Genomic DNA, 64723 nt, shown 5'->3' with positions numbered 1-64723 from the left:
TTTTCCAGTGATTTTTACCTGCAGCTTATTTTATCTCTCTGTGTATTAAAAATGACTATGTACTGTGTATTTTTATGTTTATATATCTGTAATCTGTGAACATAGTATTCTCATTTCCTTGTCATACAGATGTATAAAATATAATAATATAAATGTTGATGCACAGCAGGAATTGTCAATATGGTTTTTAAGCTGATTTTGTCTGCGTAATTGGACCAGACAGAAGTACAGGGCAATTTTCCAAGATATCTCCAATGGAATACAAATAGCAATACCTTGATTAAAGGGCAGACTTTACAGAGTTGGACGATGTGTGCATCTGCTACCTTTATCTTAAGTAATTATGATGTGTCTATAAGGATTAACTTTTGCTTCAGCAAACATCATCTGAAGGACACATCCTTAAGAAATTTAGAGTAAAACAGGATAAGCATGAGGACATGGATTCTTACTAAAAGAAACATAAAATAACAGACTTAAAGTAACATCACTGTCCACCAATCCATTTTGCATCAATTATATACAGACTTAAAGTTACAGTTTCTTTATTTCACATATTTTTGCAGCACCTTATTTTTGCGAGGTAATCATTTGGTGAAAATATATGAAATTTTCACCAACAGACAGTATCCCCGTACTTATGCAAAAAAAAAAAAAATATTCTCGCAAATAAAATAGTGATAATTACAGTATTGAACTAGTGACCTTGTCCATTGACCTACTCTTCAAAACTATTTCATAATGTTCATAATTACACATTTGAATTGTAAACATTAAGACTTTTCAATGAAAAATGACCTTAAAAGCTTGCTAGCTTATGACATTGAATTTGATTATTAGCCTAATTTCAAATAGGGGTGTAATAAATTTACTGGTGCACCAGTATACCAAAATACACAAACAAGACGCTCGTGGGCCACAACACTCACCTGAGTCAGTATGGTCCTGCTGTTCTTTATCAGCAGATTTTTGTTTCCTTTTATTCTTATGTAAAACTTTTATCACATATTATGGCCCACCCTACCCCAGGGGTCATGATTTGAACAAACTTGAATCTACACTAACTGAGAATATTTCCATATAAATGTAACATGTGTAACCAGTCATGACTTTTCTGTTCTTGAGAAGAAGATTTTCAAAGATTTTTCCTATGTCATCCTTTGTAAAACTTTGATATCCTATTGTGGCCCTACCCTACCCCCAGGGGTCATGATTTGTAAAAACTTGAAACTACACTACCTGAGGATGCTTCCATATAAATATGACTGATCATGGCCTTGCTGTTTTTGAGTAGATTATCAAAGATTTTTTCTGTGTATTCCTATGGAAACCTTTGATTACCCATTGTGGCCCCACCCTACCCTAGGGCTCATGATTTGAACAAACTTGAATCTGCACTATGTAATGAAGCTTTCACATAAGTTTCATCTCTGGCCCAGTGGTTCTTGAGAAGGTTTTTATGAGATTCTAATTTAATTTCACTATTTTGAAAGAGGGTGTGGCCCTTAATTCATTTAAAGAAACTTGAATCCTGTTTACCCAAGAATGCTTTGAGGCAAGTTTGGTTGAAATTGGCATAGTGGTTCTTAAGAAAAAGTTGAAAACATAAAAAAAATAAGTTTACAAGAATGCCAATGGCAACAACAGACAAATTTGATCAGAAATGCTCACTTATGCCTTATTTGGCTCAAATGAGCTTAAAATTGCATAATATTTTGGTACACAAAAAATGTGTATTGTGATGTATACACTTTTTAAGCCATTTAGTACGTTAAATCCTTTTGCATGTTTTATTTTGCCCCAAATTGAATATAGGTGGTTTTCTTCATTTACCTGTGTACGCTGTTAATTTTTGTGTTTTAGAGCCTAGTAATCACATGTAAGTTGAACTTCGGTATCTTGAACACTGATACATTCTCAAATACCATGGATATGTCAAAGTGATTTGAAAGTTCCTACCCATTATTCTTTAAGTATTTTACCCTTGATATCTCAAATCCTCCGGTATCTCAAATTTTTTTCTCAGTCCCACTGAGTTTGAGATAATCAGATTTGACTGTATTTTAAAAATGTTAAAACTTGATGAAATAATCCATATCCTATTGACCTTTCAAGTTGTGATTTAGAAAGCTTCTCATTGCAGAACAGAGAATAAAAAATTATTTTAAAATGATCTATGAAACTCACTTTCAGGTGAAATATACATCATATGATACGTCAGTTCCAATGAATCATAATGTATCATGATATGCTTTTGCTATATCGTAACACTCCTGATTTCAAAATATCAATTTTGCCATACATCAGTCATTAATTGCCCTCAACTGATCCATCTGATTTTAATCTATTTCTATTTCAGCAATTCATGATGTCTATAAAATATTTAATGTGTATATGTATGTGTATTATAAATTAATTCCTATTAGTTTTTATAAAAACTATTTTTTGTTTACAGCCTTATCAATAGAGCAAACTGTTTTAATGCCTAGTGCCAATAAACATGATAAAAGGCTTACTCGTTTGTGTCAATGTAAATGACTTTTGAACCTGGTGTGTGTTTAAAATGTTAAGCAAGTTTATTTTAATTCCAAGAAACGTGTTCAGTCAAATCTATGTGTGTATACTCAAATAAACACCAGCAGTTTATGAAACATTGAATCAATAGTTTATAGGCAAGGCAATCGTGTGAATCAACTCGATGTGTACAGTGGTGTAGTTATTGTTTTATCATATTTAAATGCTTTCCTAGTGAATAGGCTATTCCTAAAAAAAAAATATTTTTAAATTGTACATTAAATTAAATATACGCCCCAAATACTTACAATTATATCATGGGTGAAAATCCATAAAGAAAGAACATCAACATGCATTTCACTAACACAGGTCGTTTTTCCGATATTGTTGATGTCGTTGTCACGAAGGTTTTATTATGGTAATTTTACGACATCCAAATTGACTGTAAACTGGTTCTCATAAACGCGCACCTGCTTGACATTCGGCTCACCTCGGATGACTATGGTACCCTACATCAAATCATTGATGTAATCGTCCGAGGTATGCCGAGTGCCTGCTTGAAGGACTAGTTAGATACCAAGACCGCGGGAAACCTTCAAAATCATGCTTATTGCACCTCTCCTGGACTTATATGTCGATTATGATATGTACAGCATTAACGCCAATTTTTCGATGGGCTTATGATCTTTAGGCTAAATGAAAATAGGTCCATTTTATTCAGCAGCTAACAAAGTCAGACATTTAGAAATTTTAATATCAATCCTCAGTTTCGATTAGATATCTCATCTTTATGTACTTATAAGGTAATGCATTATGAATTTTAATGTTTTAAACTTTAAATTTAATAAAACATAAAAATTCCAGGATTTGGACAAGGATAAGTTTTAAGTTTTTTTTTTTATTTTGGCTTGTCAGATTATTTTGGGAAGTTGCCCACCCCACCCCTCTCACCTTTTGGTTAGTTTAGGTTTTTTGTTTGTTTTTTTTTTTTAACCCCCCCCCCCGACTTTTGAAACCGCTGCTACGGGCCTACTAAGTAATCTCTTTTGAAATATGTTGTCAGCATGCATGGCATGGAAAGACTGATATTAGCTCTTTTATTTACATGTTGTCTTTTTTTCAGAGAAAAATTGTTTTATTGTTTCAAGGAGGCTCATTTCACCACTATTTGATGACGTGCTACACAAATAAATAAATAAATAAATAAATAAATAAATAAATAAATAAATAAATAAATAAATAAATAAATACTGAAATAAACCAGTGTTTCGTCCGTTTTCCCTTTGAAAGGAATTGTACAGGTTCACATGAATAATTATCAATTGCCACTTTTTATTCATTGATTCATTGACATGCGTTTCTTGTCTATATTTTAAGTGATTTTCCAAATTATTCATTCACAGATCAGAAAGAAAATCACATCAGGGTTAACCCTAACCCTGAATTCTAGTATACAATGTACACTAAAGCTGTATATCATGATAGAAATCGGGTGTGAATTCTAGTATACAATGTGCCCTAAAGCTGTGTATCATGATAGACATCGGGTGTGAATTCTAGTACACAATGTACACTAAAGCTGTGTATCATGATAGACATCGGGTGTGAATTCTAGTATACAATTTACACTAAAGCTGTATATCATGATAGAAATCGGGTGTGAATTCTGGTATATACAATATACATTAAAGTTGTATATCGTGATAGATATCGGATGTAAATTCTGCTAAACAATGATTATGTACACTTAAAGCTGTGTATCATGATAGACATCGGGTGTGAATTCTGGTATACAATGTACACTAAAGCTGTATATCATAAAAGACATCGGAAGAAAGATCCTCTTTGGATGATCATTCTAGTAGCATGAGTAGTTCATCTAAGTAATTTTTGTCTTGAAGATTAATACCATGCACTGGCCAACAACTTGCAAGTATATTCGGGATACATAAATTACATGCGCGGATCTAGAGGGGGTCCCCCTGGATTTTCAAAGTAAATAAATTTTGGATCCCTCTTTGGACACACGGAATCCTCTGAAAAAGATAAGGAGAGTCAATTTCCTTCGCATAGTGTTTTCTTCATTACAGCATTTTTTTTTTTTTTGATCTGTATAATCAATTGAATGTGCAGAAAATAGTGTATCAACAGCTGTTCAAGTTTTGAACAGTACTTTCTTTGATCTAGGCCTATTTGAGATTCGATTGCCTACGCTCATCAAAATTAATTGACTAAATTAGAGCCTGTCTCTGGGTGAACCATTTGTTTAAACTAACTTTTCCGGGAAAAAGTAGGGCGCTGGTTTTGCTTTGTAATGACTTTCTTCATTACAAAACATTGAAAAGACGTAAGAAGTTACAAAACCGTTCGAAGGACAGAAACAAAAATTATTATGCAAATATGGCTAGCTTGAGCCGAGTACCACTGTCTCTTTCGTGTTTTTCAGGTATGTTATCAATTTGGCGAAAGGTAATTGATGTTTTAAACCTAGATTTTAATGCTGAAAAACTGCAGCAGTATAAATTACTCGAATTTTCTCTGTTGTGTCAATTTTGTGTCGATGAGTTCACTGTCTTATAAATTTTCAAGGGAAAAAACCCCGATAAGTATGAATTGTCATCTAAAAATGAAAAATCACTTGTTTCTTGGAAAGGTATTGGTGATGTTTAAAGTATCACTTTCAAGGATTTTCAGCCTGTACAGAGAATATTGAATATTGTTATGAAACAGATGTTAACTCGATCCATTCTCATTTTTAGGAATTAAGAATTCTCCGGCTCAGCTAGCTATTGTCCAGAAAAGATGTAAGGTAAGAAATACATCAGTCTTAACTGTTTATATGTTTTTTTTATATATGGTTGAAGGTAAACCTTTTTTTAGAGTACTTAATTTTTATATTGGTAGCACATTGTTGATGAATATTTAAACGATTCATATTGTGTTTAATAAAATCATTTCTAGAGTTATTCATTAATACTCAGATTGTCTATATTTAAGAATTTTTAGCATTCAAAAATCCTCAAAAAGTAAGGATTTGAAATAATACAATTTCCAAAAGTATGCAAGTAATTACTCCAGCATGCTAGAGGTTCACAGCGAGATACTTTTGACTTGGTGCCGCGTAACCTCTAGCATCCATTGTAAAAATTCTCGCTGCTGAAACCCTAAATGGAAATAAATTGTTTAATTAAAAATTCAGGCTTAAAACATTAATGAACGACACGAAACAATAAAATATTCACTATTTGCAAATATAACTTACACATAAAACAATGTTAATCTCTCATATTAGCGATAAATCCATTATTTTTAAAATTGAAGCAGAAATTACAACAAGTCATCTGTTTGAAATTCGGGAATGGAATGCAGAAAATCCGATGAAATGAAACTAGTTTTCCGATATGAAATAACTGAAATTTTCGTTTTCTGACTAGCAATCCGCAAAATCAACATGAAGTCAAATCAAAAGTAATTCTGGTGACAAATTGAAATAATGACAATTTTGATTAATGAACAATGATGCATACTGATTAAAGTGGATTTTAAAATTTCTTGTGACTTTTATACCCCATGCAAACACGTAGGTACCTGAGAATTATTTGTTTACAGTTTATTTCAAGCATAATATGATCCGCCAAAAATCTCAGGCGGAACGAGCTCGTTAGAAAATGGCCTTTGGATGTAAGAGTCTGAGGTATATAAGGAGCGTAAGGACGTTAACCGAGACTCTTACTTGTAGGAGTAGAAGTAATGAGAATTTCAAATCTGTCAACATTAAAGGATTTTTTAGGAGTTAACAAGCTCAAGGATTTTGTTCTAAAATTCCATGTAATTTTGATTAGCACTGTCTTTGTAGTTTTAAAACTTTGACTTCTTCTCCTTGTAGAGTACATACGGACCATTAAAAGATGAGGACAGAATCTTCACAAATTTGTACGGCAGACATGACTGGAAACTCAAGGGAGCTATGTCTAGGGTAAATGATACCTTTTTTATTATTTTCTGTTTTTGCATTTTTTAGCTCACCTCATCAAAGTTGGGGGGAGCTTATCTGATACCCTCCTCATTGGTGTCGGCATCTGTGTTCCAGGTTAAAGTTTTTAGAGCAGATTTTTTTTCAAGTACTTCTAGGCCCTATATTAATCAGAGATGCATGGACGATGCTTCTAGTATGTTTCACTGTACCAGTTAAGGTTTCAGATGTTACAAATTCAGGTAAAAAAATGACCAGGTTAATGTTCTTCAAGCAGGTAAATGTATTAGGAGCAGGCCTCGTTTCCAAGTTACTATAAGCCTATATTGGCCAAACTTGCATGGATGATAATGGATGATACATCTAAAGATGCACACTACCAGAGTTGATTCAGATGCTGGATATGACCTACATTTTCCAGATGGGTGATCAAGTAAAAGTTTTTGAGCAGTTTATTTCTTAAGTGACTATAAGCCCTATGCTAACTTACCAACTTTGCACTGAAGATACATTTATTGATGCACACTACCAGGGTTGCTTTTGATGCGGGATTTGACCTACATTTTCCAGATGAGTTAACAGGCCCCGAGACCATAAATTAAGAACAGACTTAAGTCAAAATTTTGATTTTGAATATCTTGGGATTTTTTTTAACAAACGTACTTAAAATTTTGCAGGTTTGTATAATATTCAAATTTAAACATATGATAAAAAATTTGTTTCATTATCAAAATTATTTCAAAAGATATATTGATTTGAAATTTTGACTTAAGTCTGTTCTCAGTTTATGGTCTTGGGTCCAGGTTAAAGTTCTTGGAGCAGGTCCATGACCAAGAATCTGTAAGGCCTACCTGAATCAAACATGCATGGATGATGCATCAGTTGATGCACACAACCAGGGTTGCTTCAGATGTTGGATTTGATCTACATTTTCCAGATGATTGATCAGGTTAAAAGGTTTTGGAGCAGGTTCATTCTAAAGTAACTATAAGTCCTATCTAAATCAAACTCGTACAGATGATGCATCAAGGATGAACACAATTGTCAACTTGCTTCAGATGCTGGATTTGACCCACATTTTCTGAATGAGTGACTAGTTTAAAGTTTTTAGATAAGTCCATTCCCAAGTAACTGCAAACCCTATCAGACCAAAATTGCATAAATGTTGCATCTAGGGATGCACATTTAATACTAGATTATTAGTTCAATGTGAGACTTTACCTTGCTTAAAGATAACATTTGTTGAAGTGAGCTCTGTAATCTCTGATTACCTATGTTCATTGAACATAAAGTGAGAATATCTAAATGAAATAGTAAAATCATTAAATGGGATTTTTAATGCTCTCACCATCCAGTTATACACAGAAACATCCACACTGTAAGTACATGTGGGTAGGGTATAAATTGTTTACACAAAAAACATTCATTGTCTTAGAAGATATTTCTAAATTCCCAAAACAACAGAGTTTTCATATTTGGAAAAAGTCATGTTGATAATTTATCACATTTTAGGGAAACTGTTGGTTTACCTTACTATATATATGCAGAGTATGGAATAAATGAACATAAATTATTTTCTAAGCAGTAAATTTGTTAATACACTCTGTATTTATCCACAAACAGGGAGACTGGTACAAAACAAAGGAAATACTCTTAAAGGGTCACGAGTGGATCTTGAAAGAGATTACCACATCAGGCCTCCGAGGCAGGGGCGGGGCTGGGTTTCCCACAGGGATGAAGTGGGGCTTTATGAACAAGCCAAGTGATGGGAGGTAAGGGATCAGTAAAAACCTGTCATCATTTATTATGTATATTGTCTAAGATATAGTATCTTAATATGGATGTCATTTAGTACATTTATTCACTGTATTTATTTGAAATAATATTTTTTGATGACTGACTGTCTACTTGTCTTTAGGCCTAAGTACCTGGTAGTGAATGCTGATGAGGGAGAGCCAGGGACCTGTAAAGACAGGGAAATCATGAGACATGACCCCCACAAGTTGGTGGAGGGATGTCTGGTAGCTGGACGCTCCATGGGAGCATGTGCAGGTAACATCAGGATTATTGATTATTTTGTCCATCCAGAGGTTTTGAAGCTGTCTTTTGAACTCAGATTTGAAATGATGTTGATCATATTGTAGGTCAATCATTGTTTAAAATACAGATGTAGTATTAACTTCCTATATGAAAATAGGGGAAAAATGTCTAGAAATGAGTGTGTATTATACATGCATTAAAATGTGAATAACTGATTCATTACTTAAATGTGATTTTTGCTGTGTTTGAGAGAAATCCTAATGTCTGTTATTACAGCCTACATCTACATCAGAGGGGAGTTTTATAACGAGGCATCTAACCTACAGGTGGCCATCAATGAGGTCAGTTAACAGAACAGGTGCTCTTTTGTCTGAACCTCAACTGTTAGTGATGTGTATATAAATGTATTTAGAGATGTGTATATAAAGTTATTTAGAGATGATCATTTCTTCTCGATGTAAAACTTGGAATGTTGATCAAGGATTCTTTGAGAAAGAACAAAGTTTAAATGAACTAAGAGCTTCAAAAAAAGATCCATTTTTTTGGTCACCCAAGTATTTCTTATCCCTTACTCTCTTCATTAATGACCGCTTAATGATAATGTGTGATATAATTGCAGGCATATGCTGCTGGACTGCTGGGTAAGAATGCTTGTGGTTCTGGGTATGACTTTGATGTCTTCGTTCACCGAGGAGCAGGGGCCTATATCTGTGGGGAAGAAACGGTAAGTTACCATATAACACTCATAATTCTTAATTAATGTTAGTTCCTTGAACCTTGTCATGTGAGCCATTTAGTAGTGTGTGTACATGTATGAATGGATTTATTCTTTTAAGTTAATGAAGACAATTTAATACTGTACATGGTTTTAATAGCAATCACTCTTCTAAAATTTGTTGTTCCAATCTGTACAAGATTCTTTAACTGACTAAAAGTATATGTAAAATATATGAATACATAAAATATAACTGATAGTTAAAATCTTTTTACACTTTATATTTACTTTACTTCTAATAGTCCCTGATTGAGTCATTGGAGGGTAAAGCTGGCAAGCCCCGCCTAAAGCCCCCGTTCCCTGCAGATGTGGGAGTGTTTGGATGTCCTACGACAGTAGCTAATGTGGAGACAGTGGCTGTGGCCCCAGTAAGTGTCATACAGTTGTGTTAGAGATCACTGTCAGTTAAAAGGAATATCTTTATGTTACTATAATTATATTACAATATCACATTATCTGATGGGGGGGGGGGGGGCTACAAGAATACGAAAATAATCAGGTAATTGTTTCAACATTAATTTTTATTTTTCAGGCAATCTGTAGAAGAGGAGGTGAATGGTTTGCTTCGTTTGGAAGGGAGAGAAATAGGGGAACTAAAGTAAGTCAGTGTATAAAAACAAAATCTACTCAGTTTTTACAAAGATCCTTATGTGTCACTATACATGTATGTGCATTAGAACAACCTTTTGATAAATAGATTTATCTACATGATATCCTAACTACCTTTTCTTCTGTTTAGCTGTTTAACATCTCGGGACACGTCAATAACCCAGTAACAGTGGAGGAGGAGATGTCCATAAGTCTGAAGGAACTGATCGAGAGACACGCTGGGGGAGTCATCGGGGGCTGGGACAACCTCCTGGGGATCATTCCAGGGGGGTCCTCTACCCCAATCATTCCTAAGAGGTAACTGCAAGTCCAACCTTTTTTTTTTATGAAAAGTTTCATATGAATGATACTTGTGAATTTTCCAATATTCAATATCCAAGATGTGAATTTTCACCAGTCATATATAGAAGTTTTGAGGGTTAATTTCTTAAGAAACAAATAAGTCATATGTTTGTAAATTATATTGAGGAAATCTTCATGGGGCCAAAATAAAAAATACCTTTGTTTCCCCTAACGCGACCGACCCAATTAAAACACGCCGATTGGAAAGTTTTTTTCATAAGATTATTTCAATATTTTTTTTTATGTTTATCAACTTTTATAAAATAAAATTTCATCAAAATCCGTTTTTATCAGAACAACTGATTTTGTTCTGTGATTTTCAAGCGTTTATTGGAAACAAAATGCCGCCCATAACATGACTCGGTCACTGAGGGTTAGTTCACGTATTAAAAGAAAGATGACATATCAATCCTATGCCTTTAGCATATCAGAATCCTAAACTCTTGAAACACTTTGTTAATAAAATGAAATACACAATGAACTATTAAGCACGTTTCGGTTGTATTTACTAACCTGTCTTAAAATTAAGTACGTACAGACCATGCTTAGGTCCGTAGGCCCTCCTCATGATACCCCTCATGAGCAGACAAGGGATCCACCTTGTGAACAAACCGATCAATTTCACTGCATTTTATTTAATTTGAGTTTTGATCTTATAAACATTTCATCAGTATTCCTATGTTTACTTAATGAATATGGGACCATAAGAGTTGTAAATAAGTCTGCATATTTCATCCTCATGAATAGAATTCAAACGTCCTTTCATATCATGCCTTTTATTCATGGGTATTCTGGGGTTATGGTATTCTAGCTGTTTACAAATCACTTTATTTGTACTTTACTTATTTATAAAGGTATCATTCCATTTAAGTTTAAGAATGTATTTTCAAAGCTGATGTCAAAAAAAAATTATTTGCCTACCTACCTACCCAACTTGAGATTTTTTGGTCGGGTTAGGGGAAACAAAGATATTTTTAATGATGGCCTGGTAATGTTCATATAATTTCCCACTGTGATTTACTATAGTTAAAAACTTCAATTGTTATACCAAGTATTTTTTGTTGAAATAGTGTGTGTTCAGATGTAATGATGGACTTTGATGCCTTGGTACAAGCCCAGACCAGTCTGGGGACAGCGGCCGTCATCGTCATGAATAAAGACGCTGACGTCATAAGGTGTATCTCTAGACTGATCGAGTTCTATAAACACGAGAGCTGTGGGCAGGTAAAACTTAAAATCTCTCTCTCTTTCAGAAAATTATTATTACCAGTATTTCAAATGAATATGTAAGAGCTTCTAGCATTGTTCCTGATACAGTGATTTCTATTTTCTAGTGTACACCCTGTAGAGAAGGTGTTGGATGGATGGCAAAGATCATGAAACGGTTTGGTGAGTTCAGTAAAATACCCATATTATAATTAAATTTTTTATATGTAATTTGATATGCAACAAGATATGACCTGACATGTTTGATGACATGAATATGAACTTTGTGTACATTGTATGTAACAAACTTCAGCAAAGCTTTTGGCTGCATGTTTTTGAAATTTTCTTGCATCAAGTCTTTCTTATTGTCAGTTTTACCAAAAGAAAAAAAAAGATATGACATTTCTGACCTGTTTTTATAGAGACTGGGAACTTCAAGGAAGGGGAGATAGACATGCTGTATGAAATCAGTAAACAGATTGAGGGTCACACAATTTGTGCCCTGGGGGATGGAGCTGCCTGGCCAGTACAGGTAGGTGACACATCTTTTAATATTTAATCTAAAATGTACCTATTACACTGTAAGTATAGATAAGAGGAAGAAAACCTGTCAATATATAAATAGTCTATCAAAAATAATCAAGTAAAAAAAAACAACTGTGTTCAAGTAGTCAAGTAAAACCAACCTATTTATGTTTAGATAAACAAACTAACCTACTGGGTTCAGATATCCACAGTTCTGTGCGGTGATTAATCTGTGTTGCATCCTACTGTATTTTTATTTTAAGTACACTTTGCTTTGTTAATTTATAATACATGTTTTCTTTGTTTACAGGGACTAATTCGACACTTCAGACCTGTGTTACTAGAGAGAATTGAGCAGTTTAAACAAACACAACAAAAAACGGCAACTGCTTGATAATGATATGACTGGACAAGTTATATGTGACATTTTGAAATTCTCTATTAAAAAAAAGGTGTTAACTTAACTTGTTACTACGTTGTTGATGTGTAAATAAATTGTAGAATGTATGATAAAACAGAAATGATTTATCTTTTTATTCTGTTCCTTGACATACTTTTGTGTTATTAATTTGTTAATAAGTTTTGATCAGTTAAAATTTCACTTTTCTCTTAAATAAATGTGAAATGTTCAAACTGACAAGTGTATGTCCATAAATGAAGTAGAAGCAGAAATAGCTTTTCTTCTCTGATAGATTTTTAGCTCTTCTGAGCCAAAGGCTCAAAGAGCTAATGCTATGGCCATTTGTGCGGTGTGCGTAAACTTTTTAGAATATGGGCCATAACTCAAGAACCCCTTGGCCAATTATTGTCAAATTTGTCACAGGGTATCCTTGGCCCAAGGGCTCCCTTTTATACTAAAACTGGGGTTGTGACCCTTTAACAAGGGGAGATAATTAGGAAAATAGAAACAAAAGTACTGGTTGCTAAAAAATCTTCTTCTGAAGAACCACTGGGCAGATTATCACCAAACTTACACAAAAGGATGAGGATATGTTGTAGATTAAAATTTGCACGGGGATTTACCCTGGGGCAAAGGGCGTGGTCTCAAGGTCACTTCAAAGTTGACCAAAAATTACATTTTATTAAAATGTTGATATTTTGCTTACTATAAGGACTAGGATCATCAAATCTTGTCAGTTGGTGCATCTAAGGACCTCATATCATGTTGACTCAAAAGTAGGTCACGGTGACCTACTTTTTAAATTTTGTGGCCATTCTTTTTCAAAATGATTTAGAGGCATATTTTGAACAATTTAAGGCCTATGATCATCAAACTTTGTCAGTTGATGCATCTTGGGTCCTCAAAGTATGTCAACTAAAAAGTAGGTCACCTTGACCTACTTTTTGAATTTTATGGCTAATCTTTTTTAAAACAATTAAGGTCATTAATTCGAATACGGGGAGGCTTAGAATCATTAAATCTTGTAAGATGATGCATCTTGGGGCCATAAAACATATTTATTAAAAAGTAGGTCACAGTGACCTACTTTTTGAACTTTGCAGGCATTCGATTTCAAAGCATTTTAGAGGCATAATTTGGACATTTTAAGTCCTATGATCATAAAACTTTGTAAGTTGATGCATCTTGGGTCCTCAAAAAAGGTCAACTGAAAAGTAGGTCACCGTGACCTACTTTTCAATTTATATGACTATAATTAAATATTTCAGGTACTAATTGGCTTAGAATTATCAAACTTTGTCAGTTGATGCATCTTGGGTCTTCGGAGTAGGTCGACTAAAAAGTAGGTCACAGTGACCTACTTTTGAAAATTTATGGCGATAATTAAATATTTTGGGTACTAATTGGCTTAGAATCATCAAACTTTGTCAGTTGGTGCATCTTGGGTCTTCAGAGTAGATCGACTAAAAAGTAGGTCACCGTGACCTACTTTTGAAAATTTATGGCTTTAATTAAATATTTCGGGTACTAATTGGCTTAGAATCATCAAACTTTGTCAGTTGATGCATCTTGGGTCTTCAGAGTAGATCGACTAAAAAGTAGGTCACCGTGACCTACTTTTGAAAATTTATGGCTTTAATTAAATATTTCGGGTACTAATTGGCTTAGAATCATCAAACTTTGTCAGTTTAGGCGTCATGGGTCCTCGGAGTACAACAACTGAAAAGTAGGTCACGGTGACCTACTTTTGAAATTTTATGGCTGTATTTAATATTTTCAGGAATTATTTGGCTTAGAATCGTCAAAATTTGTCAGTTGATGCATCTTTGGTCCTCGGAGTAGGTTGACTGAAAAGTAGGTCACTGTGACCTACTTTTGAAAATTTATGGCTGTAATTAAATATTTTTGGGTACTTATTGGCTAGAATCATCAAACTTTGTCAGTCGATGTATCTTTGGTCCTCGGAGTACAGCAACTGAAAAGTAGGTCACGGTGACCTACTTTTGAAAATTTATGGCTTTTATTAAATATTACAGGTACTAATTGGCTTAGAATCATCAAACTTTGTCAGTTGATGCATCTTGGGTCCTTGGAGTAAAACAATTGAAAAGTAGGTCACTTTGACCTACTTATAAAATTTTATGATTATAATTTTAAAAAATATTTTAGGTATTAATTGGCTTAGAATCATCAAACTTAGTTGATGGGTCCTCAGAGAATGACAAGTGATAAGTAGGTCACCATGACCAACTCTCAGGTACTAATTGGCTTAGAATCATCTTGGGTTCTCAGAGTGTGAATTGGAATTTCAAGGGTTTATGTAAATATACAGGATACTTTGAGGCTTCAAATAGAAGTGATAGGTTGTACAGTTTATCAGAAGAGCGATTCAAGGCCCATGGGCCTCTTGTTTAATCAGGGTATAAATTTAAGAAAATCTTTCCTGTCCCATATAAAACCCTGTATTAAGTACTGCATAGGGACTCTAATTTCACTGGAGGGAAAGGGAGGGGCATTTAACAAATTCATTTAAAAATCTTGGGGACCTTACCTCCATTATCGATTTGAGGTGACTCAGATGAGCCTTTTTTATATGGAATCTATTGTGCCATGTGCATTGGTAGTAAATTTTTAAACATTTTCAGATTCTTCTCTGCTGAACCATTTTCAATCTGTAGCATATATGAGTTAAGGGGGAACAAAAATTGTGTTCTTTTGTAATAAAATTTTGGAAATGCTTCCGTCTTTTCAAGACATCAAATTTTAAATGTTAGTTCACCTAGGGCTCTTTTCTTTTAATATTTACGCTCCTTTTGGAGATACCATTTACATGGCAGAAGATCTTAGTTTTCCTCTCCGATTCGTCGGTGATAATACCCTTTCAAAAATTAACAGATTGAAGGACGTTAGCACTGATTTGAGTTCTAGCTTTTATTTTGTTGTTTTGGTAAGTTTTTCATCACAATATGTCTCTTACTTGAGGATCATATATATGGTTTCTAGAATGGCTTTATAAAGAATGTAGTCGTTCTTGCAATTGGATGCTTCATGAAACTGTCCATTTGTCGATGTTTGCACAGATTTCAGTGGCTTCCTCTTGAAAGAGACGTGCTATCAAAATGATCTCTATAAACAAATGCTGCTCTTGAGTATATCTCTATTTTTTAAACATTCCACCATGTACAATAGGAAATTTTCAAACATGACCCTTTCCTGGTCACCATTCACTGTTTCCTTTTATCAGTGCATGGTAACAGCTTTTCATCAAGTGGAAAGGCAGGAATAAAATATTTTGTATTTGAAAGTTGAAGCTGTGAAGTCATTTTGTCGATCCAACCAAAATCAATCAAGATTAATTAAATTAAAAAATTAACTAAAAATGAAAATTTTATTAAAAAAAAAACTTTCATATTTAGTAAGAAATTGTGTGAATTTAATGATGTCCAACATTGAGATCTTGATTTTTTAGGACTGCTAAAAATCGCTTACTTTGAGTGTGACTTTCAAATTTAGTTTTTGGAGAGAGTTGTGAAGAGGGAATCTTTCACAAAAGGTAGATTTTTCACGTTGAAAGCTGAGAAAAAGAGAAAGTAGAAAGATAATAAAACCACAAGGACAACATTTTGATTTAATTAGGAATACCACTGTCCTTGAAATTAAAAAAATGTTTATGTTAAGATATAGGTTATGCATTGGAGATGTTGAAAGGTCGATCCTAGTTCTAAGTCTTCCTATGATGGTAAGTAAGTTCAACAAGGGCCCATTTTGGCTCTATTTAAGTCGGAAAAAAAATGAAAATTATAAACATTTCAATGGACAATAGGGTAAAGATTCATTGGATTCATGGGAACTGCAAATCTATTTAGAAATATTATTTTATTTCTGGGACCACGTATTATAAAATGCATCACTAAACACATTTCATGGGCATTTATCCTCTGAAAATGGTTTTACAAGCTTTAAAAAAATATTTTCAACAGAACACAACCATCAAATTAAAATTTTATACTTGGATAGAAAATATTCTTAAGTTTATTAATTAATAAGCATTTTTTATCGACAACCTTGCTGACACACTATATTTTGAATTTTAATGAATGTATCCTCAAACACAACCATTTTCAGTATAATCAAAGGCTTTTGCAATGTCACACAATTTGTTCTCTATTACACACACACTAAGATGTTTTTTTTTTTTTTTTTTTTTTTTTTTTTTTTTAAATATTTTGTTAATTTAAAATGAAAAAAAATTCTTTACATGAAGATTTGTTGTATTAATACTGCAATAAAATTTACTTCTAAACAAGAGTTATAAGTTATAATGACTTCCCTCAGTAGCATGAAAAACACACTATGAATTATTCACCCAAGGTATCAAATGTTTCAAAAATTATGCCATAAAGATAAATATCACACAAACTTGATTACAGTAGAGGACTATGGAATGTATCAAAACTGACATCAGTCATGAAAATAATTGTAACATGCGATACAAGTAAGATCAATTCAATTTAACCTCAGATCATTTTGTGTATGTAAAGAGAAATTAGCCCAAAATATAAAGAAATCGTTTTCCTAATACAGATAATAATAAATGCAAAGGATTGGATTCTAATTCACGTTGGGCTTTTTCTTTCTCTTCTTTTCCTCTGTAATTAGCTGTTCTATATTGGCCAACTTGTGCAAAACTTTTGAAAATTTGATTGAAGAATGGTTTGTCTGTATCTTCAAAATCAGTTTCTTTCTCAATAACAAAAAATGCGGTATTTGTAAGCGCTTTTACCAATTTTTGAATTGTCGCCACCATATAACCTTAAAAGCCGTGGAATCATTTCTGTTATGTTTCCCGTCTTTCTAGCTAAACCTGTGCTTGAACTGCATTCTTTCATATCATGTAAATCTTCTTTTGAAATTAATGCTGTCTGCTTCATTTCAGATTTGTCCTCGTCAAAGTAAACTTGCAGAGCACTTTCTGGGTCTTTAATTATATCATTTATTTTAGTGCTTATTTCATTTGCTTCTTCTTTGGAAATATGCGCTATTAAGTAATGATGAAATATCAATGAAATAATGTCGCAACCGCCCCTTCTTCAAACATTCCGCCATTTGGATTAGGACTTTTTTCAGAGCCAACAGAATTGTTGAATCTCGATCGAAGAAGTCCGGATCTGTCTGCTCACATGTTTGATAAAAGACAGTTTTCCAGTGATAAGTTGTCAGAGTATTTGTGAAGGATTTAGTTCTTGACAACAAGAGGCTATGTTTTCACCAGCAATTTCCAAACCAGCCAAGTGCTCCTGAGCCATTCCAACTTTCGACGTACGATTGTACTCTGCGTGGCATCCATCTTTCCCCTTCGTCATCCTTGGATCAGTGAGCACAGGATATAATCCCTTTGCTATTGGAAAGTAATTTTTATCAAAATCTTTCAGATCTTTCAGAACACAGGTGTTAATGTATTTTCTATCAACAACATGACTGTCAGAGAAGGGAACCTTCAGTTTGTCTGCGCATATGCTTAGAAAACATGGCACGTCCTTTCTATGTTCCAAAGAGCTCACAGGAATTGGGATTCCCGATATTATCAGATAGTCAAAGTCCCCCTCATCTTCGTGGTATCTGAGTCGTGTTCCCTCTATTGTGCTTCCCACCACATGACAACGCTCGTTCCAAAAATGCGAGGCAAATCTGGTGATGTATTTACAATACCTGATCTGTCTGGCATCATTTGGAACTGCTTTACTCTGGTCCTCTATATTTTGAAGTAAGATTTCAATCCTGACTGAATTTTTATTTCTTGAAATGATAAAACAAAAAATCACATATATATTTCTTACTAATTTTTTTTCAAGTATGATGATATCACTGAATTGCATACATATTAAAGATATTTTTTAAAGATTTCTCATAAAGTTAAGTTTTTAAACGTATGCATTGTTAAAATGAATAGAAATGAAGTGCTCTGATACACAGATGGCTCTAACCGTCGCAGGCATTGTTTACAAAGGTTTTTGCCGTGTCGTTTGTGAGTCACAATCACCATTGCATGCGCACTGGATACGGTTTCAAATCCGGTAAGTATGCTGTTTTACAAACATTTGTTATAAATCTGTTCATTGTACAATATTGGTATCGATAAATGTATATACAAGTCAAGTTTGGGCAACACTCCATCTCATGTAAAATGAATTTGTTATTTATCCAACCCATGACACGTATGATCAATTTCTAAAACGAGGTAAGTTATTGACAAAGAAGTTGATGAAACAAGAATATAAACAGTGTCGTTTTAAGTAATCATTTCGTAAGTTCTATTGGTCGATACAATGAACTTATAAGCAAAAACAATCTTTCATTAAGTCAAATGCTGACTGACGTTTTCATACTAATTGTTATGCCATTATTTACACACTGAATTGTCGACAGATTTTCCCGTTATTTCCAGATCATGACAAGGAGCACACGGCGGGTGTGATCGGTCGGCAGGGGATGCTCACTCCTTCGTGGCACCTGATCCCACCTCTGCTGTTTTAGAGGTCCTTGTTTGCTCTGCTCCTGATTTGTATTGTTTGAATGGACTTTTAAGCTTGAATATACTGTTCGTTATGCCCATATGTTTCATCCATTTATTGAAGCAATTATGGGATCTTGCTCCTCCTAGGCACCTGATTCAACCTCTGGAATTTCCAAGGATCCGTGTTTTATGCCCTCTTCACATATTTGTATTGTTTATGGGTTTTCTGAGATCGATCGCTGTTCGTTACCTTTACCTTTTTCATTACTCACTATCAATTTATTTTAAATTATAAAGGGATTAAAAATTACTACTAATTAACAAAGAACAATTAATATTCGAGTATTTTTACAGTTAACGTCTCCTTTCGTTGGGAACAACTTTGTAGAATCTTAAGTAAGGTTTTTGATGAATCTTATTTTTAAGTAATAAAACTTTCTATGCTTACCCAATAGATAATTACTTGTGCTGTACGACTGTATTATGTTCCAGATATGAACAACGAATCTATCAGAAGTATCGGTTTAACCTTCAAGTTAATAACTATGACAAACATGGTGGGAATTTAATTTGGTAGGTCTAATTATAGTTGTATCATTTATGAGTCATCATTCTTTTTAAATATATGTTGAGCAATCAGTTACAGAAGGCCACTAGACGATAATAAATTTAAAAAGAAAATCACAAATTGTAATTGATCATGATTTCGTAATCTTCTTGTGTGTGTTTCTAGTATCTCCTTGTGTGTGTTTTTCAGGATTGAAGACGATTGTCTACACAAATTTTATACCTCTTGGATTATTCAATACTGGTATGTCTTTGTTGAAATAAAACTTGCAGAGACCTTGTAGAATATATGACCATTTTCAAGAAACATTTGATACATGTTTTCGTTGTAAACAAATCATTGATCAACCCCTCCCCCCACCTCCCAACCCGTTGAAAATCAAAATATTCTATCTTTTAGTAACTGGTAAAGGAGTTCTTTTGAACAAAATAAAAAAAATTACGAAATGTATGTATATGCAGCAATTCGTTTACCAAATTTTGTTAAATTCAAACCAAAGCAGATAAAAATTGCATTCTGAAAAACATATAACGAATAATTTTCCTTTTTGTTATTGTGGCAACATGTTCATGAAATTCGCACCAAACTTACTCTGTCCCTTTGAAACTTTTTAATAGTCTTCTTGAAAAGGTCAAGAAAAGTCCATATTTTGATTCCTCGACACCAGAATATAGGCTCGGATCTGTGATTATGGATATTGCAAATCATAGGCTTTTTAAACCCCCACGTTTTATTGAAGAAGCAGCAGCTAAAACAATCCGTTTTTTCCTTAAACTTCAATATGCCAACAAAGGAATTGACGCAGTTAATATAAGTAATATTCTTAATCACAAAAGGGTCCAGTCTTGTATTCCACCATATTTCAAGTTAAAGACTACACCTTGTACTTCCTACAAATAAACATCTACTATTGCTTCCAAACTTTTTAATTACCAGAAAACTTTACAGGGCCTGGATATCGAATATCTGAAACATAATCCTCCATCGTGTTCATGTTCTTCTTCACCCTGTAACTATAGTCCTGCTGGACACGTTATTAATGGTGACGTAAATGTAGTTAATAATGAGGACCTTAGATCATTAATTTTAAAAGGTCCTAAATATAGGGAACCCCGATCCTTCACCTGGCGTGGGAATTTCATAAATATTATTGATTCTGTAGAGGATTACGCCAGGCGATGGACCAGACAAAGAGAAAAAGAAGACACACTTTGTTAGAGTGGATTAAATGTATCAGATCTATCCTTCTGTATTCAATAAACCAGAAGTGAAAAAAGAATTAGATAGATTGCATGATCAGTACGTACTGGTCCCTGTTGACAAAGCTGGTAACAACATTGTCTTTGTTTGTAAGGCTCATTATATTAAATGTATTTTAGAGGAACTTGGATTTAATTTTACAAGTGGTAATCCAACTTATACTCACAGTTCCGTTTCTAAGGAAGAAATTCTTCAAAACCATACGTCAGTTTTGAATATTTTTAATATTCCAAACAACCAAAATGAATTTGAATTACCATACCTATATTGGATTCCGAAACTTCATAAAAATCCTTACAAAGATACATAGCGGGTTCCAGTATATGTTCAACTAAGCCTCTTTCTTTACTCCTCACTAAGATAATAACAGTAGTGAAGGAGAAACTTCAAGAGTACTGTTCAACAATATATTCAAGAAGTGGTGTAAATCAGATGTGGATGCTTAAAAATTCCAAGGAACTTTGGAAACTTTGAAATCACAAGATTTTACTAAAATCAACAGCTTAAAAACTTACGACTTTTCAACTTTATACACAACCATTCCCCACGATAAATTAAAGTCCAGGCTTTTGGATATCATTGACCGCTGCTTTTTCAATAAAAATGGAACTCGTAAATTTACTTACCTTGTCATTGGTCATTTGCAAAATTATTTTGTTAAAAATATTCTGATTGTACACACAAGTACTCTGAAGTTGAGATTAAAAAGATGCTTGAGTTTCTGATTGACAATATCTATGTGGTTTTTGGAGACCAGGTCTTCCAACAATCTATTGGAATTCCCATGGGTACCAATTGCGCCCCCTTATTGGCAGACCTTTTTTGTATTCATATGAAGCAGAGTTTGTCCAAAATCTTATACGTGAAAAGAAGAAAACACTTGCAGTGGCCTTCAACCTGACATTTAGATATATCTACGACGTATTGTCAATTAACAATGGTTATTTCCATTCTTATGTCGATACGATATATCCCGGTGAGCTTGAGATAAAGGATACTACAGAGTCTGTCACATATGTTTCATATTTGAATATTTTACTTGAAAAAGATGTTAATGGTAATCTAACAACCAAGTTTTATGATAAACGTTATGACTTTAACTTTTCAATCGTCAACTTCCCTTACTTATGCGGCAATATACCTTCATCACCTGCATACGGGGTTTATATCTCTCAGTTGATTCGATACGCAAGAGCATGCTCTACGTATGTACAATTTCTAAAACGAGGTAAATTATTGACAAACAAGTTGATGGAACAAGAATATCAGCAGTCTCGTTTTAAGTCATCATTTCGTAAGTCCTATGGTCGATACAATGACCTTGTCAGCAAATACAATTTATCATTGAGTCAAATGCTGACTGACGTTTTTCATACTAATTGTTAGGCCATTATTTACACACTGAATTGTCGACGGATTTTTCCGTTCTTTCCTGATCATGACAAGGAGCACACGGCGGGTGTGACCGGTCGGCAGGGGATGCTCAATCCTCCATGGCACCTGATCCAACCCTGATGTTTTTGGAGGTCCGTGTTTGCTCTGCTCATATTTTGTAATGTTTAATGGACTTTTGAGCTTGAATAATGTACGTTATCTCCACGTATTTCATTCGAATAAACTTGAGAGAAGTAGCCTTTTGTAAGAAAGTGTTATTCTACCTCTGATGACCATACCAAGTCATCCATATCATAAACTTTGAATTACAGTGTAATAATAAAAAAATAAGGAATCCTGTTTTTTTTAATCTTGATTGAATCTTCTTATCAAAGAGCATCATGTTTATTGAAATCAAAAAATAGGAAAAGTAGTTCGAAGGAAGGTTTTACAGACACACTGAAAAATTACCAAAATATACAGATACCTGGTCCATTCCAAATCCCCTCTGGACTTCTACCAGTTGAGCACAGAGACCGAAGGGTCAAAATGCTGATATGAATTATTTGTTTGTGACAAATAGATAAAGATACAGTATAGGACAAATCCATAAATATATTCATAAGTAATTTTGATGCAAACTTGCAGATCAGTACAAAAGTTAATAAGAGCTTTGACTAAAAAACAAACTAAACAAGAAAGATTTAAAATTTATGTATATGCGTAGCAATATATAAAGTTTGAAATACATAAATTATAGGATTAAAAGTGAATGTAAATATAAAACAGTGGAGTATAAACGAATAATATTATCTTTAGTCTTGTTCACACATTTAAAAACATACATGTAAAATCTCTAGCTTCCCTAATATCATTGGCAAAAATAATAGAAACTTTTGATTACCTCATGTGAACACAATGCCTATATAAAGCCATAACCAAATAACAGTATAGAAATAAAATACAAACAATAAAGTTTAAATAAAAATCAAATAAAACCGTCTTTAATACATCAATTACATGTATTATAAAGATCTACCAAACATAATTTAAGAAATATCTCCAAAAATATTGTATATACAATTTAATTTCCCTTCCAAAAGTTTACCTTCGAATTCAATGAATCAGATGAGAATGTTTAAATACTCTTACCAAATACATGTACACGAGGGGTTATTAAAAAGTTCGTGGACTGCTGCGATAAAATTATAATACTATGCAGTCGGTGCCTATAAAATTAATAAGGAACATAAAAAACAAATGCTTAAAAAGTGTTGATATAGTTAGCTTCATACGTTTGCCAAATTATCATTAAATATAAAAGACATCATGTGATAACCCGAAGCTGTCGCGTTAAGTTTCATAACGTCCGACAATACCATTCTTTTTCAATGTCCGCTCGCTTTGCCTCAATATAGCTTTCTCGATTTTCTGATTTTTTGAAGTTAAGTAAAAACTAAAACCCGTCTTGTTCATATGACTTTATAATATCAGAAATTGGTGGTTTCAATGCATAAATTGTAAATGGATCTATACGTAGGGAAATATACCAATTTGATTATACCTGCATAATTTGCTTGTCGGAGTTCCATGTCAACCGCACATAAGCAACGTCACTTTTGACGTGACCGACTTTGGATACCCAGAATACAAATCGAAATTAAGTCTGTCTCATGTGGATATTTATATGAACTGTAAATGTAAATTCTTCTGAACAATGTAAATTATTTAAAGCTACTATATGATAAAATATTTAAATGCAATTGATATCAATATTTAAAAAAATGATATTGGTGCAAATGTTTATTGTTTAAAGTTCAGAAATATAAAAAAAAAAAACACTTAAGAAAATACAATTAACCAATAACATCAACCCAAAAATGAGGATTACAACTTATTTTTTCTGCAAAGAAAATAACATTTGCAAGGCATTAGATCTCAGTTCATTAAGAGCCTTTTTCTTTTCCTCTCGGTCTGTAAAATTCCCCGTTCTATATTGGGCAGCTTGTGCTAAAAGTTGGGGTAAGCTTCCACTTTGTGTCGAGGTCCCAGACAATTTGACGTCGAAGTCTGTCTCTTCTTCAAGAACTAGATATAAAGTATCAAGAATAGCCTTGGTAAATTTGGAATCATCGCTCTTTGATGCTTCCTGAAACTGGGTCCACATGTCTATAAATTTGTGGGACTGAGACTTTTTAGCTGATCCAGAAGCGTTTTGCTTTACTTGATTCAACTCTTTTTCTGATATTGATTCTGTCTGTTTCTTTTCCATTCCGGTTTTATCAAAAAATACTTGCAAGGGGCCCTCCGGATCCTCTATGATTTCTTTAATCTTTGCACCTATTTCAGTAGCTTCCACTGACGAAATGTGTGCTATCAAATTGCTCTCTATGAAGTAGTGCTTTAAATATCCCTTCTCTAAACATTCCATCATATACGATAGGACCATGTTCAGAGCCAACAGTAATGTTGATTTCCGATCAAAGAGGTCTGGGTCCATCTGCTCACATGTATGATAAAAAGCAGTTTTCCAGTGGAAAGTCGTCAGCGTTTTGGAGAAACTTCCAAGGAAGCCTTTCTGCAGAGACTTTAAAAGCAGCATGCAAAGTTTCTGATCAGGGCTCAGAGAATGTGCTAAAATTAATTCTGCTTGATTAAATCCGAGACAGAAATCCGTAGATGGATCTGGATCTACAATGGCTGGTTTAGCCACAACATACACCTCTGAACTATAGATCCTTTCTACAGTCTCTGGTTTTGGCCAAAACGAGGACTGTCTGTTCATCATCCGCTGTTTCCATTCATCAAGACACTTTAGCTTTCCTTCGATTGGAAAGGCGCCAATAAAGTCCTTGCTGCTTTTATAATTGAATTTTACAATGTATTTTCGATCCGATTCATCATTATTTCTATCCGATTTTTCACCACCCTTCTGTGAATGGTGCTTGCATAATTTTTGTTGCGGTGAAGACCTTCCCGTCTCAGAGGATGAAGCTGCTTCTATCAATCCACCGAAAGTTTGATACAGCGCAGTATCCTGTGGTGTTGTTTCAGCAATCATATTGACTAGGTTGATTAGAAGGTTCTTCATGCTAGACGTTAAATTGCTCGATTCAACAACTGATCTGAAATAATGGTCTGTGTTTTCAGTATAGGTACGTTCATCTGTTTCTGTTTGATAAAGGTTGCCACAGGATCTATTTTCATTCATTACTTCAAAACCAGCAAAACGCTCTTGGGTCATTCCAGGTTTGGCTTCCCGGTTGAGTTCCAAATGTTCCGTATGTCTTCCCATTGACTGTTTTGGGACTGTGATCACATGGAATAACCCCCTTACTACTTTAAAAGCTTCTTTATCCAGATCTTTCAGAATACGACTATGAAGGTACTTTCCATCTATCACAAGATCACCAGAAAAGGAAACCTTCAGTTTGTCTGTGTGTATGCGAACAAAACACGGTACATCATCTCTGTGTTCCAAAGCTTCCACAGGAATTGGGATTCCCGATATTATCAGATAATCGTAGTCCCCCTCATCTTTGTGAGATCTGAGTCGTGTTCCCTCTATTGTACTTCCTACCACCTGACAACGCTCGTTCCCGAAATGAGAAGCAAATCTGGTGATGTATTTACAATACCTGATCTGCCTGGCATCATTTGATACTGCTTTACTCTGGTCCTCTAGGATCAAGTAGTAGGATTTTAATTTTGCTTGAAGATAACGCTCAGCCTGTAGCATTTTTTTTCTAAAGATAAAAAGAAATAAAAACTCTTTTTGTTAGGCCAAAAGTCTGGTATGCCATTAGTGAGAAAGTGAAGAAAGACACATCTCGCAATTGTGCATGACAATAGCATTTCATGTTAAGATATTACAAATCGAACTATAAAGATCACATTTAACTAAAAAAAATATTTACAATATGCATTGTTTTTTGAAAATAATATTACTAGATATTTTTAGTCTACGGCATTATAGCGGTACACATGTCGCTTTTCATCTGAATCACCCGGCGTCCCCAATCTCTATAAAATTAAGAAAGAGCAGGGAAGTGGAGATAAAACTGCGTCGACACCTCCCCCTTTCCGAAATAGGCTTGATTTTCTTTCCTCGTGTGTAGCGTCATATTCTAGATATCTGGAATTTTCTACTTTTATATTGAGGAAATTAGGGAAAATTCTTCTCAAGAAGTTTTTTTTTATAATTGATTTGTTTTAATTATGCATGCATCTTCCTTTTTTTTGGGGGGGGGGGGGGAGATTCCTTGATTTGCCCTTGTTTCTTTTTAAAAGTCCCCCAACCTGAAATTCTGGATCCAGCCCTTCTTTTAAATATTATTGCGATTAATAAGCCAAAAGGTCAATATGATTAATTTTCAAATACATCATACTAATGTGTTACAATGAATTATTAACTGCGATACTCATTACGTATGTTACATTAGTAAATAACAGAAAACTGAAAGCTAAAATGAGAAATTAATTATAATAAAATGAAAGTACATTTTTCCAAAAAGATAATTATTAATTAATAAAATGATTGATAAACACTGACATCCTTTGATAACAAAGAAAAAAAATACCGGTGAGACAGATCAGCGTTATCGCTGCTGGTTATGCAACTGGTCGATTAGCAGGCGTGATTATGTGATATGAGAAGAAAATTTCGAACATTATGTCTCAAAATTACATTTAGGTTACTAACCTGTGTTCGACTATGGAGACGTACCTGGTATTTCATCAACCGAGTATGAACATGTACACGAATCATGAAGTTGGGTTTTACTTTCGATTTGATATTTTCACCTGTGACGTGTATTTAAAGAGTTGGCTACTTAATAATATTAATATTTCACGGGACATCAGGAGTTATTCCTCTTTACACAATACATTTTTCACTATTAAGTGATTTACATAAAACACATGTAAAAACTAAAAAGCATATCAAATTTTAAACATTTTCTTAACAAAATAGATTTAATTAATTGATTTAAGTGTCAACACCAGAGACTGCAGCCAGATGGTTTCTATAAATTTAAGTAATTTATTTGTGTTGTTTATAATATAACAGGATTTTTATATAACCTGTGTGATAATATATGGTTGAAATAGTGGCCATTCGGCCTAGGACCTTAATCAATCAGTCATATAGCCTAGTATGTAATTTTTATCTGATATGAATGCAATCATTAATCCCTATATATATAAACAAAGAAAGACATATATACGAATAATTTATACGGATACAAATATAAAAAATAAAATTTTTGGCATTTTTCCTGCAGTGTTATAATCGTTATGATCCCCACATTAATAAACAAATAAACAAACAAACAATTTAAGCATTTTATTGTTTAACGGCTTATATTAAACTACTTGGATGTCATATCAGCGAAAAAAGACTTAAAGGCACAAAGATTAACCCTTTAAAGCATAAAATGGTAGAAGTATTAATTAATTAAGAAAAGAAAAGATTAAAAATAGATTTTTATATAGTTTACATCAAGCTTAATGTGAACATCGAAAAATACTCATGTATATTAAAGTGAAAATTCGATATGTTTCTATAATTTAATTTTGGTTGTAACGCGTCATTTGATTGGGTAAAAAAAAAAAATAGCTTACATCATGAATATAACCTTTGTTGCCTACGGTGCCTATAGAAAATTAAATTATAAGGTATGAATTTAATAGCTATCCAAGTTATTCTGGTATAACCTGGATTGGAACAGTTTACGTTTACGCGTAAACTGCCCCAATATAGGTTATACAGTATAACTTGAGTAGTAACTTAATTCTTCCCTTAAATATTCGCGATTCACAAACTCGCAGTACAGAGTGACTAAAAAACATGTTTGTGACCACATACATGTATATTCAAAGGAAGAAATCAATGAAGCTGGATTTTTGGGTAAGTTGAACCATTCTTGCAATCTCCAATGATTTTTTTTTTCGAAATGAAAATGACTGAAATTGTAAGAGTTCTGAGAGAATTTGTTCTCTTGTTTTATGACGTTGTTTTTTCACGGCTTTTATTTTTTTTCACGTATGCTTTATTGTAATTCTTTCATATTTGTAATATCCTCTCTACACTGTTTGGTACAGTTTATGAGAATAAACTGTTATAATATTGTCATTGGTTATTTACTTAATTATACAAAGACACCATCAGAGTTAAATTACTGAGCAATTTAATGTGTCCCAATCCACTGTATCGCGGCTAGAACAAAGATTCATGTTAGCAGAAAGCGTTAAAAATGTTCTAAAACAGGCCTCTAAGTAACCCCTGAAATTTAGGCGCCAGCTGGCTTCTTATAAAAACAATTTAGTCGCCAATGCAAATTCTTAGTTGCCAGGCATTTTTTTTTCTCAGGCGCCAACTTTAAAAGCTGATATTAGCCAATATAGGGCCCTGTGAGGGGTAGTCGTGGGAGGGTGGTGTCTAGTGCTCTTTCCATATTTGAAAGTCGAGGGACATAAGAGTACCTTTGTACCCCCACCCCAAACACACTGTTGAAAATGTTTATTCTTCTGGAATTCAACAATCGCCAAGTCAAATTAAATGGTAGCGGACTTGTCGACTTATAGAAAAATTTTAGGCGCCAATCAAAAATTTTAGGCACCATGGCGACTAAATTAGTCGCCAATTAGAGCCCTGTAAAAGCGGACATCTTCGGAGGGCAACTGTACTTCTTGGACAGAGAGATCTGTTCAATCCACCGACGGAACATATTTAAAACTGCAACTGATATCGCTAACATTCTTGGGCGCCGCAATGCCAGAACTGGAGAAATAAAAATGTACACAATAGTCTCACAGGAGCAGGTCTCAAAGCACGCAAACCATCCTTTTACGTTCCACATGAAAAGAACGCACGTTGCTAGGGTATGCCAAGATTTCCATATGACGAACAACTTTCGGACACAGACTCGTAAATAGGCATACGCCATTTTCGATACCGAGTGCTGTATAGCATACGTCCGTCTACACCGGTGTCGACTGATTATACTGAACAGTGTCCATATATATATCTACGATACATCAAGTCAGGCCCTTTATATAGGGGTCCTCAGATATAGCGAGAATCCGAACAAAAATGGCGGACACATTGCTTTTACGAATCATGTTCAGCTTTAAGAATACCCATGTCACATTTAAGCCAATGGTCGGGCGACCAAATTTTTCTCGTATCGTCGGCTGAAAAACATGATCGACCGACACTTGTATCGGGCGACGCGGAGCAGTCACATTAATTCCTAAGAACACCGATAATTTTTCTAAAATTAAATAATTTTAAGTTGGCCAACAGTCGCCCAATCATTGTTCGCTTAGTCGCAGTTTGAATTTCACCGTCGACCGACATTTACGAAAACCCAATTCCTAAATGTCGACCGACCGAAAACCGACATAACGAACTGTCTTCAGATGGTCGGACGATGATCGAAGGTTTGTCGACAGACTATTCAGCGACTGCTTTATTTAAAGGAATCGACTACCGACGCAGAAAATATTATAACTGGGTCTGATGGACCAAAATAAAAAAAAAATGGTCGGCCGACGAAAAAGAGGTCAAAATCGGGCAAGACATCGGCCATTGGTCGTTTTTGAAAAGGTGACTGGGGTTTTAAACCGAGGTTTTACACCCCAGTCACATTTCCAAAAACGATGACCGACCGACGGATTTTGAGGCAAAAATAGGATTCTTCTGGCGATAGTCAGCATTTCATGGGGCGTTGTATTGCCCGATTTTGACCTCTTTATTCGTCGGTCGACCATTTTTTGTTCATCGGGCCCGGTTATTATTTTTTCTGTGTCGGTGGCCGATTCCTTTAAATAAAGCAGTCGTTGAATATTCCGTCAACAAACCTTCCAATCATCGTCCGACCATCGATAGACAGTTTGTGAAGTCGATCGGTCGACATTTAGGGATTGGGTTTTCGTAAATGTCGGCCGACGGTGAAAATCAAAGCGCGGCTCAGCTAATGATCGATGATGTTAACGAAGGTTTGAATTTTGAACTTTTAAAGGCATCGGTTTTCTTAGGAATGGATGTGACTATTCTGTGTCGCCCGACACTAGTGTCGGCAGATTATGTTTTTTTTTTCAGTCGACGATACGAGAAAAATTTGGTCGCCCGACCATCGGCTTAAATGTGACCTAGATTGTAAGTGTCGCTCTGCTCGGCAATCAACACAAAAATCCAACTGAACAAGAAAAGAATCTTTTGATGTGGCTTCATTTAAACATTTTAACAAAAATCGGCGATGTTTGGTCATTAACATAAGTTACTTTCATTCATATGTCAACTCTATATATTTCTATTAACTCAAAGCAAGAAACCACAGAGTCTGCCACATATGTTTCATATCTGAGGTTTAACTGAACATGGACGATAATGACAAACTAACAACTAAACTACATGTGTATATTGCGAACGGGACAGCTTCAGCTTTTTCTTCGGTAGCGTCCCTTATTTACGTCGTATTCCACTTTAACCTACACATATTATGTCCATATCTCCCAGCTGGCATTCAGTACGCAAGAACACACTCTGAGTACAATCATTATTTTTTTTTTAAATCTCTACCTTTTTTATTCCATAAATCATAGAGTTATTGCTTAACCCAATAATTATTAACGAAATTGATAAATAAAACATATTTCTATAAATGATCATACATGTAATTATGGAATACCATTCTTCAATCTTATATTTTTTGCAGACATCAAAAACAGTTTTCAGCTTTTGCTTATTATTCCTTTGCATTTTCACTATGTAGGAAATAAACTGTCCACATTTTATTGAAATAGGTACAATACAGAACCAACTCAGAATATATAAAAGTATAGGATTACAACCCATATACAAGTTACTTGCATGCAAAAAGGGAAAAAATACAATTTTTATTGATAAACTTGGTACACTTTCCCGTAAACGTCTAGATAATATGTGTTTTAGCAAAGGTATACCCTGTACAAAAATATTTGACAAATTTCCAAAACTTTTACAATCCATTGTCCTCATAGACACCACCGGTTTGAAAGATTTCAAGCAAGACTGTTTTACAATTGGAGATTTTCTATTTTGTCATTCTCAAAGTTTCTCTCTGTGTCGTCTTTTCCATTTCTATCTACTACAGTTGTCTTTCTAACTCTGTCAATAAAAAAAAACAGACATGGATATATATACAGGGCTGGGCATATTGAAATAAGTCATTAGATGTGGTTCTGAGAGAGAAAGAGAGTCCAATTAGTTAGTCTCTAACAATTTTTTTCTTTTCTAACTTTTAAAAAAAAAAAACCTTCCAAAATTGATTCCATCCTCTATGGTTTCTGGTAATTTCTGGTTCAAAGTTTCTGGTAAATAAAGGCACATGATACCAGCGGCAACAGAAACAGCACCGAAAATAACCAGAGAAAAGGCCTCGCCAAGGGAGCCTTCTATAGTCATACCCTGTTCAATGTTGTTTGTGTGGTATAAATGTACATGGAATAAAGATTTGAACCACTGCATTAGGGCACGTAACATACTTACAAATTTACTATTACAAAACTTACATAAATAAATAAAAATATGCGTTGATAAGAAAAGAAAATACTTGCATGTTGGATAAAAAATATGAAAAAGTGTTTAAATTATAATAAACTTACAAGGGTAACGAAATATGGTGCAGTCATGCTTCCAAATCTGGCAAAACAAGAACCTGTTCCGAGAGCGACGTTCCTTATGACGGTAGGAAACAGTTCCACAGTGAATATGTAAACAACCACAAAAGCAGCGGAGGATGCCATCTTACCTGTCACTGCTAGAGCAACGGTCAGTGGTCTTAAAGCTGAAATGTATACCAGACACCGCTAGAGCAATAGTCAGCGGTCTTAAATCTGAAATGTATAGCGGTCATTGTCAGTCAACGGTCAGGGGTCTTAAAGCTGAAATGTATACCGGTCACCATCAGAGCAACGGTCAGGGGTCTTAAAACTGAAATGTATACGGTCACCGCTAGAGCAACAGTCAGTGGTCTTAAAGCTGAAATAAATGCGATACCGGTCACTGTCAGGCAACGGTCAGTGGTCTTAAAGCTGAAATGTATACCGGTCACTGTCAGGCAACAGTCAGTGATCTTAAAGCTGAAATGTATACCGGTCACCATCAAAGCAACGCTCAGGGGTCTTAAAGCTGAAATAAATGCGATACCGGTCACTGTGAGGCAACGGTCAGTGGTCTTAAAGCTGAAATGTCTACCGGTCACGGCCAGTGGTCTTAATGCTGAATTAAATGTGATACCAGTCACTGTCAGGCAACAGTCAGTGATCTTAAAGCTGAAATGTATACTGGTCACCATCAAAGCAACGCTCAGGGGTCTTAAAGCTGAAATAAATGCGATACCGGTCACTGTGAGGCAACGGTCAGTGGTCTTAAAGCTGAAATGTCTACCGGTCACGGCCAGTGGTCTTAATGCTGAATTAAATGTGATACCAGTCACTGTCAGGCAACAGTCAGTGGTCTTGATGCTGAAATGTATACCGGTCAGGGGTCTTAAAGGTGACATATATCTGATACCGTTGACCCGGCACAACAGCAGTCAATAGAATTAATACTTAAATGCATATGATATCGGTCACTCGGCACAACAGTAAATAGTCTTAAAGCTGAAATAAATGTAATACCGGTCACTAACAGACAAACAGTCAGTGATCTAAAACCTGAATTGTAGCTTATACTGGTCACTCATAGAAAAAGTCTTAAAACTGAAATAAATATAAAACCGGTCACTGCAAAAACATTATTTTATAGTCTTAAAGCTGAAATGAAGATAAAACCAGTTAGTGCCAGAATAAAAGTTAGTGGTCTTAAAACTGAAATGTAGGTTATACCGGTCACTGACAGAACAACAGGTAGTGGTCTTAACGCTGAAAGAAATGTTATATGGCTCAGTGCCAGAACAAAACAAGATGTGTTTGTGAAACACTGATGCCCCCGTATGGCAACTTATAGCAAAGGTTAAACTTTCTCAAATGCAAATCAAATATATTGGTACCCAAAGTAAGGACTTGCACCGAGGAATATACCTGTGAAATATGAAAGCCCTAGCAGCAACCATTGAAAAGATATGGAAAAGGTTAAAGTTTTTCAAAAGAAAGTCAATCATCAAGGTCAAGGTCAAAATTAATGGTGCCGAAGGAAAGGTCTTCTCACAAAAAATACACATGTGAAAATATGAAAGCCCTAGCACCAACCATTTAAAAGATATGGCCAAGGTTAAAGTAGGCCAAACTCCAAAGTCACGGTCAAAGGGTCAAAGTTGTTGGTATCCTAAGTAAGGTCTTGTCACAAGGATTGCAAATGTGAAGTATAAAAGCTTAGAACCAACTGTTCAAAAGAAATGGCCAAGGTTAAAGTTTTCCAAAAGTGTGTCAAACATCAAGGTCAAGGTCATTGGGCTATAATTGTTGGTATCTAAAGGAAGGGCTTGTCACATGGATTACACATGAGAGGAATGAAAGCCCTAGCACTAACAAAATTTATGGCCAAGGTTAAAGTTTTCCAAAAGTAGGTCAAACTCCAAGGTCAAGGTCAAAGGGTCAACATTGTTGGTATCCAAAGAAAGGTTTTGTCACAAGAATTACACATGTGAAGTATGAAAGCCCTAGCATCAACTGATCAAAAGTTATCGCCACTGTTAACGTTTTTCAAAAGTAGGTCAAACTCCAAGGTCAAAGTCAAATGCCTATTGTGCAACAAATAAGAAAGTGAAAAATTAAACCTCAAGTATGACAATTTTTTTTTTTTGATATTTCATTTAATAATAATGTATACTTTATGTAAATTCTCCACAATTCGCAAAAATCTCACAAAGATTGAAGTTATGAAAATATTCATCTATGAAATAGCATAAATACACCAAAGAGGACAAAAATGATCAATTCTTCATACTAAAACACAATTTTACTAAATGAAAGATTTTTTTTGAAATTATTTTGAAAGATTAAACTCAAAGCATGCGTAAAAACATTCTTTGGTTAACAAAAACGTGGAGTGAAGACCCACTATACTTTAAAAATGCACCTTTACGGTACAACTTTCGTATCTTTCAGAGAAATATTTGTCCATTTAGTCAAGGATCATATTACAAACATGATTTAATAGCAATGTTTGGTATGAACGGTATAGCGTAGTGATTAGAGTGTTAATATCGAAAGGAAAATTGAATTTTATTGCTTGTTTTCAAACCCCAAGAGTACCACTTTTTTAAATTATAGAATGATTCTTGCCGAAAGAAATTTTCGCAAAAACGTTTTGTTTGTCATAATTTCATAACTTTCAGTACGAACTCTACTTTGAATTCTAAATTCACATATTGAATATGACTTTTATACACGTGAAGTTATAGGCATTTTGCAAGAATTGCATTTTCCCCCATCTCCTTACTAGAAATATGATTATATGTACTCATCTAAAGTCTTAGGATTTCTCAAAATTGGAAATTTAGACATTAGGTTATCTATAAACATAAATGGAGGCGGTTATATGTCGTCTTACAAATATATATAAAGGATGCACACGTCTGTAAAAATGTGGTGAAACTGCATTGTCATGCAAAGCTGTATTATAATAAATTGACTTACTTAAAAGAAGATGCGTTCAATTTAGAAATGTTTTGCATTCATGATTATCTCCAGGACGTTAAAATAAATTTGCAAATATAAAAGTCTTCCTTTCTCATTTCATTTCTTTAATTTTTCCCCTTTTTATTTATATCTTACCTTTATTTATCTTTTTTCCAACCCTTTAAAAGTAAAAAAAATCTGCAACTTACTTTCTCTGGCGACCGTCACCGTAAATATGGTGAGAAGACAGGCTACTCCTCCCACCAGCATACAAATGAGGTGAAGTTTTTTACGACCAATTCTTTTTATTTATATCTTACCTTTATTTATCTTTTTTCCAACCCTTTAAAAGTAAAAAAAATCTGCAACTTACTTTCTCTGGCGACCGTCACTGTAAATATGGTGAGAAGACAGGCTACTCCTCCCACCAGCATACAAATGAGGTGAAGTTTTTTACGACCAATTCTGTCTATCAAGAAAATGGTGCACAAAATACCGGGAAATTCCACAATGCCCATTAGGAAGAAATTAAGGTAAAAGTTTCCGATATGTCCTGCATTTAATGTCACTCCATAGTACATTAAACTAACTGCCATCCTATAGCAAATAAAAAAAAGGTGAAAGATACCATTTGAAATATCTTCATTTTTGTTCCTTCTCCGGGGAAAAAAAACTCGTTTTCACCAAATACTTTAATTTATATCATATTATGTATTTTTAGATAAGAGAGAAGATTGAGAGGTGTGAGTAGTTGATCCTCTCTTTAACAAGTATTAAGCGGAAACTAGCTCTTTCCCATGTAGGGCAAATATCTCGTAGACCTGCATAATTAAGAATACGCGGAAATAGCCACGTTTACAGCGGAAATAGCCACGTTTACAGGAGCTTCTCACCAGTTGAAACTCAGAATAACTGCTCTGAGACACATTATCTTGCTTTTGAGAAGGTCCCTAAAACTTCCGACATTTTCCTTCTTTATGATAAGATTCTTAGCAATCTCTGGTGACATCGTGGTTCCGTTCACTTTGGCAATCCTTTGTAGGATGACATTGGCCTCCTCATGTCGCCCTTGGCTTATTAACCATCTAGGAGATTCAGGAATCAACCTTGTACATAAAAAAGTGAACATTCAGCGATGTGGAGCTGCGTGGAAAAGCTAAACAAGAAAAGGAAAACTATAATATTTATCTGAGAGTATATATCTTATTTAAAGTGAAAACACTGGTATTTGTAACTTTGATTGAAACTTATCTGATCACCTTTTTATACAGGATACCCTTAAAATGCAAGTAAGATAGACATAAAATGATGTTTTTTTTTACCACCAGTATGGAATCATAACGAGACAAGACGCTGCGAATACTATACATGATGTCTGCCAATCTCGTGAAAAATAATACACAATTGTTTGGTACACAACTCCAACAGCGAAAGACATGTGCCAGATAGTTCCTGTGTACTTTCTCTTAGAGGGTCCCACCAATTCCTGACCTGAAACAAAACAAAACAAACATCACTTTGACAAATATGGCACTTACCAGTATAAAAATCTTCCAACTGCTGAAATGTTAAAAAAATTCATGTCTTTTGAAATTGGCTTACCAAGTACATTGGTGCAAAGAAAAGCATGATTTGCCGCTCCAATAATGAATTCTAGGACGGTAAAACTGATTATTTCCGGGGCCCAGCTGACTGCAAACGCGCCACCAATGAGTAACAGAAGTCCAGTGTACATGGTGATTTTCCTTCCTAATCTAATTTTTTTTTTCCAAATCCATATGATATTTATATTACATTCTTTAGAACGTATATATACAATATAATTCAAGGTTCATTGATAAATTGCCATATAAAGAACTAGAACTTGTTGATTACCTGTCTGATGACCTAGAACTTGTGAATTACCTGACTGATGACTTGTTAATTACATGTCTGATAACCTAGAACTGTTAATTACCTGTCTGATGACATAGAACTTGTTAATTACCTGTCTGATGACTTAGAACTCGTTGATTACCTGTCTGATGACTTAGAACTCGTTGATTACCTGTCTGATGACTTAGAACTCGTTGATTACCTGTCTGATGACTTAGAACTCGTTGATTACCTGTCTGATGACCATCCAAAAACAATATCACCAACCAAAACACCGAAGTAAAAAACCATCCTGGAATGGGACACTAAAATGGCATCGTCACAGACGAGGTTGTGCTTTAAAAAGAGTCAGTATTCTCTATATCAACATACATTAGTCCTTGATACATAACTATCATAAACATCAAGACACAGTTGTAAGGATTATGCTCTCTGATGCGGTACCTCTACATATTTAAAAGAAAAAAGGCCTGAAGTAAAAAGATGAGAAAATGGGACCTAGTTATTTGCCTATTTTACACAACTTGTATGCACCTTTTACTTTTATTTAATTCTTAATGGACTTTTGCGAGAAGCACTGACTTTTACAATCGACGACTTACTTTTACGCTAGGACAATATAAGGAAGCTCTTTTGCGATATAAATATTGAGCTTAACGGTTAATTAAATGATAATAATGGGCCATTTCAAAGCACATTTTACGTTGTCGAGGAAGGGACCAGCAACCACCCTACCCTCAACCCCCACCCTTCCCACATTGATGAACTTTTGCTTAGTTTTCCTTCCGGAATGGGTTTTTTTCTTCCTTATTTGATTCCTTCAGAAAATGAGATTGGAGGGAGACACTACCCCTCACGAATAAGGTAAATTATTTAATTGTTAATCCCATCATCTCTTGCGTTGATTGCATGCCGGTAAATCATGTAAGTGCCCCTAACACCATACCTATAACCACTATTAAGACTTTCTTGTCTATTGTCAAAACCGTACCTCCGTACATAAGGCAAGTTTAAATGTCAAAGTAAGCCGTAGACTGCAAAAGTCACTGCTTCTCGCAAAAGTCCAATACTCTGTATAATTTTTTTTCTATGTTACTACTTTCAAAAAAAGTTAAACCGAGTAACTGACAATATTCCTAGAGAAAGGACTTTACATAAATAATCTTGCTCGTTGACCATTTTCCTTTTAGAAAATAAATACTAGTATTGCTTTGTTTAAAACATCAGTAGCCAAAGGTTTTGGACTAACGGTGCTAAGAATTTATAAGAAATAAAAACTTCGTTTTAAAGGGACATAGACACAGTTTTTAAGTTTATATCCTTGAAATGTTTTTGGTGGAAATTTTATGACTTCCATGTTGCCAGAGCATGAGACTGATGTACGGAGTATTATAAAACCGTGTTCAGAAAATCTTTTATCTGATAATTATCCAAACTATAAGAATGTCGGGAGTGTTTGATTTTCGTGTATCCGTGCGCTTTCACGTATTAATTTTACAAAACTTTATCCTTAATATTTAAGGAAGTGGGAAATATGATGTATTGATAAAAAATATTAAAAGTATAATCAAGAAAATTCGGAACAAACATATTAGAAAGTAAGATATCAGCACACAAGTGTTGGTGTGCTCAGAAGGAAAAACCTAAGCATAATCAATAACAGAGCCTGAGTCGATGATTACAAACACAGGTGTTTGTTATCATGGAATATTGATAATTTTCATGTTAGTTAAAAATCATTGAATTGCAGATATTCTTTATAATATATAATATAAATTTAAGACTGTGAGTAAAATTAGAAAAGGAAGTATGTCTTTATCCATCTATTAACACTTAGTCAAATGCAAATAATCACCTCTGAGGTGAACGTTTCTTTAAAAACAGATTTGTCATAGACCCATTCAGAGCATGTCTGTAATGTTGCATTTGCACCAATGGTAAGATTTGCTAGTTCTGTCTCATTATGAGTGTACATAGACGCCGTAATGCTGACATTTGATGTGTATGAATAGAAGTCACACTTTCGATAACTTCCGACAGAATCTCGCGGAATAAAAATATCCACCAATCGCCGGTGTTCCATGTTCTGGACAAGGTATGTGTCATTCGGATAGTCCTTGAGTTTGCATCTGAAAAAATAAAATCCTTAAAGTTTCTTTTACTAAGTTGAAAAATGTTTTTGGAATTCTTTAAATTAATTTGGACACTTATTTGTAAGCTTTAGCAGCAAAAATGTTTCATATTCTAAAAGGTTATTAATGAAATTTAATAAAATTGCTTGTTAATAACGACAATAGAGACGGTTGCCGCTGAAATATTTATGAAAAAAAGAAAAAAAGAAACTTAAAAAAGGTTATAAAGAGGTATGGCGCCCTTCCTGGTATTTCGCCTACTACCAGGTTTCAATGGAAAAATACCTGTTACTATAAATAGATATACTGAGCGCATTGCATGGTTTGATAACTTCAGAAACAGTCATTTTGCATATATGAATATATCACTATAATCAAATCAAATATTCTTTATAATTTTAATATTTTTTATTTGTTTGACGTTTTACAGAATTATGTATCAAGATTATTTCTTGACTGTTTTCAAGATTTTTATTATCATGAAAGGTCTATATCATTATTCGTTTCGGGAACTACTGCTGCATCTTTAGTACGTCAACGAATCCACTGATTCTTTATGTATCTCTTCTTTCCAAAATAGTCGAAAATCCCATGTTATATTAAATCAGAAAACGTTAAATTCATATGTATATGGTAAGCAGACAGGCTTAAACAATAATATTTGTTTCTGATGCGTATATTATGTGGAAGGTATGAACTTGCTTATGTAAAAAAAAAAATCAGAGAGACTTAAATATGTACTTATAACTATCATTAATGCAAAATAAAAAAAAAAAAAAAATCTGGAGTTTTGGGGGCTTGAACCGGAGACCTCAGACACAAAAAACTGTTCAGCGTACACCACTAGGCTACCAGACTTGTAACAAATCATGTGTCTTTTATATATATAAAGCACCGAGTTAGAGTCTTTAGGAAAATATGGAAACTCAGATACATAATCATTTTTTAATATGAAGACCATATAGCATAAAATAATGGAATATTTTGAATGTTTGTAAATGCGCTATATTGTAGGCCATTTGGTAAACTAAGTGCGCTATACCTCCTACCAAAACTGTATCAGTGATTATACTGTTGATATTAATGCAGTGACTGAGTAGAGTTTGTAGACTAGTTGACACAGTCACGTGCACTGAATAACAGAGAATATATATAGAATGGATGGAATCTTCATGGCATGTATTTTTGATATATCTAGTAATTAGCCATTTAATTCACTTGGACCATATTTTGGTGTAGATGTTGAGTTATCTTTCTGTTGTATTTTTAAAAATACATTTCATTTCGCCGTTTTTCTGCAAAGTTTGATCATTTTTAGCCTTTAAATGCGAAGGACATAGAGAACAAACTATTTCAGATCCCTCTTTCCAGATAAGCAGATATCTAAGCCTTCAATGATTAATTTTTTTTAGAAGAAAATACATTGACATCACAAAGTGAGTACATGTAAACTGAACCGGTGTTGACTGAATTATTCTCCGTCATATTAACACAGGTTTCCAAATTGGATCTCCATTTTTTGAGACGAGTGTACGACATGCCCTTTCTAAATCGTTTGATTTTATGAAATTATTTCAAACTGCTCCCCGTGAAGAGATCTCAAATTAGAGATTTTTCGTTAAAAATATAACTTTATTGATGATAGAACGCCAGCTTGGCAACATCAGGTTTCAACGTGTCGAATTCGATATAACGTAAAAAATAATTTGTAGATTTTGTAAACAGGAAACTTTTCAATTATAAACAATCACTACATTGTAACAATATTAACCATGGTGATCAAGCTCAAGAATCAATCGAAACAATTTAAATTGGGAACAGAGCAAATACAGACCTCTAAAAACATCAGAGGCGGGGTCAGGTGCCATATGCGTGGAGGAGTAAGCATCCCCTGTCAATCGATCACACGCGTCGTGTGCACCTTGTCATGATCGGGTAAACGAAAATATCTTAAGACAATTTAGTGTGAAAATAATGACCTAACAATCAGTATAAAAAGCGGCAGTTAACATTCAACTTAAAGATAGATTGTATTTGATAACAAGGCCACTGTATCGACCAAAGAATTTGCAAAATGACTTTAAATGAGACTGTTGATAATTGTATCATCAACTTATTTGTCGGTAGTTTGCCTAGTTTATGAAATTGTTCGTTCGTAGAACATGCTCTTGCGTATCGAATTACCTGGAAAACATATGCAGGTGATAATGGTACATTATGCTGCATAAATAAGGTAATTGCCGATAGAAAAGTTTGAGTTATAACGTTTATCAAGTTTTGTTGTTAGTTTGCTGTTAATAGCTTTCTCTAGTAAAATATCTAAAAATGAAACAGTTGTGCCCGACCCTGTGGTGTCTTTTTTAGTTCACTGGGATATATCGAATCAACGATGGAATGAAAATAAATATTGTTAATTGATAAAACGTCGTCGATATATCTAAATGTTGAATTGAAGATCACAGCAAGAGACTTCTTCTTTTCATGTAGAAGTTTCAGAATAAATTCTGCTTCATATGAATACAAAAATAGGTCTGATAATACATGTAATTGGCCCAATTAGTACCGATGAAAATTCCAACAGATTGGTGGAAGACCTCATCTCTAAAAAACTACATAGACATTGTCAATCAGAAACTCAAGCATCTTTTAAATATCAACTTCGGAGTTCTTGTTTATAAAATCAGAATGTTTTTAACAAAATAATTTTGCAGATAACCAATGACAAGGTATGTAAATTGATGAGTTCCATTTTTATTGAAAAAGCAGTTACCTATGATGACAAAAAGCCTCGACTGGAGAATCGTTGTAAAGTGTTGAAAAGTCGTACGTTTTGATATTATTGATTTTGGATAATTTTGTGTTTTCAAATTTTCTTTAGGTGCCATATAAAATAAAATCCTTTTAAGTGTTCTTGTTCTTCCTCTTCCAACATACTAGCTTCTAACAATTTCGTCTTTGTTTGTAATGCTCATTATTATAACTGTAATTTAGAAGAACTTGGTTTTAATTCTACGTCTGGAAATCCAACTTATAACCACAGTTTACTTTCTCAGGTTGTAATTCTTCAAAATCACATTTCAGTCTTTCATACTTTTAACATTCCAGTCAGCCAAGGTGAATTCTATCTACGTTACCTATACTGGATTCCTAAACTTCATTAAAGGCCTTACAAAGATATATTGCCGGGTCAAGCAAATGCTCTACCAAGCCCCTATCTTTACTCCTTACAAAAATATTATCTGCTGTAAAGAAAAAACTTCAGACATATTGTGAAACAGCATATTCTAGAAGTGGTGTAAATCTCATAAAACTCCAAAGAACTTTTAAAATATTAAAAATTGCCATTTTTTTCAAAATTTCAAAATTCAGTAACATCAAAGCATATCACAGGTCTAGATGATTTCAAAATTAGGCCTTTTTATATTTTAGACAACTGCTCCTTCAAAAAAATGGAATTTTGAAATTTTCATATCTTGTGATTGGTCATCAACAAAACTATTTTGTTAAAAATCACTCTGATTCTACACATAGATACTCCGAAGTTAATACTGAAGAATGGTGGAGTTCCTCATTTATGTAGTCTTTGGAGACCAGGTCTTCCAACAAACTGTTAGAATTTCTATGGGCACTACTCATGCTCATTTATTTGCGGACCAGTTTTCATATTCATATACGATAAGGACAAACTAACGACTAAACTGTGAGACAGACTAGATGACTTCAACTTTTTTACTTTTCCATCGTCAACTTTCATTATTAATGTAGTAATAGTCCTCGATCACCTGCATATGTATTCGATACTCAAAAGCATGCCTGGAATATTCCGTCTACCTGATCAATACGTAGGATTCACGGAGGGTGTGACCGGCCGATAGGGGATACTTACTCCTACTAGGCACCTGACCCTACCTCTAAAATTTCTGGGGGTCCATGTTTTATGCACGGATTTGCATTGCTTGTAGATTTTTTTTACATCGATCAATAATCTTTATCTTTACCTTTATCATTCAGCTATAATTCTCCTGGACACATCATTGCTGATGATAAAATAAGAGTTGAAAATCACAACCCGAAAGCAATCTTTTTAAACGTTCCGAAATATAGATCTTTCGCGATTAAACTTTATTTCTGCTATGAATTCCGTCGATGAGTATAACAAACAAAGTAAGGTGATCTGTTATAAAAAGAAATTGTGTGTTTCAAAATTATGAGAGAGATTTATACGAATATTTACCAAAGAGTTTTCACACATTCGAATTGCCATTATCAAAAAAAAAAAAAAAAAAAAAAAAAAAAAAAAAAAAAAAAAAAAAAAAAAAAAAGAAGAAGAAGAAGAAAAGAAAAGAAAAGATAAATATTACTACTATTTTAAAACAAAATAAAGTGTCAAATTCATTTTCAAATATTTTCAATCAGGTTCTCGAGGAATGATTTTACTGGCAATGAAGGGGCCTTCGAAACGAATTTCTTACCACCGTCCCCTCCCTCCTTTATTAAGCGTTTCAGACATGCTAATTTGCCCAATTGCTAGACAGGCTTTGTCATTTCAAGAGACATCGCTGGATATGTAATTGCATTTATCTAAATCTCCTGAAACATGTTTTATATTGATTTTGTCAGAATCATTCTGACACTGCCTCGATTTTCTCACTGAGAAGAAAATATAGACAAAAACAATGAAATTCTATATATATTTTCTACTTAGGTATGTGTGATTGCTAATTTTCATTTATGTTTCATATTAATCTAACAAAGGTCAGATAGCGATTTGAACATACTTTAGTCTGAAAATTAATTTAGGCATTCGGCATTGCCTTAATAAGCCTTTCCCCATGAAACATTAGCTAAAAACCTCTTTTCTTTTTTTAAACAGTAATACTGAGAGGTCAAAATTTGTAGAACACATTCACGTGTTGGTTGACACTGCCTGTTATTCAAAGCACCGTGGTCTAGTTACTATAACCTGGTCTTTTCTACGGTATGTTTTCTTCGCTCGACAATTCAGAATAACTACATGAATATAGAGAATAGTCACCGAAATGACCATGGAATCCTCCTTGGCAAACGATCCCATCTCTGGAATTTCCGAGGTTCCGTACTTTATGATCTGTTCACAGATTTGTATTGTCTGTAGATTTTATGATATTGGTCACTATTCGTTATCTTCACTTTTTCCATTTTATGTCTTACACAATGTTATTGCTTTGTATACCTGTTATTTGGTGCTTCCATAATAAACCAAATGCACCATAAATAGTACACATGCAAAGGAAAAGTGGATAAAAGAAGGTATATATAAACCTCTTGAAGAATTTCGTTGAACTTAATATTGATATCAAACTCAGATTCAGTTTCCTCGATTCTTCGAAGATGATACAGATTCTGTGACAAAATATGTTCAGATGATTACAAATTAAAGCGCAGCGTTGAATCTAGTGTATTTTTACAATACACATACATAAAACACCTACAGATCTTTTACTTTTAAAGATGAGACCTCAAGTAGTGAGTTTGTATATCTTATTCAAAACTAAAAAGAAGCGTATATAAATAACATTCAACAAAAAAAGTGAAAATGATAATTGTACTCCTTGTCATTAATTATCAACGATGAACATTTTACACATCTCAGAAACAAAATATAAGAAGTGTATTTTTGTAAAGTTATTTCGATCGTCAATGTGCTATCAGAAATCTTAATATGTACACACCGATTATAAATGTACACTGAAATTATGCATCGACTGCCAGAGAATAGATTTTTTTCCAACCAAAAGGGAAAATAATTAAGTACAAAAAGTAGCTACACAGGGATAAAACATACAAAAAAAAATAATTTAAAACAATCATTATCCATCCGACTCATTAACTATATTATTCAACTCGTAGAAAATAAGTCACCGCTGGGGGGGGGGGGGGATAAATATGAACTGCAGTGGACATAGCAACTACTGAATGAAATATGAATTTCAAGACTGTGATTCTTGTAGATAATGAAAAATAGCATTATACAAATTATTGAAATTTAATAAAATCATAGTGTCTAACTCATTATATAGACAATCTAGCATTATGATACTGATTGAAATTTAAGAAAATTCAACGTATCTTATTCATTATATAGACAATCCATGGTCTTGGAATTGGAGCATTTAAAACACTTGCGAACAAGTGTTGGCTATGACTAAACTGTTGACAACGAAAGGGTCATTACACCTATTGCTTAAGACCCCCCTCCCATATGAAAATAATTGTGGTAGAAAATGAAGAGTTTACCTATTTGCTCTGTTGAGCTGGCTATTGGTCATCAGATATCACTATATATCGAAATCTCCTTAAACACTCAAGGTTTGTGTTATACATATGTTTACCAATTCTTATCAGAATCATTTTAACACCAAATCTTATATTTTCAGTGGGATAAAGATTTAGAAAAAAAAAATGTAATTCTTTTATTTTTGCTTATTTGAATTTAATCAGGCATCCACTTTGAAATTTATGTTTGTTAATTTTCATTTATGTTTGTTATTAACGCACAAACATTATTAATTTGATCTTCCTTTATTATGTAAATTACATAATTGTATAAAGCAGAAACCATTGTCTATTTAAGCACTCCTCATGAATCGTTAGACATAGTTTCTTCTCCCTTTTTAACCATGCAGAATACCGAGTGGGTCAAAATTTGTAGAATACGTGCACCGAGCACATGTTGTTCGGGGCTGCTCAGTGATCTAGTAAATATAACCTGGTAGTTTCTATGATACATTTTCTTTGTTGACAATTCAACATAATCACTTGTAATTTAGTCACCATAAAGACTATGGCCATCTCATATCTTATACAATGGCATTGCTGTCCTGACATTTTTTGAAGTGATTAAAAAAAAAGAAAAGAATGAATTTCAAAAAGTTCGCTCTATCAGGTAGTAAAGGCAAAATTCTTCAGTTGGACGCTTTTTCATATTCTTCAAATGGTATCATAAGCGAATTCAAATATAGACCAATTTTTACAAGTTTTTAAGGTATTAACTAAATAAATATATGAAATACTGGATATTTTGAAAATAAGGGATATTAATACCTGTAATTCGGTGTTTCCATAACAAAAACCAAATGCATCATGAATAGTCCACAAGCAAAGGAAGGGATACATAAAAGAAAATACACAAACTTTTGATATTTTCCGAATTCTCCAACTTCTTGAAGAATGTCGTCAAACTTCATATTGATATCAAACTCAGATTTAATTTGCGCAATTCTGCAAAGATGATACACACTTTATGACAAAAGCCGGTCACGTGATTATGGATGGTGTGCGTATGCGCAAAGTATGGCGCTGTAGTCAGGAAAAAGTATTTTTACAATACACATACATAAGCGCGCATTCAGATCCTTTGTTTTTAAGTAGTGTGTTGGTGTATTTTATTCAAATCTGGAAAAATAGGGGATCATAATTTTACTGGGAATGTTTTTCAATCCCTGTAAATTCCAGAGGGTAAAAATGTGTCCTTTCGTTAGCAGACATGTTTTTGTTTTCTCATGAAGCAGAATTTATTCAAGAACTTTTACTTTCTACGTTCCACTTTCAATTATTCATTTCGATATATGGACGGCGTTTTGTCGATGGACGGTATTTATTTTCATTCTTACTTCATTCTATATACCGTATAACGGGTATCTTCTGCGGTTGGAAATTTTTGCGATTTGACCCCTGAAAGGTAGTAGCAAATTAATCTCTGCGTTAATAATTTCTGCGGTTGCATTATACCGCAAAAATAATTTTTGGAATATGAACACCAAATTTTAAGGATTTCTCAGAACACTGTCATGTTTACATTTTATAAATTCATTTAAAGACCATGTTGATCAAAGGTGCATGAGAACTGATCTAAGCTATACTAGCTTTTTGTTAGTCTTCGTAAATTATTTTCAAATCATTTTTATTTCCTATCCGTAAGCATAATTCTGTTTTTAGTATAATGGGTAAGAAGTTACATATTGTATGAAATAACATTAACTCAGGTTGACTGATTTATGCACCACTTATCAGACTTGCATGTATAAAATATCTGAATTAATATTGAAATATTTTGCGATTGTAATTTTTGCGGATTTGTTCTATCCAAAAATTCCGCAAAAATTGGACAACCGCAGAAAATACCCATTATACGGTCTGACACATTTGTGTCGTATTTGGATGTTTTACTAGAGAAAGACAACTAAACTTTTTGATAAAAAGTTATGAATTCAACTTTTTTACAGTCAATTCCCCTAATTTTTGTTGCATTATAATACAATTTTCACCTGCAGATAGTGTTTACGTCTCCCAGTTCATTCGACACGCAGGAACAAGTTCTCAGTGCGACCAATTTTTTTTTAACTAAACCAGGCTCCTGACAAATGAGTTGATGATACAATGGTATTAAAAAATTATCAATAGTGTTCGGCCACTATTTTGGTACTGAATTGTCTACGGATTTCTCCAGCCGATTACATGACAAGGGGCTGATTAGCACTTATTCGTAATAGAAAAATAAATTTCAATAGAATTCGTATATATAAGATATACACAACTTATCAGTGTGCCTCTTCAGTTCTATAAATATATGAATCACTGTTTCTGAACTTCAATGCGACATGATTAGTAATAAACTTAGTGGAGGACAAAGTTGGATAAACTTGTTCCCTGCATTGGCATATCATGTTCTTTGAGAGATATACAGATTATATCAAAGGTAGTATATACAAGATTGATATGTTATAGCTTTATTTGTTGAATTTGCAAAGCTTGCTAATTTTTTTTTTTTGGCCAATGAGGCAAAAAAATAAAATTAGCTTTGTTTGGCGTTGCCGGCCGACTCGCATAAATCGGCGCGGTCCGAAGAATTTTTTCAACAGATACTGATCATAATTTTTTTATTTCGTTATATTCATCCGTATTTAGGTGTTTGTACGTTTGCGTAATATATACAGAATGGGAAAGAATCATGTAAACGCTTGATTGATCAAACAGTTTTCATTTATAAGCGTCTATGTGATGTTGAATAAATGCGTATCACGAATCCAAGCATGGCTGCCGAAAGCGGTAAAATGTAAACTCGGTATAACAGAAGGTGATGGCATGACTCTCTGTGGTAATGTGGTTTTAAAAGTAAACTGATAAATAAGATATACCAGTTCGAAATAGAAATTTCACGGTACAATGTCCTGTCCGATTTGCTAGTATAGCTGCCATGCTTGGATTCGTGCACATTATTCGAATTTACACTAATTCTAATGTCAGTGATTTTTAATACTATGTATATTAAAGGTTTAAAACAATAGGGTTTGAAAATCAATGACAAAACTGAGAATCAATTAGGACTGTGGTTGTTGTTAAACTATCGGAAACCCATGACGTTCGGATACTAATAACATGTACCATTTCTGAAATTTAAATAAAAAAAAATATTTTCCTTACCTACCGACCCAAACGTATAAAGACTAAGTCGGCAACGCCAAACCAACGATATTGTGGCCTGATATAATTTTGGTCCAGTGAATAGACAACTATTGGAAGAATAGTGAGCAGATCCAGGTTTTTTTTTTCCAAATGTGGTGGTGGAGGTGTGAAACCCAGTAAAGATCAACGGAAGGATTCTTTCTTTCTTAGGGGAGAAAGTGGTGGTGAGACAGCCCCGTTCCCCCCCCCCCCCCTTTTTTTTTGTTTAGAAAAAAAAAATCGTTTTCATCTGAAAGAAAATAATTCATTTTTTTGTGCAGATATACCTGTAATGACAATAACTTTTACCTTATTTTCGTAGCAAATACTGAAGATCAATTTCGCGACTTATTTTCGCGAAATAGTCACATGTATTTGGTTTTTAAAAGCGAGGCAAAATTTTCACATATTTAGTTAATTGTTATTACTTATATATATAATCTTTAATAATACAAATAAATGAAAAAAAATGAAAAAATAAAGTTTTCAAAATAATAATAATAATAATAATAATAAATAAAATAAAATAAAATAAAATAAATAAATAAATAAATAAAATTTATAAAATTTATAAAATAAAAATATTATATACAGTATCCAAATTTTAAAGAGCGTTTATTTTTAATGATATATACTAGCCGTAACACTAGTTATGAGATAGACTTAAAACCGCGTTAAATAGCTCCAAGCATATGGTCACAAAAACCAAAGTTCTGGAGTTACCCTATACTAGTACTATTACTTCCAGATCGGTCAAACCAGTCATTATATTAAGCGTGTTATCGAACGCACCTGAGTAGATAATAACGTCACAAACAGTGACCAAAAACTGGGATGAAATCGTTAATTTCATTGTGCAATGAAAATAAATAGGTATCATATTACAAATTTTGAAAGCAACATCATGCAATAAAAGCTCTTAAAAATCGATTGACGAATTTTCCTTTTCTTTATTTATACATGTATATCCCTCTTAATTTCCAATTATTTATCAAAAAATATTGTTACACGAACTCTCAGGCACTGCAAAGATACCTAATTTATAATTAATTGTCAACACTTGCCATGCAGATACAATTGCACCCTATTTCTGTATTCATATGAAGAGAATTTATTCAACATCTTCTACATGAAAAGAAAACACTTGCTGTGGCATTCAGCTCGATATTTAGATATATCGACGACGTATTATCAATTAACAGTAGTTACTTCCATTCATATGTCAACTCGATATATCCCAGAGAGATTGAAATAAAAGATACCACGGAGTCTTTTCACATTTCACATCTGTTTCATATTTGGATACCTACTAGAAAAAGAGGTTATTGGTAACTTTAAAACAAAGCTTTATGATAAACGTGATGAATTCAACTTTTCAATCGTCAACTTCCCTTACATATGTAGCAATAATCCTTTATCACCTGCATATGGGGTTAATGTCTGTCAGTTGATTCGATACGCAAGAGCGCATGCTTTACATACGAACAATTTCTTAAATGAGGCAAGCTATTGACAAACAAGTTGATGAAACAAGAATATCAACAGTCTCGTTTTAAGTCATCATTTCGTAAATTCTACGGTCAATACAATGACCTTGTCAGCAAATACAATCTATCATTAAGTCAAATGCTGACTGACGTTTTTCATACTAATTCTTAGGCCATCATTTACACACTGAATTATCTACGGATTTTTCCGTAGATCATACGGATCATGACAAGGGGCACACTGCAGGTGTGACCGGTCGGCAGGGGATGCTCACTCCTCCATGGCACCTGATCCCATCTTTGATGTTTTAGAGGTCGGTGTTTGTGCTCCTAATTTGTTCTGTTTAAATGGACTTTTGAGCTTGAATACTGTTCATTATCTCCATATTTCATTTCATATTAAGCAGGAATATTTGAGATTTAAAGAAACCATGCTATCAAGAGTTTGAAACAAAGAAAATTGAAAATTTAAAGTAATTGTTACTCTTTGAATATTGAACACTTAAAAATTTCTACATGCGTCATGATGGTTTGAAACGTCATAAAATTCAGTAAAAGAAATTCAATTCCTACCCTAGGCCACTGTGACACACCAGTATTGCCCAAAAATGACATACACCGAAAACACACATTGTTCACAATTGGTATTCTGACACTTTCATAAAGAAAGGCCTATTAATTGCAACAACATATTTTAGTTTAAAAAAAAGTCCAATGCATTCAAAAAATAATTTTCTATATACAGTATATCAATAATAATGTTTAATTTTATACAATAAATGGTTGTTAAAGGTGAAATGAATTGAATTGAACTATCGGTGTGTACTTGCATTAAAATAAATTTACAGAAATGGTTTTTTAACCATATGAGCATAGGAAAAATACCAAAATATAATTTTAAGAGAAATTAAGTTAAACCTAGTGTTAAAATCAGCTGTAACAATAAGCATAAGAAAACCTGTCACAGTAGTCTTATAGATTCTAAATCACAATGCTGTTTTTTTTTTCAGATACCAATTTAATTTTATCGAGGCGTGGACCAAAAAACAGAAATTACATGTATGACTTTGTCAAACAATTAACAACATTTATTCAATAAAAATATTACGAGGAAATAAAATTAACATGTTTAATAGGTCATGATTCGCTTACGAACTGTAAAATGTTAAAAAAAAAAACCCACAATTCAATAGCAATGTTAATACATAAAAAAAATCTTCATGATAAAAGTATTTTTCATAGAATATGTGTATTTGAAAACGCTAGAAATAGTACTAGGAAAGAAACGTATTTTTCTTTCAGATGATGTGTGTGTAAAATAGGATGTTCTTGTAGGAGATTTTGAAAGAGTACGTTATAGTAGTAAACGTCAAAAAATTCAAGACGATATCTCTCTCTCTATATATATTTATAATTCAAGTTATTGTATTTCAAAGTAAAATTCAGCAACTGTATACATGTACTGGGATAAAATTAAATACTGTAGTATTGATATAAATTTTCAGGGGAAAAAAATAAAGTTTTACTACTTCTTCATTAGTAAAAAGAAACAGACATGAAACTTGGCACTGATGGTAATGATGTCTTGTCAACATTGTTTTATGGTTTGATTCAAAGTCCGTTAATATATTGTTCTGATTTGACATCAAATACTTTTCTTGACGGTACAGCGATGCCAGCGTTTTCTTTAGAGTATCAACCACAGGTACTTGTGGACAGGAACCCTCCCCCTTCCCTCCCCCGAATATACCCCACAAGTCAAAAAATATTTTTATGTATTTTTTTCATAAATTATTCTTCTAGTACACATTTACAATGTAATCCATTAGAAAAATCCAAAAAAAAAAAAAAAATAAATAAAAATAAAAATAAAAAATAACACAGGATTAACGTTTTAGTAAAAAAAAATCATACCCGCGGTATTATAATATAATACCGCGGTCCTGTCCACAAGTACCTGTGCTTACTATAAATGGAGAAATTTAAATATATTGTAATATTGTAATTTTTTTTCGCGGAGTTCGTTTCGTTAACCAATTTAACTTTTTGACAAATTGTCAATTATGAAAAACCACCCCAAGTTTTCAAGTTTTACATTTATTTATGACAATATATAGGCAAATAATTCATTTATAAACAGCACATTCCAATAAGGGTAAAAAATAAAAATCAACGTCTCTCTGAAAGTAACTTTTGCCATGTACTCGATGCTATTTCATTATAATCCTGTTGCTTTTCTCTAACATTCGTGATATTTCTGGCAACTGCTAAAACTGGAATCACCTTTCCATTTTGTAAAGAGATGAGGGCTTTTTTGAAGTCATGGTCCGTCTCTTCTTCTATAACCAGACGTAGGGTATCCAGAATAGCTGTGAATATTTTAGAATTATTTCTGTCGGAGGCTTCTTGAAGTTGTTTCCACATGTCAATGATTTTATCTATCTGGAGATTTCCTGATGCTTCCGAATCGTGTTGTGTTACTTGTAGCAATTCTTCCTTTGAAATCACTGTTGTTTCTTTTTCTTCACATTTTTTCCGGTCAAAGTAAACTTTGAATGCGCTTTCTGGTTTCTCTATAATTTCTTGAATATTGGCACTGATTCTACTGGCTTCCGCTGGAGAAATGTGAGCTATTAAGTTGCTTTCTATGAAGTAATGCCGTAAATATCCCCTGTTTAAACATTCTACCATGTAAGACAGGACCATGTTAAGAGGCAACAACAATGTTGACTGGCGATCAAATAGGTCGGGATCAATCTGCTCACACTTGTGATAAAATGCAGTTTTCCAGTGGAAAGTCGTCAAAATCTTTGAACAAGAGGCCCAGGGGCCACATCGCTCACCTGAGCACTATGGCTAGGAAAAAGCAGAAATCACTTCAATCTTGAAAGGTTGAAAAGTTTAAATATAAAAGTGGTTGTGGGGGGGGGGGTGTCATGAATTGAACAAATTTGAATCTACATTATCTGAGGATGCTTCCATTTAAATATGACCAATCATGGCTTTGCTGTTCTTGAGTAGAAGATTTTTAAAGATTTAACCTATGTATTCCTATGTAAAACTTTGATCACCCATTGTGGCCCCACCCGACCCCCAGGGGTCATGTTTGAACAAACTTGAATGTACACTATCTAAGAATGCTTCCATATAAATATGACCAATCATGGCTTTGCTATTCTTAACAAATAGTTTTTTTAAAGATTTTTACTATGTGTTCCTATGTAAAACTTTGATCGCCCATTGTGGCCCCACCCGACCCCCGGGGGTCATGATTCGAACAAATTTGTATGTACACTATCTGAGGATGCTACCATATAAATATGACCAATCATGGCTCTGTTATTCTTAACAAATAGTTTTTTTTAAGATTTTTACTATGTTTTCCTATGTAAAAACTTTGATCGCCCATTGTGGACCCACCTGACCCCCGGGGGTCATGATTTGAACAAATTTGAATGTACACTATCTGAGAATGCTTCCATGTAAATGTGACCAATCATGGCTTTGCTGTTCTTGAGAAGAAGATTTTTAAAGATTTTTCCTGTATATTCCCATGTAAAACTTTGATCGCCCATTGTGGACCCATCCGACCCCCGGGGGTCATGATTTGAACAAATTTGAATGTACACTATCTGAGGATGCTTCCATGTAAATGTGACCAATCATGGCTTTGCTGTTCTTGAGAAGAAGATTTTTAAAGATTTTTTCCTATATATTCCCATGTAAAACTTTGATCGCCCATTGTGGCCCCACCCGACCCCCAGGGGTCATGATTTGAACAAACTTGAATCTACACTACCTGAGGATGCTTCCATGTAAATATGACCAATTATGGCTTTGCTGTTCTTGAGAAAAAGATTTTTAAAGATTTTTTCCTATATATTCCTATGTAAAACTTTGATCGCCCATTGTGGCCCCACCCGACCCCCGGGGGTCATGATTTGAACAAACTTGAATCTACACTACCTGAGGATGCTTCCAAGTAAATATGACCAATCTTGCTTTTGCTGTTCTTGAAAAGAAGATTTTTGAAGATTTTCCCATATATTCCTATGTAAAACTTTGATCGCCCATTGTGGCCCCACCCGACCCCCGGGGGTCATGATTTGAAGAAACTTGAATCTACAATACCTGAGGATGCTACCATATAAATATGACCAATCATGGCTTTGCTGTTCTTGAGAAGAAGATTTTTAAAGATTTTTCCTGTATATTTCCTATGTAAAACTTTGATCGCCCATTGCGGCCCCACCCTACCCCCGGGGGTCATGATTTGAACAAACTTGAATCTACACTACCTGAGGATGCTTCCACATAAGTTTCATGTTTTCAAGCACAGTGGTTCTTGAGAAGAAGATTTTTTAATGATGCCATTAATTTTTCACAAATTCTTAATTATCTCCCCTTGGAAGAAGGCGTGGCCCTTCATTTGAACAAACTTGAATCTCCTTTACCAAAGGATACTTTGTGGCAAGTTTGGTTGAAATTGGCTCAGTGGTTCTTGAGAAGAAGTCGAAAATGTGAAAAGTTTACAGACGGACAGACGGACTACAGACAAAATGTGATCAGAAAAGCTCACTTGAGCCTTCGGCTCAGGTGAGCTAAAAACCTTCAAGGAAACCTTTCTGTAGAGATTTTAATAATAGTATGCACAGCTTCTGATTAGGACTCAGGGATTTTGCTAAAATCAATTCCGCTTGATTAAATCCCAGACAAAAGTCAACTAAAGGCTTTGGATTTATAATTGCTTCCTTGGCTACCACATACACTTCGGAATTGTAAATTTCTTCTATGATTTCTGGCTTTGGCCAAAACATCACTTTCCTTTTCATCATTCTATGTTTCCATTCATCCAGACACCGTAGTTTTCCTCTCAGGGGAAAGGCGGCAATAAAATCCTTGCTGCTCTTGTAATTATATTTAACAACTTGATAGGACATGTCATAACCACGTTGGCACTCTGTGTTACACACTTGTGCGTCTAGTTTTCGCATCTTTGACGACGGTGCAGATAAATCTCTTTCAGATAAAGAAGCTGCATCTATCAAACTATCGAAGGTTTGAAACAGGTCAGTTTTTGTATCCTCACCCGTTTTCTTTTTGTCAACCATTTTCAGAATGTTTTTCAGTGGTGCCTTAAAAGTATAATTTGCTTCCCCATTTGGTTCTGTTTGGGAATGTTTACGCTTAGATGTGTTTTCGCTTTGATTTGATATTTCGAAACCAGCAAAATGCTCTTGGGTCATTCCGGGTTTTGCTTCTCGATTGAATTCCATATGTTCTATGTCTTTTCCTTTTGACTTTCTTGGGGCTGTGAGCACAGGGGATAGCCCTCTCAGAATTTTAAAAGCTTCTTTACCAAGACCTTTCAGAATTCGTCTATGAAGGTATTTTCCATCCACCACAAGATCATCAGAAAAGAAAACATTCAATTTATCCACACGTATGTGTACAAAACATTGCAAATCATCTCTGTGTTCCAACGCCTCCACAGGAATTGAGATTCCCGATATTATAAGATAGTCAAAGTCCCCCTCATCTTTGTGAGATCTGAGTCGTGTTCCCTCTATTGTACTTCCCACCACCTGACAACGTTCTTTCCCGAAATGAGAGGCAAATCTGGTGATGTATTTACAATACCTGATCTGTCTGGCATCATTTGGTACTGATTTACTCTGATCCTCTAAAATCTTGAAGTAATCATTCAGTTTAGCCTGCATGTTTTTTTTTTCTAAAATGAATTTGGAATTGTTTTACTCTGGTTGTCTAAAATCTTGTAGTAAGGTTTTCATATTTGTCTTGATATAGCTTTCAGTCACTAACATTTTTTCTAAGATAAAGAAAAAAGATTATGAACATACGTTATTTATTAAACCTTAAGTCGTATATAGCATAACTAGGAAGGTAATTACAAAAAATTTCTTTAATCTTCTAAAAACATGCATGTTCATGTCTTCTTAATTTTCAGTAAGCGTACTATTTGTTGAAAGAAAATATTATGGTATTTGGATAGGGCTATGTAGTTCACTATGGCACCATCGCACCATCGAAGTTTGGGTCGATAGTGCGGTAATGCGATAACGATGAAGCAATGGTGCGATGACGCGATAGCGAGAGGACGATAGTACGATAGCACGACAATGCGATGACAATGATGTTATGACGCGATAGTGCGATGATAAGATGGCGTGACAGCAATGACACGATGGTGCAATGACAATGGCGCAATGGTACGATGACGACGAAGCGATGTTCACTATCGTTCCATCGTACTATCGTATCATCGTCATCACATTGTCGCGCCATCGCACCATCTTCATCGCATTCGCGCCATCGACCCTCGATGGTGCGATAGTGAATTAAGTGGCCCTATCCGGAATATTCCCTATTCCATAATACGTAGGTATATAGAAACCGGTCACGATAGCCTAGTGGAAGGGGTTCGCTTCGTGATCGGTAGGCCGGGGTTCGATTCTTGTTCGCCGCGCCGCGTCAAACCTATGACGTAAACACAAGTAGTGACTTTGCCAAGCGCCCGGCACTAGAAGTGAAAGTCACGGGTCTTTCGGATGAGACCTTAAAAACCGAGGTCCCGTGTCACGGCAGGAGTTGGCACGATAAAGAACCCTCACTGCTCAACGACCCTAAGTGCCGAGTATAGGTCTAAATTTGAAGCCCTTCACCGTTATATGGTGACGTCTCTATATGAGTGAAAAACTACATACAATCAATCAATAATATATAGAAAAAAATATTCTTTTCCCTATCTATTTCTGGTATTTCAGTTTCCCAAGAGAATATTTATATATATGCATTGTCTTTACTTAAAATCGTACCATGATAACGACGGTTAGTAATTACGGCCCATACTGTGACCGGTAGGGAACTAAAGCTTGCTTATGCAATATTATCACAACGCTTGTTTAATTCATTAGTAAAGATTGGACAAAATATATTAAAAAAATGATTATGAGAAGTAAAGCAGTAGTTTAAAATATTTCTACATATCGATAAATTTCAGCCATTATGACTATGTTTTTCGTAAATAACCGAACATTTGTAAAAAGAGCATGCTAATGATTTAATTAATAAGTTACGTTATTTCTCTAAATAGTATTATCTCCGTATTGGAACAGTAGCAAAGTGAAAGTTGAATATTATCAAGACACTGTTCTTTAAATAGTTAATGAAATGAAATAAATATATTAACAAATATTGACAAGTTTACTTCGCCTTTATAAAGATGATTTACCTGTCACGGTATGTACTATTCTGACTGGGGTAAACTTTCTGGAAATTCATCAGATCTACCCAGTCGGTTTTTTTTTTCTTTCAGTTTGAGTTAATTTTTAAACCTGACCTTTGACTTGCGTATTGAGTAGGGCTACTTGCTATGACGTCAAAGCTTACTCCACTGAGTTTCGATATCCCGTGAAGCATGTCCGAGGACTGATGTACTTAGGCCATAGAGACACCAAATTATTTCATACGATAACTCGAGTTACTCCTCTTCATATCCATTAGTATCAAAAAATGATTTTACCATAGTAAATCACAGTATCAAAGCTTTTACCGTAGTAAATCATAGTATGAAAGTCCTCACAGTAAATCAAAAGTTTTTAACCATACTTATTTTTTTTCTTTTTACTTTAAATTTCAAATTTTTGTAGATATCTTTCATTTTTAACTGCTTTTTTTTACGTTAAAGGAAAAATTACTTGTAAACTCACGTATTGCCAAAATTTACATCATTAACATGGAAAAATTAAAATTACAAAAAGTAAGATTTAGGGGCTTAGTTTCATAGTAAAATTTCAAAGTATCAAAGTAATTAAATCAAAGTATGAAAGTAAGTATCAAAGTATTATAGTATATCTTATAGTTAACTGTAGTTAGCCATACATGAGCAATGAAGCAATTTTTTATAAGTAGATATATGACATTTAAGTCAGTTATCAAATTAAAATTTTTAAAAACAAGAAAATTGAGGAAAAAATTGGTCAATCTTATTTTGTGCTATTTTCAAGTCAATTTCAAGTTGGGATTTTAGGTGAAATTCACGGGGAACTTATTTGCTAGTGAATAGATTTTACCTACCTTTGTGATCACAAGGAGATTCAGGATGAAATTCATTTTCTCCTTGTATGTCCTCATTTTAGTGTACAAAGACTTGAACTCATAAATATTTGTAATAATAAATGTAAAAATTTTCAGTCCCTATCATATGATAATCAATTACAATGGCTCATGAATAATGAAGACCCTGAGATCCTATGATCACCTGCAACATTCCTAAATAATCTACCTTAACTGAAAAATTTAAATATATTTGGGGATGTATATACATGTAGGAATGGCAATATATCATCTCTTCTGTTCTTTGATATGCATATATGTATCCTTCCAGTTATTTGACTATTACAGTGTATATATCATTATAACATATACAATATGTAGTATATTCAGTATATCTCTTGTAGATGCATTTATCAATCATTATACAATTAAGCACTGCTCATTATATTTAAGATCAGGTTTGTTCTATCATTTTGATCTTCATCCTTCTTTTGTTTCATGTTTGTAAATCTTTTTTTTTTTTTTGCTCCTCCGGGGGCCCAAATTGGACTAATAAAATCTTGTATGTTGTATCTTGTAGCAGCTCTGTAATGAACAACTTGACTAATAATCCCATCCACACGAAAACTGTAATCCAAATCTTAAAGTAATAGCTATAGAAAAAAAAGTAATAGGCAAACGGCTTAATATATTTAGGCAAAACACAATGAAATGATTATATTAACTGTTCAGTGGTTGAAATACAACAAACACGTATTGTAAATGTTAGTATCAGTTATTTACACAAAGTGAATAGACAGTTTTCTTTCACCCTAACTCACCTGTAATATGGTTTCACTAACTAAATAATCACCACCATTCGATCATTTTTTATAATTTTGTCTCACTCACAAAAATTAATTACAATGAAAAGAAGAAATAACATGTATCTCTGCAATAAAAGTCAACGACTGAGTTACTTTTCTAAGATTTAAGTTAGAACCTTTAAAAAAATAACATAATGATAATCTATCATTTTTTTTCTTCTTCTGACTTGGTAAATGTTGTCGGTAACAATCCAGATAAGATAAAAGAAGTTTTGTGTCGTATGCCTTTCAGAAAATGACTTTACGATTATTAATTTTCCTTTCCACAGGTTTGTACGTTCTTTTTATTACATTCCGTCTTAAATATGATTTACAATTTGGAATTTTTGTAAACATTTTTATATCCGTGCACAGTGAGATATAAATTACCATCCACAGTTCACACATATGTAATACTGATTCCACACTCATTTTTTTCTGTTGAAGTGTTTGTTATCAGCGCTGGTCCCTGTCCAGCTGACTGGATCCATCACGGATCGTCTTGTTAAGCCTTCATCACAGGAGCCCCGGACGGATGGACGGAGTCTTATTATCATTTGACATAAGGAGATTTTTTTTTAAATAAAAAGTATGGATGTCCTTATCTTCCCTAATTATACTCCTGACAATACTCATATGGCCTTGACGACATGTACATGAAACAATATTACAGTATATCAGATGCAATGGATAAGAGCATAATATACTAGTTTGATTATATTTAATTTTACTCATTGTCTCAGGAAAATTGTTTATCATATATTCAACATTTGGTTTCCTGGCGACCTTTACCTTCAATTTAAGAACTTGACTTAATATTTTGACAAATATCTTAACCATCGTCAACAACATGGTCAAATTTGAATCGATTGAGGAAAAAGATCCAGGGTTATAGCCCGGACACAGTTTCAATTCCTAACTTCCCAGTGACCTTAATATAAAATATGACCTTAGGTCAAGGTCTGGACAAAATATTAGGTCACGGGCTATATCATATTAAAGTTTGAATTCATTCTAACTAAGACTTTCAGAGTTGTAGCCTGGAGGCCATTTTACTATCTTATTACTCGACCTTTGACATAATCTGAAACCAAGCATTAAACTGACGTTTGGATCATTAAAAACAGCAAACAACAGATTGAACTCTTAGCAATCAAGAGGATCGGGTATGACTTTGTGATAGACTAAAAAACCGTGCCTAAAACAATATGTCCTCTGAAGTTGATAAGACTTAGTAAACATTCATATACTTGACCCTTTTAATTAAAATGAGGTTTGTTGTCATGTAAAACAAACATTAGAGTTTTTTTTCCAACGGGAGGGGACATTTTAGTTTTTGGCACAATCAACTTTCCTTTCCGTCCGTCTAGCTATCTGTTCCACTGTTACAAATGTGTTGGCTATAACTTTCAAACACGTAACTAGATTAAATTGTGACTAACTAGATGAAATATGGAGATAACGAACAGTAATCAGACTCAGGAGTCCATTGAAACAATACAAATCAGGAGCAGAACAAATACGGACCTCTGAAAAACATCAGAGGTGGGATCAGGTGCCATGGGGGAGTTAGCAACCCCTGTGTAACCCTGTTTACACATAATCCAAATGTGTGTCGTGATTTTGACGTAAGATTGTGTCTTAAAGGTGAGGTCACTGGACAGTGAGATATTGAAACTGTGTCCTGGCCATATTTTGGAACCGTAGACTGAAATGAATTGAAAGTTTTGTTTGTGTTTGCTGATGACCTAAAGTTGTAACATAAGTAGGACTAAGACCATACTGGAAGCTCAAGGTGATATGGTGATGGTCAGGGGTATAATTGGGCTAAGTGACAGGCATCTGTTTATAAAGAATTTCATTGTAGAGAAAGGATATGGATTTTCTCAAAATCAAAGGCAACGATAGGTGGCAAAGATAGAATGGAGTCAGTTTAAAAAATTGACAGAAAGATGTAAAATACAAAAAAAAGTCTGATTACTAAGTCAAGGCAGTGGGTATTGATTATGCAGTAAACACTCAATTGCATGTCAATTAAGTACATGAGAAATGCTATTCTTGGACTGAAACAATACCATGTAACATAATTGTAGCGCGGGTACTCCGTTTCTCGATGGCTTAATTGTACGTGATTCTATACAACTTTTTTCTTAATTGCTGAACTGTTGCACAATAATTTGATTTTGATTATATCCAACTGTTGCTTTATTTCTGTTCGAGTACAGTTATTCTATGATTGTATTTGAAATGAAATATATCGAGATAACAAACAGTATTCAAGCTCAAAATTCCATTTAAACAATACAAATCAGGAGCAGAACAAACACATACCTCTAAAACATCAGAGGTGGGATCAGGTGTCATGGAGGAATGAGCATACCCTGCCGACCGGTCACACATACACTAAAACTCATTTTATATGACAGCTTTTCTGAAAGCCTTAATAATTTCATGATTAGTTAAAGCAATATGAGCTGCAAATTTAATGTCTGAAAATTTTGTGGCAAAATTGTAATTAACAATTTCAATGACAGAAAAAAAGAGCATTTATAAACTTCTGTTGTTCATATTTGCGAAGGAAGAACTATTTAGAAGCTTTGATTGAAGCAATACTACATTATTGTCGTCCTGTACAATATTGTTTTCTTATATAATACTATACATTCCATAGTACAGAAACCTTTCTTCTGAAAAAAAAAAACCCCTTTATTTTAGTCTAATTGAACATAAAGGTTAAAATTACATACAAATTTATCATAACAGCACATTTTAACAGCAAAATAAAATTCTCAAAAATGCAGCTCATATTGCTTTAATTTGAACATTATATTATTGTATTGAGATCAGTACTTTTAAGCTAAGGTATTCTTCCTTTCATTTTAGTGACTTGCCATCACTACATTGGTGGCCGTTCAATTTTGCTATATGGTTAAATATTACAGCTATACTGTAAAGCCCTTGAGGCTAAACTGGTAGAAGTGGAAACGGCAGAAGAGAACAGTTACCTCCGTCTCCACCTGTTTGATATAGGAAGGCAGTCGACAGGTAACGTAACGAATTAAAGTATTCTGAATTAATAGAAATAGAACATTATGTATAAAATCCTACATAAAACACGACCTTGCTGTGATTTGCTCTAGTTTTCAAGCCTGTGTGGAGTGATTTAGTGAGGTTTGAAGGGAAATATGTTTGCTTGAAAATCGTGTGAAAAATGAAACATTTTGCGAACATCTTTTCAGATTTATCTAAATTAATTTTTGTAATAAATATTGCGATTACTAAATCAAAATAACGTGCCTTTAATAATGGTTACAGAAATAAGAATCTTGGGCAGTTGATTGGTAATTGTCCGAGATATGAATTTTTATACTGCAGGGATTTTCTCAGTCAGTAATAAAAATCCTACAATGTAAAAAAAATATATAAAGTTTTCGTCATTTTTACATACCTATTACTCAAGAGCAAGGACCATGAATCAACTTTAGATCTAGATTAATAAGTTCAGAATTTTTCAAGTTTTAGATAAGAAAACATTTAGTATGGAGACAGTTTTCTTGAAATATGACATCTGGGACTAGTTTGGGCAAAAAACAAACAAACCCAAAACAAAACAAAAAAGGTCAAATTTTAATATGGAAATATATTAACAGAAATATATGGAGATAATGGGGATAACAAACAGTATTCAAGCTTAAAAGTCCATTCAAACAATACAAATCAGGAGCAGAGCAAACACGGATCTCTAAAACATCAGAGGTGGGATCAGGTGCCATGGAGGAGTGAGCACCCCCTGCAGACCGGTCACACCCCCGTATGCTCCTTGTAATGTTGTTTTAGAGGTCCGTGTTTGCTCTGCTCCCGATTTGTATTGTTTCAATAGTTTTTTGAACTTGATAATGGTTCGTTATCTATATATTTCATGAAATCACTGTGTGAATGAAAATGAATATATTGTGAATTGATAAAACGTCGTCGTTCTGTTTAAATTCAAATTCAATGCCAGACAAAGAGACTTCTTTTGTAGGAGTTTTTAAAATAAATTCCTCTTCAATAAAAGTATAAAATCATGTCGGCTAATAAAGGGGCACAATTAGTACTCATGAAAATTCATTTGTCAGGAGGAAATGGGGATTCAGGTGAGATTTGTAGCCAAAGGACCTCCTGTTAAATAATTTCAATACATCATAATCTTTAATATACGTTTTCTAGTTGATTTTTGGATGTGGATGTCCGACTTAATTGCGGAAGGACACTGGGTCTGGATGTCGACTCAATCTGACGTGACATTCACAGACTGGTATCCTGGAGAACCGAACGATGCTAGTGATGAGGACTGTGCCTCGTTTGGAATCAATTACTCGTGGCACTGGAATGACGTGGATTGCACAAACAAACTGAATTACATTTGTGAGAAAAGGTGACTATACATGTATATTCATTTTCATTAATCCTGAATCGTATTAATTTTTATTGCTTTTATAGCTAGTTCTCAATATCATACGTTTACCTGCCCTGTTTAATTTTTTAAGCATCAGCGAAGAAGTCTCAGAAATTGGATAGGAGGAATGGAGACTAACTGTGACAAAAATCGAATTAAATATAATTGTATACATCAAATATATTCTAATGATTTATTATTATTAATCAAAATACATGGATACATGCAACTGATCATCTTCTAAATGCTTAAAAGACAGACTTTGTCATCAATTAAATAAGTAAGTAAAAAAGTAAGTAAGTAGAATCATACATGTATACTACCGGTATTATACGATTTTAAAATAGAATAATTTTTATTCATAGAGTGGTTAAAAAGTCTTGAGAAGTTCGTCTCTCCTAAAATGACAGAAAGTGCATTTCAAAGGCTTAAAACCGTTAAAGTTTGAATATTTCTACTTTCTAAGTAACGTAGACCTTTGTGTGTGATCTGCTAATGAGGTTACAGTTCATTAAGAGTTTCTTCTCTGTCCGGTAAGCTCTATTGAATGTGATATTGTAAACTTTAAAGTTGGCGAAAAGCAGGGCCAAGCTATATATACAAAATAACATACTGTGAAATCACTAATTTTTGTGTGTGTGTGTGGGGGGGGGGGGGGGGGTAATTTTCGTTGTTTTCGAGGTATGAAGATACTCATGAATTTATGTCCAACACGAAATGTAATTTTGCAGATATATTACTACTCGACAATTCGACATTCAAGAAATAATGAATTGATATTTTTACGAATGTCGTATTTAATAAAAAGAAACTCGGTTTAATAAATAATTAGACCTTAGGGTAGAGTGATCTAAGAGTCGGACATGATCTAAAGTCGGACAATTTTGACGCTATTTTTAACAGACTTCCTATAATGAATTATAATGTTTGTCATCGAATTCTTAACACTCTTGCATCGCTGTTTTGTTTACAATAATGAATTGATATTTTTACGAATGTCGTATTTAATAAAAAGAAACTCGGTTTAATAAATAATTAGACCTTAGGGTAGAGTGATCTAAGAGTCGGACACGATCTAGAGTCGGACAATTTTGATGCTATTTTTAACAGACTTCCTATAATGAATCCATCCTCTATCATGATCGACTGAATCAAGCAATTCTTAATCTATTAAGAGTTGTCTTTCATTCTCAAAATGACGATATTGCAGTCTTTTTGACGTTTGACCTCGAAAAGCACTAATTACCAGGAAATTGGAAGATCCGCCTGGCAATATTTTGATCGATCAAACTTATGAAAGTTTTCACATCGTGTAAAAGAATTTAATTTGAAAGTTAAAATTACACGTATATTATGCACTAAACATTGTAAATACACAATATGTATGTTTTTTTTTGGTAAATATTTTATTCTATTTCGAAGAATTCAAGTTCGGACGCAACGACTCAATATTTGATCTTGAGTCGGACAGTAAATTTTAGCAATTTGATCTTAAGTCGGACACTGTCCGAGTTTTTATAAACTTTGTCACATATATAATTGCTTGCAGAATATTATAAATTAAGTCAAATATTCGAATCTCTTTTAATTAAGATAAATCACAAATTCATTTTTTTAACTAATATTTAAAATCAACGAAATTAATTCAAGGCAGGAAGGAATAGGCGTGATCGTCTGATGG

The 64723-nt window shown here is 33.9% G+C and overlaps 3 protein-coding genes across 3 annotated transcripts; 1 reads left to right on the top strand and 2 right to left on the bottom strand.

Moving 5' to 3' along the window:
- Window positions 1–4827: 4827 nt before the first annotated feature.
- On the top strand, window positions 4828–12505 carry LOC133186798 (NADH dehydrogenase [ubiquinone] flavoprotein 1, mitochondrial-like). Its single transcript, XM_061322122.1, has 14 exons — window positions 4828–4960; window positions 5274–5323; window positions 6401–6490; window positions 8111–8259; window positions 8406–8539; window positions 8804–8868; window positions 9147–9251; window positions 9545–9670; window positions 9835–9900; window positions 10042–10208; window positions 11324–11477; window positions 11588–11642; window positions 11882–11991; window positions 12295–12505. Exons 1-14 carry the CDS (start codon window positions 4915–4917, stop codon window positions 12376–12378), a joined length of 1401 nt encoding a protein of 466 aa, XP_061178106.1. The 5' UTR covers window positions 4828–4914; the 3' UTR covers window positions 12379–12505.
- Window positions 12506–30976: 18471 nt separating this feature from the next.
- On the bottom strand, window positions 30977–45939 carry LOC133187263 (organic cation transporter protein-like). Its single transcript, XM_061322620.1, has 10 exons — window positions 45797–45939; window positions 38437–38710; window positions 36814–36917; window positions 36309–36460; window positions 36029–36197; window positions 35600–35812; window positions 35080–35303; window positions 31749–31930; window positions 31400–31551; window positions 30977–31251 (listed from the first exon to the last, which is right to left on the bottom strand). The coding sequence occupies exons 1-10, from the start codon at window positions 45937–45939 to the stop codon at window positions 31161–31163; spliced, it is 1704 nt and encodes a 567-aa protein (XP_061178604.1). The 3' UTR covers window positions 30977–31160.
- Window positions 45940–51850: 5911 nt separating this feature from the next.
- LOC133186518 (uncharacterized) lies at window positions 51851–64199 on the bottom strand. Its single transcript, XM_061321753.1, has 4 exons — window positions 64084–64199; window positions 54293–55397; window positions 53145–53158; window positions 51851–52491 (listed from the first exon to the last, which is right to left on the bottom strand). The coding sequence occupies exons 1-4, from the start codon at window positions 64180–64182 to the stop codon at window positions 51853–51855; spliced, it is 1857 nt and encodes a 618-aa protein (XP_061177737.1). The 5' UTR covers window positions 64183–64199; the 3' UTR covers window positions 51851–51852.
- Window positions 64200–64723: the final 524 nt, after the last annotated feature.

The sequence above is a fragment of the Saccostrea echinata genome, unplaced genomic scaffold (genome assembly GCF_033153115.1).
Source record: "Saccostrea echinata isolate AGI-Se365-2 ecotype Australia unplaced genomic scaffold, CSIRO_AGI_Sech_v1 ptg000014l, whole genome shotgun sequence".
In the NCBI taxonomy this organism is placed as follows: domain Eukaryota; kingdom Metazoa; phylum Mollusca; class Bivalvia; order Ostreida; family Ostreidae; genus Saccostrea; species Saccostrea echinata.
Note: the sequence above shows the minus strand (reverse complement) of the source record. Positions and strands in the feature narration are given on the sequence as shown.

What these genes read in the sequence shown, in the direction of transcription:
- LOC133186798 (XM_061322122.1), top strand. Translation starts at nt 4,915, where the DNA reads ATGGCTAGCTTGAGCCGAGTACCACTGTCTCTTTCGTGTTTTTCAG. An exon ending in GTCTCTTTCGTGTTTTTCAG is followed by an intron (nt 4,961 to 5,273) that starts GTATGTTATCAA and finishes TCTCATTTTTAG; the next exon opens with GAATTAAGAATTCTCCGGCT. An exon ending in AACACGAGAGCTGTGGGCAG is followed by an intron (nt 11,478 to 11,587) that starts GTAAAACTTAAA and finishes TCTATTTTCTAG; the next exon opens with TGTACACCCTGTAGAGAAGG.
- LOC133187263 (XM_061322620.1), bottom strand. Translation starts at nt 45,939, where the DNA reads ATGAAGTTTGACGACATTCTTCAAGAAGTTGGAGAATTCGGAAAATAT. An exon ending in TTTGGATGGTCATCAGACAG is followed by an intron (nt 36,461 to 36,813) that starts GTAATCAACGAG and finishes AAAAAAAATTAG; the next exon opens with ATTAGGAAGGAAAATCACCA. An exon ending in GTTATTCTGAGTTTCAACTG is followed by an intron (nt 35,304 to 35,599) that starts GTGAGAAGCTCC and finishes TATTTGCTATAG; the next exon opens with GATGGCAGTTAGTTTAATGT.
- LOC133186518 (XM_061321753.1), bottom strand. Translation starts at nt 64,182, where the DNA reads ATGATAGAGGATGGATTCATTATAGGAAGTCTGTTAAAAATAGCATCA. An exon ending in TTAGATCACTCTACCCTAAG is followed by an intron (nt 55,398 to 64,083) that starts GTCTAATTATTT and finishes AAAAACATGCAG; the next exon opens with GCTAAACTGAATGATTACTT.